Below are 72,089 nucleotides of genomic sequence, written 5' to 3'. Positions count from 1 at the left end.
TCAATCAAAGCATGACAAAAATCAAAGATAGGAGAGAGAGAGGGAGATTCGGGTGAGAGGGAGAGAGAGGGCATGCTTGGCCTATAAATACCAAGCTCATTCAAGCTTAAACTCACACCTTCACTCTTTGCTCCAACTTCTCTCTAGAATTTCTAAGCTTCTTTTGTTTCAAAGTTCAAGTTCTTTCAAATTCTTGAAGTTCTTGAGAGCTACCACCAAACCACATCTAAAAACCACCTCTAGATCTCTAAAGTAGTTTAGTTTAGTTAGCAAAGTTGTTTCTAGGAAGAGAAAATCCATCTCTCTTCCTTTCGAAGTACTTTGGAGCCGTTACGCCGCCGATTCGCAAAATCGACGACCTATTCTCAAAACTGACCAACCGCCAAGAAGTAAGGTAGAGTCCCATATACGCTATCTCTAAGTATATGTAGACTTTCCCTTACTCGTTAATTCTAAGTATAAAAGTTGTATGATCAGGTAGATTATTCTTATCCCATATCTCTAAGTATATGTAGAATACCTCTACTTACCTACTCTACGTATATTGTATGTTGTTTGTATATCGAAATGCATGGAAGTATTCATATTTTGATCTTTGGGATGGTTATGAGCATGCATACATGAATTTCTTGTATTACTTGTGGTGTGATAAAGCATAAGTGAATTTTACTCCAAAGGCGTCCGTACATGTGGCGTTATGCTTTAAGTTGTGATTTTAGCATGCTAAATAACATAGAGTTGGATGATCTTGTTAGTTTAGTTTCAAGATTTCAATGAATGATTTATGTATACGTGAAAAGTCCTACCGCAGAGTCTATGCATGTGATGAAACACAAAAATCAAGGAAGATAGAAACATGACACCTAGGGTGTGTTAATGACAAGGTGTGTTTTGAAATCGCAATGTGACCGGACTTGCCCATTGTGGAAATGTGTGTGTGTGTTCCAATGGAGATCCGCATCAGCGGAACCATTGTGAGGTTGTGTGCGTTCCCATGGAAACCTGGAGCGGCAGAACCATGGTGAGGAATGGCTTGGTTATTCGTGCAGAGGAGCCAATGCAAATTTTGTGTGCCAATGGGAACCTGGTGCGGTGGAACCATTGTGAGGATACTCGGGAGACCGGAACGGCGTAACCGAGGTTGGGTGTGTAAAAATGATTTTGGAAATGATGATTTGATTTATGAGAAATGGAAAATGGAGACACGGTTTACGAGATATTGCATAGGAGAAACTCAGAAATCACGGACACCAATGTTAGTTGAATAGTGAATGTGGATGTGTCATTGTTAATTATTTTGTTAAATACGCATGTACTATGTATATCTCATTGATTCTATGCCCTATTATGTGTAAGTTATGGGTTAACGGGTATGGGTTTTCTATTGAGCCTTCGTAGCTCACGGTGTTACCTTTTGGTGACCCTAACATATTATATTGTTGGCAACGCTGGTATAATGTGTCAGATCTTATAGATGAACAGAGTGAACTCTACACCTTGGAGGCCTTTGCAGCTGAAGAGCTGGCTAAAATGGAGGAGCAGACGAAGCTGTAGTTAGGAACTCTAGTTTCCCTCCCTTTTGTAATGAAAGTAATCTTATGGAGGTTATGATGTAATAATGAGCCAGACTCTATTTAGATATTCAATAAAATTGTCTATTTGCCGTTCCCAAAATTCGGAGCGTTACAATAATAATAATAATAATAATAATATTTACTTGGATATGAATTAAGTCCCAACAAAAAATAAACTGTAATTTTTTTAAATTTTTTAATAAAACACTTAAAAAAATAAATTTTCATTTTTTAATTTATTAAATTAATTAATTAATTTAATATTAAAATAAATTATTCTAGCTTAATTGTTCAAAAGTAATTAAATTTATTGGGTTTTGCAATTATATAATTAATATAATGAATAACTAATTAGGAACTGCACAAGGACAAAAGAGTCATTTGACAATTTTCTACACCGTCTATCATTCTTTATCCTCCATCAAACCAAGTACTATTTTATCCCTCGTTTCTAATACAGTGTCCAAATCACCTACATTTTTTATCTCCCTCCATAAAAGTCACATTAATGTGGGCCTACCGTCCATAAATAATACCTCCTAGGGCCCGATTGGATGCGGAATGAGTTTTTGGAAGATTAATTATGGAGGAAGGATAAGATAATATGAGATATTATTTATGGACGATGGGTCCACAGAGACAGGGATTAAAAAATACGCCATTTGTTCCTAATTGAGAGTCCCCTTTTGGAAATTCCAAATTTTTTTGGAGACATGCAATGATTACACCTACATTCAAATTTAATGCCTATCATTTTCACTATTATCGCTATATTTTACCTACTATTTAACACTTATATCACTTGTGAGGGTGTTTGCACCATATTTGTGATTTTATTATTCCCCGTCGATTGGATGACACATGGTATGAATGGAAGAATATTGTTGGAAGATCAATGACACTTTTGATTTGATTAATTAATATGATTATTATAAAGCCATAATAAGGCTTTATAGATTAAATAATGAGAATTGCATTCTCCCGTCAATTGATTATGATAGTTTCCTTGCCTCTGACGATTGGATTATAGGTGGCAAAGGAAGATGTTTCCAGCTGTCCCATGATCAAAGGAGCGGTTATATAACGTGTTCACACTCTTTCTTCATTGCAGTTATTTCTTCTTCCTGGAGGTTATTTTTACAAAGACATGAATTGAAGAAAAACTGACACCTTGGATGAAAGAATTCAAATTCAAAGTTTGGAGGGCCTATTTATGTATGAGTTTTTGGCAGTTTGACAGACACAACAAACAACACCAATAGGCCTTTATATTTTCTTTTCTAGGAGTAGTTTTAACTTGTAATCTTTCACTCAACTATCTTAGTCGATTGTACCTCTATTTTGGAGGTTAATAAAGTCCATTTATTATTCTTCTTCCATATTTCATCCACTTCATTATTTGTTTCCAAAGAAATCCTGAAAACGGCAAGGAACCAAACTCCACTTTTACACCCCACATTCTAGCAAAATCACGAAACAGTTTCTCGTCGATTGGATAGGAATCAAAAAATTTGGTAACAATTTTTTGCACTAAAAGGAGGGCTCTTATTAATTTGGAAGCGATCGATGGCACCAAAGACTAGGAATCAACTGCCAACAGATGGTAGCAATGACAACAACAATGCCGCCAATGCTAATGGTGGGAACGATGTGAATGAAATGAATGCAGTGAATCCAAATCAAAGGATTCCAGAAGGAGGCCATCCAAATGGCTTAGAAATTGAATCATCTAATTTGATTCAACAATTTGCAAGGGTTTTAAATGATCTAGAGAATGAAACAACCAAAGCAATGATGGTTATGTTTAAGGCCGCCATGGCACAAAATCAAACAACAGTGGAAGTGCCTGTAATAACTCCGATTTTTAGTAAATAAAAATCTCGTTGTTTATTCAAATTCTTTAATTTCTCTTGGATGGCTTTGTAATTTTCTTGTAACTCTAATAATCCATCATATTTAGATTATATCTCTTGGCTAGTATAGTTAGCTTCTAACCAATTAGTTGGAGAAACCTAACTTGTAACACCCCGAATTTTGGGTACGTTAAAGAAGACATTTTATTACAAAAACAAAGTGAGTCAGGCTCATTATTACATCATAACTCTCATGAGAGTACTTTTATTCAACAAGGGAGGAAATAGGGCTCCTAACTACTGCTCCGCTTGCTCCTCCATTCTGGCAAGCTCCTCGGCACTGAAGGCCTCCAAGGTGTACATCTTACCCTGTTCATCTATGAGGTCTGACACATTATACCGACGTCGCTACCCATATAATATGTTAGGGTCACCAAAAGGTAACACCGTGAGCTATAACGCTCAATAGGATAAACCTTACCCACCAACCTTAAACTTACAGACGATTCAACATAATACATAAGATGAACGTCAACAAATAACAATAACACATCCACTTTCATTGATTAGCGTTGGTGTCCATGTCTTTACGTGTTTCTCCTACGTGACTCGTCGTAGACCATGTCATTCTTTTCATATACTGTTCAACCTTTCAAAAATCTTTTGTTCAACACACCCAACCTCGGTTCCTCCGTTCCGGGTTCCCGAGTATCCTCACAATGGTTCCGCCGCACCGGGTTCCCATTGGCACACAATTGCATTGGCTCCGTACTGCAGATAACCAAGCCACACACCCAACCTCGGTTCCGCCGCGCCGGTCTCCCTAGTATCCTCACAATGGTTCCGCCACGCCGGGTTCCCATTGGCACACACACACACACACAACTCACAATATGCACCAAAACCGGTCATAATGTAGTTTCAAAAATATTTCCTTCCTCGGAATACATTTCCTTTCATTAACCACACCCTAGGTGCCATGTTTCTACTTTCGTGGTTCTCGTGTCTCGTCTTCATGCATAGACTCCGTGGCAGGACAAAAGTAAGTATGAATCATTCATCGTAAACCAACTCTATTTTACACCACAAGTAATGCTAGCAATTTAAGTAAGCACGTTCATAACTCCTTTAAACATTAAAATACGAATACTTGGATTCATATGGTAAATAACCTACATATTCATCGAGTAAGTATGGGTACCTACATTATACTTAGGAATAGAGATAAGGAATTCCTACCTTACTTCTTGGCGGTAGTCGGCTACGAAAGGTTAGTCGGTGGTCGGACGGAGTAACTTCCTACGGTATGCCTTCGGGAGGTTCGAAAGAGAATGGTTTATCTCGAAACTTCTTCTTGACTAACACTACTCGACTTTATGGATCAAAGGGTGGTCGGGTGGCGGTTTAGTGGCGGCTTTGGATGAGTTTCTTGAAGAACTCAAGAACACTCAAGAACAAACTAGAACACTAGGATTTTCTAGAGAGAGAAGTTGCTAGGTGAAGGTATGAGTTGAATGAGAAACATGGGGTGCTATTTATAGCCAAAATCTTGGGCTCTCCCTCCCCTCTCATGGCCGGCCCTCTCTCTCTCCAAATCCTCCATGGATTTGCTCCATTAAGTTGTCAAATCACATCACATGTCATGCCATGCCTTGTCCAATCATATCTACGGTGTAAGGCTATAGAATCAAGTAAGATCTTAGGCTTTTAGGTGAATCTAGGTAATTACAACCTAGGTCTAGCTTGTAGTCAAATCTTAGGCTGGCCCATCAATAGGTTGTCATTAGGCAAATAGACTTAGGCCTATTTAGGTAGCTTGTACAACTACACAACACATCACACATCACACATCACACATCACACATCACACATCACTCTCTCTCTCTCCCTCTCCAACCGACCCTCTCTCTCTTTCTCCCACGGCCTCTCTCTCTCTCTCTATCTTGCTAGTACTCTTATGCACATATATATATGTATACATATGTACTTATGGTACTATATATAAGCTAATAAATCCTAAGGACAAAGATTAATCAATAGGCACATGTCTAGTTTAAAGAATAATATAAAGTACTAAAGAATCTTAGGGTACAAGTCAAATCTTCAAGTCTTTTAAGTACAAGTCAATCAAAGGAATGACTAATGGCATTAACCAAAGGATAAAAGAAGTACAAGTACTTTTTATCTTTAAAATAAGCTTTTGAAAAGACTACATGTACTTTTAGTCAAATATTATAATGAAAAGCTTATTGTCTAATGGACAAAAATTACCCTAATCATTATGGACCAATGGATAAAGAATAAAGTAAGTTTGATGAGAAAATTTGAAGTGACAAGGTTGGCTTCTAGGAAACAAGGTACAAGATTCCTTTATTATGACTAGTCAAATCAACTTTATTGGAAGATTCCCTAGTCACATCGGTACTTTAATTGTCATAAGACTTTATTACCCAAGGGTCACTAACTTCCCTAACGGTTATTACCCAATGGGTAAAGGATCCAATGAACTAGGTAGTTGGCTTCTAACTAATCGGTTTAGAATCTAGTTCTATGTGCTCGGGAAACTACATAGCCAATGGTTAAAATTTAGGGACGAAAATCCAATTATCACAAAATATCGAAAATATAGAAGGTATATAAAAAGTAAAAATAAAATTCAAATATTTAACGAAATTTTTATTGACCAAAATTCAAGGGCGTTACATAACTACCAAACCATTTAGTTACCTTTTAACCATTACCCATTGGACGATAAATGTTAGGAAAATCTTTATCCATTAGACAATAGAAAACCAAGATTTTCTACCAAAAGTACTTAATAGATTTTGTTAAAGTACCCATATATAGTTATATATGGTTATATATACATGCCTAAAGGATATATGGTATTATTCTAGTGTATATAGTACCTCACCCTTTTATCCATTAGTCAATAACCGCTAGGGAAATTACTACCCATTGGATAATAGTATTAGTCTTGCCAACAAGTACTAAGGTTATTTAATTAAATCATTTCTAGATTTCCCATGTGATGATATACTTATATATATATATATATATATATATATATATATATATATCTATGTGTGTGTGTGTGTGTGTGTGTGTGTGTACCTAATAGATTTAATACCCTAGATTTCCTAAGTACATAATCTAATTTTATAATAAGAACATGTGCCAATTTGGACTATTTTAATCAAGGATTTTGATCTTATAATTTTTTATTGGATATTGGAAAATCTACCTAGATTGCATAGTACTTATTTATACATATATATATATATATAAATATTACAAAGTACACATGTGTTAAATAGAATAGTTTAATAGGAAAATCTTGGCTTGAAAATCTAGTAGATCACATAGTACCTATATACTTTTATATATACTTAGTCATACTCATATATATATATGTATTGTACAAGAGAGAGAGAGAGAGGGGAGGGCCGAGAGAGGGAGAGAGAGGGAGAGAGAGAGAGGGAGATGGCCGAGAGAGAGAGAGAGAGAGAGAGAGAGAGAGAGAGAGAGAGAGAGCGAAAGGAAAAGAGGGAGAGATTGGATTGTACCTTGGCTTGATCTTCCATTGCACTTTGACGTGATTTCAATCCATGGTTATTTACTTCTTCAAGCAAAATCTGTCTCTCATTGTCCTTATTTGTACATCTACCAATATAAAACCTTGTACCATCCTCCTTTCCTCCACCAATCTTTCCATAATCCAATCCAAAGTACTAAATCTAGCCATGCAAGCCTAGAACTAGGTCTTGATCTTTCAAATAAAGCATGACAAGTTGAATAAAAAATGAGATATGGAGAGGGAGAGAGATTCGGGTGAGAGGGAGAGAGGAAGGAGCCTTGCCCTATAAATAGCAAGTCATTCCAAGCTTAAACTCACACCTTCACACTTGGCTCCAACTTCTCTCTAGAATTTATAAGCTTTCCAAGTTCCAAAGTTCAAGTTCTTGAGTTTTCTTGAAGTTCTTAAGAGCTACCACCAAATCACCTCCAAAAACCACCCCTAGATCTTTAAAGTAGCCTAGTTTAGTTAACAAAGTTGTTTCTAAGAAGAGAAAATCCATCTCTCTTCCTTTCGAAGCAAACCGGAGCCGTTACGCCGCCGATTCGCAAAATCGATGACCTATTCTCAAAACTGACCAACCGCCAAGAAGTATGGTAGAATCAACTTATTCCCTATCCCTAAGTATATGTAGGATTCCTTGTTCACCAACTCTACGTATAGAACCGTATGTTAGAAAGTAGAATGTCTTTACTCTTTAGTTCAAAGTATAACTTGAAGTATTTTTAAGTAGATAAGGTTATCTATCGATTATTATGTTTAGAATGCATGATGGTTAACAAACTCGCTTTGTTAATGGTGGTATGAACGTGCTGAATAATGAACTTTTACTTCAATAAACATGTGTTGTTTTGAATATTCCACAAAAGAGGAAAGAATGCATTTTTTTTGGAAGATAGAAACTTATCACTTATTTAGAAGTATTCGTATTTTGATCTTTAGGATGGTTATGAGCATGCATACATGAATTGCTTGTATTACTAGCGGTATAATGTTGAGTTGGATGATCTTGTTAGTTTAAAGATTTCAATGAATGATGTCGTATGTGAAAAGTCCTACCGCGGAGTCGATGCATGAAAACAAGACACGAAAATCGAGAAAGTAGAAACATGACACCCAGGGTGTTGTTAATATAAAGGAGTGTTTTGAAAAGGGTGAAATGTTTTGGAAACCGCAGTGGCTGGACGTGGTAGCCCATTGTGTGGTGTGTGTTTTGTGTGCCAATGGGATCCCGGGATGGCGGAACCATTGTGAGGATACTCAGGAGACCGAAATGGCGGAACCGAGGTTGGGTGTGTGGCTTGGTTTTCCGTGGAGAGGAGCCAATGCAAAGTGTGCCAATGGGAACCCGGGACGGCGGAACCATTGTGAGGATACTCTGGAGACCGGAACGACAGAACCGAGGTTGGGTGTGTTAAAAACGATTTTGAAAATGTGATATGGTTATGAAATGTGGAAAATATTGACACGGTCTACAAGGAGTCGCGTAGGAGAAACTCGAAAAATCATGGACACCAACGTTAGTTTGGATAAGGAATGTGGATGTGTCATTATCTATCAAATATGTTTGAACTATGTGGAAATCTTTGATTTTATGGCTTAACGTTTGTAAGTTAAGGGTTAGAGGGTATGGGTTATTCTATTGAGCATTGTAGCTCATGGTGTTACCTTTTGGTGACCCTGACATATTATATTGGTGGTGACGCCGGTATAATGTGTCAGACCTCATAGATGAACAGGGTGAGCTGTATACGTTGGAGGGCTTCGGAGCCGAGGAGCTTGCTAGGATGGAAGAGTAGGCGGAGCAGTAGTTAGGAACCCTAGTTCCCTCATTTGTTGGTTAAAAGTACTCTTGTAAGACTTTGTGATGTAATAATGAGCCAGACTCACTTTGTTTTTGTAACAAAATGTCTTATTAACATACCCAGAATTTGGGGGCGTTACAGTGCCAATTAACGTAAATGTTAACCCTGGACAAAACAATGGATATCCAAATCATGCTACTAAAATGTCTTTTTCTCAGGTATTTGATAATCCAACTTTTGAAACTGTTTTTACTAGAGTTAATAAAATTCCACTTGGAAATCAAAACTCTGTACAAAATCAAAGTTTCTATCAAAGCATACCAACCACAATTCCTATAGGTGTAGGGGTTGGAAATAATGGAAATAACATCCCAAACATAGGGATTAGGGGGCAAATTTTTAATGCAAATTTTAATAGAAATGATAGCAGAAATGTTCCAAATATGGCTAATGTTGACCCAAATATGTATGGGTATGACCCACCGAATGGAAGAAGGCAGGATTACCCTTATGGGTATGATATGAGGCTTGAAATTCCCAACCAAGTAGGAGGAGTGCAGGAGCCCTATTTAAGAGCTCAACTCATGAATATCATGCAAGATATGTATGGTCCTGGACTAAGAAGGATTGAAAAACCTATGTTTAGGAAACCATATCCAAATTGGGTCGATAATGTGCCTTTTCCTAGGCATTATAGAATCCTAGACTTAGTTCTTTTTAATGGAGAAGAAAATCAGTCGACCGTGGAACATGTGGGAAGATTTTGCCTACAAATAGGTGAAGTAGATTTGGATGAGGCTTTAAAGTTAAAATTGTTCCCTCATTCTCTTACTAGGACTGCCTTTCCATGGTTCATAAGTTTGCCTCCAAATTCTGTTCACTCTTGGAGAGAAATGGAAGAACAATTCCATACTCAATTCTTCAGGCATGCACCAGAAATTTCAGTAGCAGACTTGGCTAAAATCAAACAAAAGCCTGCAGAGTCTGTTGAACAATATATGACTAGGTTTAAAAAGATTAGGAATCAATGTCATTTTTATATTCCAGAATCTGAAATAGTTAAAATTGCCCAAGAGGGGCTTGATTATGACTTTAAGAAACATTTCACTGGAATTGAATTTAGAGATTTGTTTGACTTTACATCAAAAGCTATAGGATACGAGGCTATTCTTATGGAGGGTGAAATTTCGAATGGAAAGGGGAAATGTAAAAGATAACTAAGGGATTGACTAGATCGATCAATGGTAAGTGAAGTACTCCTTAAGTCTTGAGTTTCCAACATGAAGTTAGCATTCGTTTGCATTCCCTTTTGTTGTCCCAAACTTCATTCTTTCTATGTCAAAATCTTCTCATATGCATACAAGGCTTGTAGAGATTTTCCTACTGGGCGCGTGTTTGCTCAACCCTTTATTTTTTAGGTATAAATTCGGAGCTGTAGCATGGAGTGCTATGTATGCATTGATTGGAAAACTTTTGAAAGCTGACATGAGAATATGGCATTGTTACTATTTCAAATTTCCTTAAAAGGTGTATTTGTAACTTCCCCAGTTATTTGTCAAGTGGGTAATTGTAAACTATTTATTTTACTTTATTTTACTTTTTTTTTATTCTCATGATTACAAGTAAGTGGGACGATGTGCCATGGTTAAAAACTCTTTTGGAAAAACGATGTATGATATTGTGAGAATTTTAATCATGAAGAGTTACTTATATTTATTTTGAAAATTGAGGGCGTGACAACTTGGTATCAGAGCATAGGTTTAGAATACTTTGAGACCATGGGGAAACTTTAGTCTCATGGGTTCAAAATCATAGCAAAATTCTTTTTACATGACATGTGTGCTTGCATGAGTGAGTCAGTACATCAGCATGATATTGCATTTACGATAATATAGATTATTATGGTGTTGTTTACCTACATTTGGGGGAGTTGGAGACTTGATCTCGCGATGGAACCGTGGTTGTTGTTGATAGTTGTTGTTATTGATAGTTATTGTTGTTGATTGTGTTATGCTTTCAATTCTTGTAGCACGATGCCACCAAGATGTGAAAGTAACCTTGCTAAGGAAATTGTAGCGGCACTTGTAGAGTCGAATCTTTTGAATTCAGTACTTAGGGCTAACACGAATGACCGTGCCATGGAAGAGATGAGGGCGTTCTGTCGTATGAAACCGCCAGAGTTTGATGGGGAGAGTAGCGATCCTCTTGTGGCTGACTATTGGCTTGCACAAGTTTGTAAAGTCTTTAACGGTCTTAGGATTACTGAAGATGACCTGCGAGTGAGTATTGTGGCCATTCAACTTACCGTGAGGCAAATGAGTGGTGGGAATCGATTTTAGGAGCAAGAAGAGATGCTAGGAGGGTGGCAAGGGCAAGTAATCAAACAAATGAACCAGATGTAGAGAACTTGACTTGGGCGGAGTTTGAAGAACTCTTCGAGAATCAGTACTTTCCAGAAATGTGTCGCGAGCAACTTAGAGAACAATTCGTTAAACTAGAACAAGGTAATATGGTCGTCTCCGAATATGCTACGAAATTTCAGTCTTCGTCCCGTTTTGCGCCGAAATTAGCGGCATTAGAGGAAAGGAAGTGTAGGCATTTTGAGAAGGGATTACACCCATCCATTAAGTTGTTAGTGGTAAGCCAGTGCATTGGAAGGTTTTCTGATATTGTTGAATGTGCAAGGAGTGTTAAGAATTCGATGGGTGCACAGGGAGATGTGGAAGCATGGGAACTTAAGCAACCGATCGCAAGTGCAAGTTTGCCTTCGGGAAGTTCTGGGAGCCAAGGGAGGAAGAGACAACGGGAACCACCTCAATCATTGCAAGTTCAGCAGAGTTTTGGACCACCTACTTCATCAGGAAGTCATGGAGTTTCTGTCAAACCACAAATTGTGTGTCATCGGTGTGGTCAACAGGGCCACTTTCGTGCTAGGTGTACACAACAACACAAGGCATGTTTTATTTGTGGTGCACCTGATCATCTCGTAAGAAGATGCCCTTAGAAAGTAAGAGAGCACAATGGGCATAGTTCAGTGAGACCAGGGCAGAGTTTTGTTCGAAATTATTCACAGTTCCAGTCTACTTCAAGTCAGGGGTCACACGTTGAGCGAGGAGTGAGTCTTACCATTTCTCAGGCTCCAGAGACACCAGATGTGTGGGGTAATTTCCTCTTTCATGTTTAATCCCTTGTTAGTATTCTTTCGATTTGGGAACATATCATCTTCCCATGGTTTGCATCTATCCTTTGACTTGAATTTGAACACCGAGGATTCCTAGACCATTTGTGTTTGTTGAGTAACCCCTCTATATAGTATTTGCCGAGACTATGAGTTGGTTATTTCAGGTTGTCATTTCATCCTTGACCTCCGTGTTTCGCGTTAGGGGAGGTTTGGTCTTGTCTTGGGAAAATATTGGTTACACCAGTGATTGTTTGCTACATGTCACTACAAGAAAATGTGGCATTAACGGCATTTTTCTTACCGGCATGTGCTAAAATGCCATTAATACTAGTTATTCCCGGCATTAATAGTAATGCCGGAAAATATTATCTTTAAACGGCATTAATTATAAAATGCCGGTAAAAATTACTCAAAAATGGCATTATTGCAAAAAAATGCCGTTTTTAGTTTCGTCATGGGCGCCAATATTACCACTATCGCGCGCAATTTTTTCGCTCCCCTCCTAAAACGACGTCATTTAGTACTTTTTCCTCCTACTTTTTCCTTTTTCCCTCTTATTTTTTTCCTTTTCCATCGATGTCCCAGTTTCACTTCAGTCCCCAAACCACTGCAAACAAAATCCCCCAATCAAAACCCAAAAACGGAAGCCCACGACACAGAAAAACCTGGATCGATCTCTCTGCAAACAATAATCCTCATCTTCACTCCATGATATCTCATGTACCATCACAGGCTAAGATTCCGCTGAAGATGTCGAAGATTTAGAAGAACGAATATGTCGAGTTAGAGCACTGATTGAAATTGTTTTCTTACAATTACTCCACCGACTTGTAGTACAGAAGGAATAGCCGTGACGTGGTCGGTCGCCAAGCCCGTCCCCTCCTCCCATCTTTTTTGTGACGTAACCTCGTTGAGCTTTGGACGACCTCTTCTCATCATCTGTTGCGAGGCTTAGGAAGCAGAGGTACAATATTTAGAGTTTTGAGTTGATCTGCGTTCTGGGTTTGAACTTCTCATCCCCTCTCTCTATTTAGAGTTTTGATTTTACAAAATTTCTTCATTTGTTCACCTTTGAACCTTGAATCCCGCGTCTTTCTGTTTAGGGTTTCAGAATTGCATGCTTATAATTCCAAATTTGATGTACTGCTTGTGTTCTATTTCTGCCATTTTAGATTGGGATTTGCTAAGCTGTTGGTTTGATTTTGTGTATAGATGATGTAGTTGATGGTACAAGAAACTTTATTTATTTATGTTTTTGGCCCAAATTGGTGGAGTTCAACTCGATTTTGTGTATAGATAGATGTGGGTCTTTCAAAGACGCATATAAACTGTTTGTTGAAATGTATGTTAAGAGAGTGAACACGGTGGCCATATGGTTGAAGTTTTGTTAGTATAATAATCCATTAACCTATGGAGATGCTGCGGACCTGCGGTAACAGTTATTCCTTTCCAATTAATTTTAGAAGAAAAAAAAAAGACAAAATGAAGCTCAATAGCTCCGTATTGTAACCTTGTAGGTTGACTTAGCCGAAGCACAATATATGATTGTGGTTATAGGAATTACAAAATAAACGAAGACTCCCTTTTGGTATTTGCAGTTGTCATCTCTATTTGCTTGTATATGAAGCTTGCTCTGAATTGGGAGGATCACAAATTCCAAATTTTTGTAGATGATCGAAGAACGTTTAATTGTAGTAGGAAAACATTAGTTACTGAGATCTTTATGACATTTACTTCGCTAACTTCCACGTGCATCGCACGTACCTCTTTGCTAGTACTTATAGATGGATCAATAAGAAGAAGAAGAAAGAGACAACGAACTCTTGACGAAAATACTAGAGTGAGCTACCACCTGCAAAATCATTCAGTCAACTATGCTCTTATCTTAATATCTATACATTCGTGCGAGAGTTCTTATTTAATTTGATCTTCATTGTAAATTGGATTGTACACCCTTGTTTGTACTCTTATATGAGAGATTATCTTTTTGTGAGTTGATTTAGAGAGAAAATCACTTGAAGTTAGGTGTTACTAGTACCGAAGTCAAAACTAGTTGGGTTAGTATTCATTTTCTTCTATAACTCATCAAGTTGGCATGGTACTCGTTACTTAAGAAGTACGGACGTGTTTATCAGCCTTAGATATCTGTGTCCGTCTTTTGTCAAACATGGACACAACACTACAACAAAATACACCTTTCCCAGCACTTATCTTGCGGCAGTTTCAAAGAAATGCCTTGTAAGCCGCGTAATGAGGCGCTTGCTAAATTGTGCTGCGTTTTAATTGACTTGAAGGGGCATTTGAGTAGATGGACCTGTTTTACTTTAACAATACAGTGCCGTTTCTTAAAGTTTTCGCGTTTTAATTGAACTGCTACTTAACATTTTTAAATTTGGCGCTTTAGCTTTTTCCTTTAGCACTCTTTCTTACACGTTCAGAATGAATTTCAGATTGCAAGCGCCCCCCTCTCCTATCTGCTAAAAAAACGCCCCCTTCCAGCCCTTTCTTTTCTCTCCGTTTTGTGTTTCTCTAATGATCTATCCCTGAGCTTCTTTGTAGATTCATAGGGAAGGTTTTGAATGTTTCGGATGCGGCTTTGCATGTCCATTCCTCCGTGTATAGACTCAGGCTATTCTCTAGGGTTTTCAATTGGGCAATTTAGGTTCCAGAGATTTTGTGAACGTTTCTTAAGCTTCGATTTCATGGGCACCCATTGCTTCACCTGTAAGAAAGTGATTGGGATTCTTTGATTTCTATGTATAATTTTTGGTAACCTTAGTGTTTATTGGGGTCTCTTTTTTTTTGCATTTAATATGTGAAACAAAATTGATGTCTAGCAAGTGAGAGAATCTGACGTTCAAAACAGGTATCCATGGTTGTTCACCTTTGGTTTCTTAATGAATCCAGATGCAATACGAGTTTGATAGCAAATAGTAGTAAAGAAGTGGTTGAATTGATTGCAAGAGGAGTTGTTAGATTTACGGCAGCAGCGGTGGCGCAATTTCCATTTTCTGGGACTCTAGCTATTGCAGATTCGTCAAGGGTTGCTTCGGTTGTTTTCCTGTTTCTCGTGCTCGTGAGGTGAGCAATTTTGAGACTTCTATTTGCGTTTGTTTATTTATATTTTTCCCATACTGCAATTTGGAGGGTGAGACTTCTATTTGAGCAATTTTGAGACATCTATTTGGTTAATTGGTTCTTTACTTGTTCTAGATGACAAATATTACCTTATGTTGTTTTTAATTTTTTGATCAGCTACCTTATGTTGTTCTTGTATTTCTTATTTCAGTTCACATATTCTAACATTCTCATCAATATTCTGTGTGGAATTTTTAGAATAATGGCAACATTTTCTCTCTGTGCAGGTCAAATTTGGGCTCTCTTAATTAGGATCATCATTCTGTACAGGATATCCTACCCAAGGTACCCACTTCTGAAGTTTCAAAAGTTTTATCAGTTCAAGACCTTCGTGAAATATGGCAAGTTTGTGTTAAGCATGATTTTTCATCTGAAAAAAATTATTAGTCGAAGTCATTGTTGGTTAGACATAGTTTTGATGTATTTTATATAGAAAAAGCACTCTATGAGGAAAGAATATATGAGTGCACATACTACATCAACTACTTGCAATCTGAAGCTGTTTGCTGTTGTCAATGTTGCTTTACATGCAATCTGGTTTTTTGTGTTTTGGCTATGTATTGTATTAGAGCTTTCTGTATCTTGGCTTGTAGAACTCCTTGTACTGAACTCTTCACTAGTAATAAATGGATATTCTCCTCTAGTGCGAATGTAGACTATGGATGTTTGAATGCTTAAAATTTGAGGGATGTTCTCATTTGGTGCGAATATAGACTATGGATGTTTGAATGCTTAAAATTTGGTGCGAATATAGACTCTAGATGTTTGAATGCTTAAAATTTGGCAGTGAATTGCCATTCTGCAACTAATTTTTTTTTTAAACTAAAAAACCCTTTTGGGGCACTTGAAACTGCCGCAATATCAAATCTATCAAGGCACTTCCAATTGCCGCAATATGCAATCTATTGAGGCACTTCCAATTGCCTCATCAAATAGGCTATTTCTGCACTTCTAGATGTCACAATAGGTTGTTTACGCGGCACTTTTACTTATAGCTGCATTGATACATTCGGCAGTTTATTGTAATGCCCTATTAACTGAAATGCCCCATTAGTTATCCTATAGGGGCACTTTTGACTGCCCCAAAATGTCCTTTTTGTTGTAGTGCAACACAATACTCTCCATGCTGATGTCGGACACACCTGAATATATTATTTCGTTTTTAATTTTTCCCTTAAATTTTGTTTAGTCAGAGATATTGTTGACAAATTAGCGCACGTCATGGACATGTTGGGATCACATCAAGAGGCGAAACAATCACCTTAGATTTTTATCTTTAGTGTTAATTAATACAGTTTGTGTTTTGTTCTCTTAACTTGATAGAAATAATGGCTGATCAAGAAAAAGAAAAACTTGATAGAAATAATGTATTCGGCTTTTATATGAATTCTTAAGATCAATCCAAAATATTTATGTACTGTATTTTAGATGTGTCCCTCTGTGTCTGACGTGCCTTGATTTCAGGGGAAAAAAAATGGTATGTCCGCATCCGCATCCCCAGCCGTACTTCTTAACTTGATACAAATTGGCAGGCTGGCAGCTTAGTGCAAGAGGCTCTTCAAGTGTGGACTAAGGAAGGTCAGAATCATGTAGCCTTACTCCGCTCTGTGAATCAATTTCTGTCATCATCTCTTCATATTCTACTTCTCTCTATGAGTCTTCATTACTCATGAGCTTCGTCGGCCTATCGTACTCTACTACTTGTCCTGTAAATTCAAACAAAGAAGCGAAAAAAAGAGAGTACAAATCTTCATGTGACGTCTCTCTTTTTGATAACATTGTTCACATGGTCAGAATATGAAGGCTCACTTACCATCACTAATGGAAAGAACCATAGTGGAGTCCATCACACTGGGTATTCTATGAGCCCCACAATGATTACAGTGCAAACTGCAAATTCCGTTCTCATTATTTTTTGGATTACAAAATCTATTGCATTATCAATAGAGGCAGTGGCTTCGTCAAGTACTAGTTAATAGTAAAAATACCATCTTCAGGTACCATAGTGAAATACCACAGTAAAAAATTTAGTTATTTAAGACCCCTTGGGAGATGGTTAGTGTAGTACCATAATGAAATACCTGCGTCAATGAAGAGAAATTTGTTGAAGTGACCACAAAGCTGTTACATGAACTCAGTCAAGTGCGGTGAGTTAGATTCATTTACTTTGCATCTTAAGGACATGGGGACATGTCAAAATATTCATAATCTAAGAACCACAGAAACTTAAAGAAGGATAAGTGTCCATGTTCGACACGTTTCAGTGTTGAACACTGAAACTTCTCGGTCACTCTCTGATACTTGTCTGATACTCTTTTTTATAATATAGTACCAATCTTGTTTATGCCTTGGAGCATTTCATGCATAATTGTAGACTTCTATTACTAAAAAGCCTTTCTAGGTTAATGTCTAAATAAGTATGCCGGACACCAATCTCATAATATAATCTGAGCGTTGAATGTCCATGGTATTTCCCATATTTTGAAGAGTCCATGCAACATAAGTGCACAAAAGAAATGTCAAGGGGGCAGAGTTTAGTGAATCCTTCATAGAATTGAGAGTAAGAAATGCATAATAGACATCCATTCCATGAGGATTTCCTTGACTGTCAAATTTCAAAATTTATTCAGTCATGCCTGCCTTATTAACTATCTTAGGCTCTTAGCACTATTAGTGGCTATAACAAGTTCTCAAAGACTGACCAAGCGCAATCTTAGAACCATTAACTACGGCAGAACATGTACATCAATAGAACAACATTCTGACAATGGATGATGGAGCATTATATTAGAGAATTAGTTGTGCATCAACATAACTAGAAATCAAGAGTAGTGCATCCACATACCTGTAATCAACTAGGACACAGTCCTGCATAGAGAGCTGGAATGCCTCCTCGCTCCACTATCTTGACAAAAGTCACCAATGCACTTAATTTGTTTGCTTTACTTGGTAATTGAAGCTGCCTCCGGAGAACTTCAAATGGATAGGTACTAGCCCCAGCACAAGCACCAGAAATAGCCCCATGTAGCAAGGTTCTGATAGGTCCCAACTCCAACTAGTCTAGAGCACTCGGTTCCTGCCCTGTTCCTTCATGTACTGAATCTTTTTCCTTCCCTTAGATGAATGCAGATAAGCTGATTTCAATATATCATACACCCTGTAAAAAACTGCACCTAAAGGAGTCACACTCATAATAGTGGGCAATAAGCCCTTGTAAAGAGAGAAGAACCCTTCAGTCAGGATAACATTGTGGAAATTGGAAAGCACCCACCACACCACCCAAAGCTTCCCCACCAGGAAACGGCGCCCATAGAGGGATAGGGGGTTAGATGTGAGATTACTATGTAATTTTTATAAGACTAGCATGTTTTCTGTGCTGCAACAAAATGTATTTTATCTCTCTCATCCATGTTTCATTCTTATTGTGAGTTATAACCAATACTATGACATGATATTAATTTCAGGTTCTTTAAAGTTAACTCCTATGGATAAGAGCTGGATTCATATAAGGAATAGGCTAGACCCTACCTATATACAAGGAGTGGAAAACTTTATAGAATTTGCTTATGATAAAAAGCATCCAGATTCAAAGATATATTGTCCTTGCAAGAAATGTGTGAACCTTATATTTGGGACAAGAAGTGGCGTGAAAGAACATCTAATTATAAATGGATTCAACACTAACTATACGAGATGGACAATTCACGGAGAGTCTTTAGCTTCATCTAGTAGAAATGAATCGGATGCAAATCAAACCTCTTATTTTCAAGATGATATGATTGGTATGGTGCATGATGCATTTGGAGTTCCAAGGCAAGATGGTGGGATTAGAGACAATGAAGGACTTGAAAGTATGGGGTTAGGGCCTGATAAGGAGACAAAGAAATTTTTTAAGCTGCTTGAAGATGCACAACGTGAGTTGTACCCCAATTGTAAGACATTTACAGCTCTCTCTTTTACAACTCATTTGTTGCACATAAAAGTGCTTGGCGGTTGGACTGATACCTCATATGATATGCTAGTTGAGTTATTGAGAAAAGCGTTTCCAGTTCGTGAAACGTTGCCGAAGTCGTTTGCTGAAGCAAAGAAGTTTAATGAGGCCTTAGGCTTTAGTTACGAAAAAATTGATGCATGCCCCAAGGATTGTATGTTGTTTTGGAAAGATAAAAAGGGGCTGCGCAATTGTGAAAAATGTGGAACATCACGATATAAAGAATCTACTGTCTTTTCAGATGATGGAACAGCCAAACTGACACAAATTCCTGCAAAACAAGTAAGGCATTTTCCTTTAAAGCCAGCGCTTCAAAAGCTTTTCATGTCAGAGGAAACATCAAAACATATGAGATGGCATGCAGAGGGACGGACCAATGATGGTAAATGGAGGCACCCTGCTGATACACCTGCTTGGAAAACATTCGACGAAAAACACCCTGAATTTGCTAAAGACATTTGAAATGTGAGATTAGGATTAGCAGCTGATGGTTTTAACCCGTTTAGAACAATGAGCATTACTCATAGCACCTGGCCAGTCGTGTTGATGCCGTATAACTTGCCTCCATGGTTGTGCATGAAACAACCATTTTTCATTCTAGCTTTGCTCATTGATGGTCCTCATGGTCCTGGAAATGATATTGATGTTTACTTGCAGCCTTTGATTGAGGAGTTAAAAGAGTTGTGGACTGAAGGTGTGCTTACTTTTGATGCATCAACCCAACAAATGTTTCGTATGCGAGCGACAATATTAATGGGAACTATAAATGATTTTCCAGCATTAGCGATGCTATCTGGTTGGAGCACAAAAGGAGCACTAGCTTGTCCTTCTTGCAATGTGGAAACCCAATCTCTATGGTTGAAGAACTTTAGGAAGTATTGCTATATGGGCCATAGACGCTTCTTGGATCAAGGACATAACTTTCGGAAAGAAGCCATATCTTTTGATGGAACTATTGAAACTAGACCAAGGCCACTTTACTTTTCAGGTGCTGATATTTTTAAACAAGTTCAATTCATTCAAAATAATTTTGGGAAGGGTGAAGAAAGGGGGAGAACAGCACCTAAAAAGAGACGAGTACATGCTAATGATGGAATAAGTGCCAACACTATGGAGCAAGGAGTAGAACATAATTGGAAAAAGAGAAGTATATTTTTTGACTTAGAGTATTGGGTGGATATTTTGATTCGCCACAATATTGACCTGATGCATACCGAGAAGAATGTCTTGGAAAATATACTTGGGACACTACTCAATATTTTGGGGAAAACAAAGGACAATCTAAAAGCTCGACAAGACCTAAAGGTCATGCGTATACGCACGGCACTCCATCCTCAACAACGGCCTGGTGGGAAAGTCTTTCTACCTCCTGCTTCTTTCACAATGAGTAAAGAACAAAAACATATATTTTGTAAAGTGTTGAAAAATGTTAAAGTCCCTGACGGCTACTCCTCCAATATTTCACGCCGTGTAAACCTCAAAGACACAACTATTTCAGGGTTGAAGAGCCATGATTGTCATATTCTTATGCAACAACTATTGCCATTGGCTGCGAGGAGGGCATTGCCTAGACATGTTTGTGAAGCCATAATTGAGTTGAGCACTTTTTATAGACGGTTATGCTCCAAAGTAATGGATCCAAATGACTTTGAGGATCTTAAAAAGCAAATTGCATTGACTCTATGCCGTCTCGAAAAGATTTTTCCACCTTCTTTTTTTGATATAATGGAGCATTTACCCATTCATTTAGCGGAACAAGCAAGTGTCGCTGGACCAGTATATTATCGATGGATGTACCCCGTTGAGAGGTATGTATATACTACTAGACTACTAGTTGACATATTTATGAAAAAATGAACCATAGATATAAACTTCCAACACTAATTAAAAATTTATGTTAATCGTAGGTATTTGCTTACACTCAAGAAGTACGTGCGTAATATGAGCCATCCAGAGGGATCCATTGCAGAAGGTTATTTGACAGAACAATGCTTGACATTTTGCGCACGGTACTTGCATGATGTTGAGACAAAGTTAAGTCGACCAATACGAAACTACGATGGTGAGCATGGAGGTCGTGGTTTAGGGAAAGGAAAATTGTTTGAGCTTGATAACATTGCTTGGGTGCAGGCACATAGATATGTCCTAGCCAATTCTGATATCGTAGCCCCATTCCGAGAGTAAGAAATGGATTATACTTGTTACTATATTTCAACAATAGTACCGTAGTGCGTATGTAATGACTAGTCGTTTTAATTGCAGGAAACACATTCAAGTTCTTAGAAATGATAGTCGCCGGTTAAGTGAGCGTGATCTTATGAGGAAGCACAATGAACAATTTCCTAATTGGTTTAGAGATCACGTAAGTCTTGTCAACATTTGTAGTACTATTCCGAATATCTCTAATCACCATATTAGTAACTAAGTTTCTCTAACAATATATGCTGGGAAAATATAGGTTCAAGACTTGCTGCGAACAAAAAATGCGAACATATCCAACGAACTGAGTGTGTTAGCTTCAGCACCAGACAAATGGGCTAGAAGGTATACTGGGTACATTATAAACGGGTTTCGATTTCACACCAAGGAGCGTGAGGAGAGGAGGAAAACTCAAAACAGTGGAGTATCGTTGACCGCATACACACAAAGTTATGCAAGCTCAAGAGATAAACGCCCAGTTACAGGAGAGGTCATTTTCTATGGAGTTTTAAGGGATATCATTGAATTGAGATATTCTAATAACTTTAAGTTTGTGCTATTCAAATGCGATTGGGTGGATAATAACGTAGGAATGAGGCAAGATGAGTTCAAGTTCACACTTGTAAATTTTACGCATCTTTTGTATAGACACAATCGCACATCAGATGAACCATTCATCCTTGCATCTCTGGCGCAACAGGTTTGGTATGTTCAAGACCCCATTGACGAAGATTGGCATGTCGTTGTTAAGATGACCCCTAGAGACTCATACGACATGAATGGAAAACAATCTACAGAAGATGAAATAACTTGTCCCCAAGCTGAGCCTTATAGTGGTCAACAGTTAGATGATGCTACATATACTCTTGATAATGATGTTAACTGGGTTAGAACAGATGTGGAAGGAGAAACAGTTGATGACGACATAGATGGTGACGATTATGATAATGTTGGTGTAGAAGATAGTGATGAGGATGAGGTTGATTATAGTGATGAGGAGGAGGTTGATTATAGTGAGGAGGAGGATTGTACTGATGATGATGATGATGATGATGATGATGATGATGATTTTGAGGAAAATGATGAAGATGGAGATCATGACAAGGATGATTGATCATGACAAGGATGATTAAATTTATTTATTTTTGTATGATGCCATGTTTTCCTTGTTTTTTCACTCTTAGAAAGTGGGACCATATGTTATGTATTTTTTTGTATCCAGTACTTGTTTTTGCTTCTACCTTTTTATTCTTTAGTTTTTACGCTACTAAAGTTATTTAATTTTTGATTATGTTGTGTTGTGCTCCTAATGTCACATGCATATCTATATTTCTTTCTGAATTGCTTATAATAGTGTCTTAATCTATTGTAATAATTGTTGCAAAAGATGGCCAAGGACGGCAAAATAATTTTCAAGCCTGGGGAATTAGCCCAAGAGACGAGAAACTACTTGGAAAAAAGAAATAAGTTAATTCAAGAGAACTATGCAAAGATCGAAGCTCTGGGGTGTAAGCAATTGGCAAATCCATTTTTAAAGAAAAGTACAACTGCTGGAAAGAGAAGAAACAAGATGGATTGTGCTGTTAATGGTGACGATGATTGGCAACCAAGAGACGGTGAGGATGGGAGTAGTTCTTGCTCCGAAGATGATGAATGTTCCTTGGAAGATGAAGAATGTTCTGGGGCTCGATTGAGTAAGGTGATGCATGTTTATGTGGAATATTAAATAAGAATTGTTTTTTTTTTTGTTAATGTTTCACTATGTCCAATTAAGCAATTTTCACTTTATTGCATTCATCATATTATTCTAATTTTATTGTAGGTGGCTACTACAAGAAAGCGTGTACAATTGTCAGCTGGACCAATGAGTGCTATATTGCAGCCTTTGCGTACCATTAATCAAGACCAACATGAAAATCAGCAAGTACAGTCGCAGGTGCAAGCAAAGCGAGTGCGATGTCAAGCTGCACCCATGAGTGCTATATTGCAGCCTTTGCCTACCATTAGTCAAGACCATCATGAAAATCAGTCGGTACAATTGCAGGCGCAGCCGCAAGTGCAAGCAAAGCAAGTACGATGTCGGGCTGTACCTATGAGTACTATATTGCAGCCTTTGCCTACCATTAGTCAAGACCAGCATGGAAATGAACCACCACCAAACTATCATGACTTCCAATCCCCATCTGATGAAGGTATATAATTGTTTTATTACCTTATTTCAATTTCAAATAAACTTACTAATTGTCCTATTACTTTGATAGTAGTTTTATTATTGCTAAATTTTGTGTCCTTACAACCACCTAAATTAACTCCTTAATGATCTAATGGAAGTGCCATATAGTTTCTCTTGATTTTAATGCATGCTAGTAGAAGTCTTGCACTAGAAACAACCACAACACATATAACACATGGTGCCATGGTGCATGGGCCTTTCCAATACCAGCAGGCACATACATACATACGTTCATAGAATTCCTTCTATTAGTAAATCATTGAAGTGGCAGGTCACATAAATGAGAGAGCCATGGAGCTAGAATCACATCAACATTCTATGAGCAGTCACACTACTCCAAACTTGCACTCGCTAGAACAAAGCAATGAAGGGTTAAGAACTTCAGTTGCTCTAGCAGGTACATCCAATTTATGTACAAAAGAAAAATATATATGGATGTTCAACCTTTTATTTGCCAAGGAAATTAAATTATTCAGTTACTTGCATTTACTTGTTTATGTTCATTATTCCATATTATTCTTTACTAGATCCCAACTCGCAACAACAGAGACCCAGGGGGAGAGGCTTTGCTCGTCCGTATGTTGGGTGGGGTACAGGAGGGAAGTTAGAAGTTAAATTGAATAAAGACAATCAACCAATAGGTAACACGGCAGGTCCCTTACAAAGTCAACTTGGCATCTTAGCAAGAAACGCAACTTTGGCACCCTTAACTTTTACTGATTGGAGGGCTCCGGAGCTATATCCATACAAGGAGCGCATATGGGCAGAGGTTAAGGTATTTATTATTGGGAAAATTTCAGATTATGGGCTAATATTGCTGCTGCTATTGTTTTTTAATATATCTTCTTAGACTGAATCAGTTGAACTAATGTTGTTGCTACTATATTGTCGGTGTTTAGTTGTTGATATCCTTGTATGCAGGAAAATACAACCGCACCAGATGCTTATAAGCATAATTGTCTGATGTCCGTTGGAAAGAAATGGAAGGATTGGAAAGATGAGCTTAAAAGAACTACTTATAAATTATATGATAATGATGAAGACCGTTTGGCGAATTGTCCGAATAGGGTCGATCCTGATCAATGGAGAGTTCTTGTGCAATTTTGGGGTACTAAAACAGCCAAGGTGATGCATGTCGGTTCTTCTTATCCTTTCTAATGAATATGAACACATATACATGGATAAGTAATATTGGATTTTATTTGTTATAGAGACGTAGTAAAACCAACCTTAAAAGCAGACACGAACAGAAAATGGGACACACAAGTGGGAGGAAAGGCCATTGTCGTGTAAGGGATGAGGTAATTAACTAACTAACGTGCAAAACTAAATTTAATTCAATGCATTTATATCAAATGTGTTACTAAACACTTAGTTTTTTGTACGCTAATAAAGTTGACACAGATTAAGGATGGAGTAGTAGTAGAGCCCGATCGTATACAGGTATTCATTAAGACTCATACGAAGAAAGATGGACAACCAGTTGATGAAGCATCAGCTTTGGTCATAGTATGTATATTTACTTCATTCATTTTTGTATTTATTTAGATCCATTTTAATGGTTTGCTTCTCCTATGTCTATTTACATAATAAAATCTTTGCTTTTGTTCTTTTACTTACTATAGATAGGTTTCATTTATTTCAGCGTCGTCTAAATGAGGGAGCCTCTCAGATTCCTGAGTCTTCAGAGTCACCTGCTTTACGGGAGGAGTTATTCACTAACGTACTAAAACCAGATAGGAATGGACGTGTGCGTACCTATGGCCTGGGTCCTTGTCCGAGTCAAGTGTTTGGGACCAGATATACCCGATCTCAGGAGCAGCGTGTCAAGGATCAGTTGCGTGCGGAGTTGCATGCTGAGTTAGGGGCAGAGTTGCGTGCAGAGTTGCGTGCAGAGTTGCGACAAGAGGTGCTAAGAGACGTAAATGATGAAATCACTCAATTGAAGAACCAATATGCAACCGTGGCAGCTTATATGAAAAGTGCAGGACATCCTTTGCCTCCACCAAATGGAGCTGGAAATGGAGATGGAGATCGCACACCGTCACTAATGGAGCACAATGGACAGGTAAATTGTGGTTTCATGGTGCGTACTTTTTGAGGCAATGAGAATAGAGTTGGCCATTTTATTGATTGAAAATACACCTGCCTCTCATATTGATTGATCTGTGTTGTTGCCAAAATATATAGCTTGAGCCCAAATACGTATGCCTTGTGGTCTCTAAAAGAAGCCTATAAAATGGTTGCTCAAATACATGTTTACTTAGGTATGCATTAGACATAACAAGAACCGAATACCAAGAATACCAAAGAAACTTGCTAACTGAACCTGCTAGCGACACAACCTGCACACACAATCACATCTACACTATCACAACTTCACCCGATATGATGTGCCATGATGCAATGGAGCATGACTTCCTCCAGCACCTGAAATAATTCTGCTGTACAAGACCGCCAAACAATTGTGCAGCCAGCTATTTGCACATTTCCATCTTGACACCTTGCAATGCCATTACCTCCCTTCTTTTGATTTTCTTTTTTGACAATATTGAAGTCACCAAAGAGAAACCAAGGTTTATTATCAGTAGTGGAGGAAGAAATAGAGTTTAGTCCAGACCAGAGCTGCCCTCTTTGATCTCTTGCATTAGAACAATAGACAACCGTAGCAGTAAAGTTAATTCTGAACTGCTTATGGGACACTTTTGCAGACTTGCAGTACAACTTGCACATCCGAAACATCGTCATTCCAAAGCAGAATGATTCTACCTATTCCGTCAGCAAGAAATAGATACTTGTCAAAAGCATTTTTCAGTTTGTAAACAAATGAACATAGCATTAGCTCAACATAAATACTTGATTCATCTTATTGATGCAAATGCTTTCGCAAATGACTGATTAGCAAAATACACATTGGTCACTACAGCAAAAGATTTAAATCGTTGTAAAGCCTGAAGTATTACTTCGAAATCATACCCTATCATTCTCCGCCCATGGTAATGCTCTACATAGTGACTTGGGCATGGAATGATGCCCTTAGGGCCAGTTTGATCAAAAGGACTAGTAGTGAATGGATATCCCATTAGATATGTTATCTCAACTGACAAATGTGATCGGATTAATAATACCACACCCTGCATGGTCTTTGTATCCCACACTTTGCGAGTTTGTATATCCAATGGATGTTTAGTCCAGGGCAAAATCTTTTGAGGAACCCTAAATGCGTAGTTGCTTTGGATATGTAGTTCAATCCGATGCCCATATCCGGTCAAACAAACAGCCCTTTATTCTACTCTTGAAGAGTCGTATCGAAGTGTCATACATGCTTCCTGCTCTCTGCTTTCTTAATCAACGTGCTTAACGAAATTTTTTTATTGTTTGCTATGAATTGAACCTTGAACGACAATCTATCTTGATTCATTAGGTTGTGAACAACTACTTGAGTATCTTGTGATTAAGGACAGGTAGGCATGATTAAGCAAGTGTCATAAACTATCCCCAGTTGTGGTTGATTAATCTTAACCACAGGCTAACTATTGTTAATCAAGGTAATCAGAGTAAATTGGTGAAGCTCCTCTGTGCCTCGTGACACCACCTAAATGGCTAACATGTTTAGATGACCATTAGCTATGGGTGTTTATGAGTTAGGTTAGATAGAGATTTATGTAGATGCCCATTAGCTATGGTTTGTCTTTAGAAGAGATTTTCTTTTTGAGCTTATATTAAATAGGTTGTGAACAACCAGAGACTTGGGATAAGAAAAAAACAAATGATTAAGTTATTCTAACCTTGCCCGCTGAGTTGAAACCGCCAAGAAACTCAACCAGCCCGCTGGTTTTGAAAGTTGGTGAATTGGCTGCAGGTTAAAAATTTGCAAACCTTCCAAAGACGGGTTGGTTGCAAAATACACATTAAACCCACCCAACCCGACCCATGCATATGCTTGTACTGTTATATCGACCTAGGTTCTAATCCAATAATTGGTGCATCGTTTGGAGTTTCCAATGCGAGTTACACCTAAAACACTACAGGGTACCGGTGCTGTCTGCCACCACCAGAAAGGAACATTTTTGAAATCCCCCATGACTGTTTTCTGAACCTCCACCATTTCGTAAACTCAACGTACTATTTTTCACGTAATTCTAGTTTGCTCAGCTCCCAAACTGCAGAGAGACTTGAAAGGGCTTCCATAACCAAAAACTGGATCACCATTTTGAACTTTCTACAGGTTTTTATGATGAAAAGATCAGAAGGTAGTTAACTTGTCCATGCAGATAATCAAATATGCTATGTTCAGTTTTTGGGCAGTTTTTTTTTGCAGTTTCTTGAAGTGCATGGTATTGAACTGAGCAGTATTTGACCACTTTTATAGCATTTGAAGTGCTGACTTTTTTTCCAGTTGTTGCATGTTGAATATTAGTGCAAGTGTTGTCTTTTTCTTTTCCATTTCTTGCAGTTTGAATCTCAGTCATTGTTAGGCTTGGTAATGTGGATTTATTGTTGTTTTAATGCTGTTTTTAGTCCAGATTTAAGTCCAGTTGTAGTGCAATGGATAGTTGGAGTTGCATTTCTTTGTTTTTGGTTTATAAGATTACTGGGTTTTGAATTGATATGTGCTTACTTGTTTTTGTTTTCAATCAAACTTGTATCAATTGTTAAGTGCAAAGAAACAGTAGGTTTAGAAATTTATTGAGGAAAGATTTGTGGACATAAAATGTGTTGGCTGATCGGAAGGCATGGCCTTTATTGAGGAAAGATTTGTGGAGGAGCTACTTCAGCCATTAGGTGCGACTATGAAATAGGATTTGGTGTGCGTTCTCTTGGGGGATGTGTACATGTAGCAATTCTGAGGTTTGAAAGTGTATTCTTGATGTTCCATCTTGCGAGTGTTTGACTTTGACATCTATTTGCCGGCATTCTTATCCCTCTTTGTTATCTTTAATAGGAGAACATAGCTATTGTGACCTCTATGGAATATGAATTGAATTTCATTCCGTTTCATTCTTATCGGGTTATTATTTTTGGTCCGCTAGGTCTGCTTTGGCTTATAAACCCAGTGCATGAGGTTTTAACTTGTTGCCCAGCTGCAATGCAAGGCAATGCTATTGTGTGTTGTAATTTTCATGTGTACCAATGCGTGTTAATTGTAATGTTTATATACTAGCTAGTGTTCATTGTTCATAAAGGTGTTCAGATGCATCTAAATGCAACAAATGAGTTCCTGGAACACTATGTTTCAATATTAGCATTTTGCTTTAAGGATTTTGACCTTCAATTTTATATCATCATGTTGACAGTCCTAGATTTGGATTTACTGATATCTTGTCCTTTTAAAATTTGGCATGCTTCTCAGCAAAGATAAGAGAAAAGCTAGCGAATAATGTCATTCCCTTTTTTCTTTTGTCCTTCCTCTGGTTGGGTGTGGCGCAGTTTGCTGGGTGCAGTGTCTAGAAGCCCTATGCGCTTTGATCAGGAGCACTACTACAAATAAGTTAAACTAGGATATGTTTGATGCCCTATGTGCTTTATCTTTAAACTAGGATATGTTTGATGCTTGTATCCTTTTTCTTGCATTTAGTTTCTTGCACTTACTGATTGTATAGATACCCACACACCTCTGTATAAACGTGTAATTGTTTCTTGTATTTGCAGGTTGATAGGACATAGACGGACATGGAAGACATGCAATAGGAATGACGGGAAATCTTCTTGATTATGAAAACTGCTTATGTTTTGGAGTTCACGACCAAAAGCATATTTTGGGTATTTGTGTTGCTTTGGTTAGTATGATCTTTTGTTTTTGGAGATACACATGCAATTGAAACTTATATTTTGACGCTTTGGGTTTGATTTTCACATTGGTATTCAAAGCCTAGCATTGTTATTTTTTGTTGCTTTGAGAAATGTCTTTACGATGTCCAATTTGCTTATATACGGAACTTGCATTTTGGTTTCGGTAGTGGAACTTCAAATTGTTTTGGATAGTTACAATTCAATATGCAGGAAATGTGTTATCAAAAATGGTACTAGGTTAGGATAGTTTGTTAATGAAAAAATTGTGTATTAAAAATGAAAATTGGCAAAAAAAAAAAAAAAACTTGTACCGGCGTTTTACAAATGCCAGTAAAAGCAAAGAAAAGAAAAGACCAAGATATAAAAATGGCATTTTGAAAATGCCGGTAAAAGTTATAAAAAAATACGGCATTTACAAAAAGCCGGTAATATTACCTTTTCCGGCATTTATATCAAATGCCGTTAATAAATGTATATTCGGCAATTTTTTACCCGGCACTTTACAAATGCCGGAAAAACTAGTAACAAATGCTGGTTTTATTTCCGGCATTTGTACAAATGCCGTTTATGTATTACCGACACTTACCTAGACGGCATTTTTAATTTTCGTCAACAAATGCCGGGAATACTATTACCGGCATTAATTTGATCTTTACCGGCATTTATAAAATGCCGCAAAAAGCTTAATTTGGCGTAGTGTGTCGAGCGTATCTCCATTCAAGTTCTTCTTTTACTGCTCTTTTCTATGTGGTTTAGTTGAATCTTGATTGAAATTTGTATTTGAGCTTGTTATCTAGAGCTCGTTTGTTCGTTGGCTTGAATAGATTATGACATCTACATCGATTACCACACAATCATTTCTAGTGTTACTCTATGCTATGCGGACCCTTATTGTGAGATCTCATTTGGTGTATCTACTATTGATTTTGACATACCCGCTATTGGAATCAATGAATATTACTCGTCTCACACTCTTGTTCTACTCCTTACGTTACGATTCATGGTATAAAATCCCGCCAATCAATTTGGAATTCCGAAGCTATGGTTATAAATTTCTTTGTTTGCAGTTGCTAATCACTTGATCTCTGCTATTACGACCTCTATCTATTAAAGCTAGGTTAATGATGACATCTTCAATGGCATCGTATCCTTTCGTGTTGTCCAATTCAAATCTTATTGCGATTGTGGCCTCTTTCGGGTATTTAAAAATCTGATATAGTCCTCAGCCTTGGAGGTACATGGTTTGTTCTGTACTGTTTCATTTCTACTTATCAAGAGTCATGCAACTTCTGGTATTGGTCTAAGTTTGATTGTGAGTCTTTTGTTAATTTGGCCCTATCTTTTGCATTATTCTCGTCACTTGTATCAGGATGCTCTTTTGCCAAAACATATGCTCTTGTTTCCTAGAATTGTGGAGTGGTAGGAAAATTGAAGTTAACTTTTCCAAATTCCTGGGTTTGTTGTTGTGAGTTGGTGCATTGAGTCCGTAGCCCTTCAAAAAAAAATTCTCACAGGTCTCATGTTATGCAAATTCATTTATATAGTTAAATACGGACCTTGTTGCCATTGTTGCTTACTTTGGCGTCACAGTTTGTTATGATCCCTCAACCTTGAATTTATGTGATTTGAACTCGTTTTCATTTCGCATCAGTTTGCATGTCTAAACTTCATCGATTGGTTTGGATCTCAACGTTGCAGCTACTAGTCTATTTATTGGAAATTGCTACTCTATTCAAGTTCTTGTGTCGTAACACTCACTCAATGGAGCCAAATCTTATGGTGATGTATTAATTGATATCGATTTGTGGTGGTCGTTCAATTCAAATTCACTTGTTGTAGTTGCTCTCTGTGGCAATCAGCTTTGTAGCCTCAGTTGTGGTTCCTCAACTCTGGAGGCACAAAACTCATGCTATGTTGCTCAATTCCAATTTGATAAAAGCTTTGCTTATCCTTGGTATTGGACAAATCATCGATCTTGCATCAGCTTGTTTATGTAATGGCTTATCTTGCTACTATGTGCTTGTCCTGGGTATTGAAATCAGCCATTTGCTAGAAGTCATTCACTGACTCATTTGGCTTGTAGAGCAATAGGAGGTTATGGTCGGTTACTTCTAAGTTCCTCTTATTATCCTGAAATTGGTACTTGGGTTTGTTGCCCGGAGATTTTAAAGATTTCACATATTCTTTGAATTCTGGATGCCTCGTACCCGTTCTTCGAGATCTTGATCGGTATTCGAGTTTGGAGCTCACTTGTTTCGTTTAAGATAACTGAAGGATTGTGTCGACCATTTTCGTCACCTTTGTCATTTGAAGTAGGAGAACCCACGTATTGCGTAAAATATCGAAACATTGGGGTTTGTCTTGTTTGGGATAGAAAAAGCGAAAGTTTATACCGCTAGAAAGATAGAATGTGTATCGGATACAGTGTGTGTCTTTCGGACACCCAGGCGGCAACCGATGAAATCCAGTTGGAAGAGGCGCTTGATTATCGCACCTTCTAAATGGAAGTCTTGGGAAGTCAATTGGACTATCGGGTTGTATATATTTAGAGGTAAGATTTCTGCATTGGGATATGCGACTATATGTAGGAATTTCGTGATAAAGGGAAGCTTAGGATTGCGTACCGTTTTTGGCATTGCCGCCGAAACTTTGGGTATTTATGATGTGTTGTATATACGAAAATTGAGAAAGTATGAAATGAATCCATTGCATGTGGTAAAGAGGTCCGAAGTTGAGTTAGAAACTGATAAATGTCCTAAATGTGTGAAATCAAGTTTTTTAGGGGCACGACGATACCATTAGTATGAGTGTACATGGGAAAAAGAAGGCAAAGTTAGAAGAAAATATCTGCATTTGTTTTGGCTTGGTCAATGTGAGTTTTGATGTAGATTTTCATAATTATCGAATTGTTGCATGATGAATAATGTTATAGTTGTGGTACGTCGATGTGTGCATGCTTGGTTGGAATTGGTTTAGTAAATTTCGAGGAAGAAATTTTTTTAAGGAGGATAAAGTGTAGAGACCCGTATTTTTGAAAATTATTCAAAGAATTTATTAATGTCAAAATATGGATAAATAAGGGATTTATTGAATTATATGGTTTGGGGTCGATGTGAGAAGGTTGTTTGTAGAGGGGTACTTGTGCAATTTGTGATTGTGTGCGTATATATATGTGTGTGGGTGTGTGTAGGGGAGAGAATTCCCCTAATTTTTCTCCCTCTCATCTCCCGACCTCTCATCTCTCTCTCAGTTCTCTCTCCATCTCTCTCATTCTCACCCGAATTCCTCCAAACCAACACAAAACTCATACAATACACCTTCCAATCTTTCATCCTTGCATGCATTGGAGCTTGAATCGCGTTGGTAGGAGCTCGGTGACCCGTATTTGGCTTGGTTCGGAGTTTGATGTTCTAGGGCTTGGATGATCTTCTGATTTCGGTGTTAACCCCTCGAGGTAGGGATTTCTCTCACTGTTTGTATGTTCTTGAGTTGGATTTGTACATGAAATCGGGTTTTGGTTGTTGTTGTTGTTGTAGTCGAATTCTCGAAAATCTGCTGAAAATCTGCTCGAAACCACTCCGTATCGGTACGGGCTTTTTGCCGTATCGATACCATAAGAAAACAAAAGCTTCAGAATTTTTGATAAGCTTCCTGGATCAATATGCCATTTTGGTTGAGCTTATGGACAGTTTTGCCACATTGTTCCAAACTTCATCGTTTTGACCCCCGTTCACTTCTGACTTGTTCTAAGCACCTCCAAATCACCCCAGAACATGGTTAATCGTATTCGTTGAGTTCATGGGATATCTTTGCTTCTCTTGCCCTTGTTCGGTAGAATTTTACTTTCAATATCCCTTGAATCACAGTTGAAATGAAATGACACATTATGTAAGTACGAGATTCATGAACACTTGATGCTATGTAGTACGAGGAGTGAGTTGAGATAATGAGTTTGAAACAAAATGGAAATATGAATTGAGATGCGGACCGTCTACTTAATATCAATCTCCCTCCTTATCTTCAAATCGTGAAATCAGAGTCTGAGGAACACATGTGACAAAATACAACACAAAAGGATTGTAATCGGCATACAGGGTCTTGGTACCCGAAACATAAGACAGATGTACGGGGTCATGAGTACCCGGAATGTAAAGTAGATGTACAGGGTCACAAGCACCCGAAAATGTATTGTTGGGTATATGGGGCCCTAAACCCGAAAAGTTTCTTAAGTCAACTGTTCTACGTGTTAGTGGACAAAGGATATCTAACATTAGGGGATCGATGGGAGACGTATAGGGTCCACAAGACTCGGAATGTAAGACACATAACAAAGGAGTGTGTGAATGAAATTTCAAATGGAAAGGGGAAATGTAAAATATAACTAAGGGATTGACTAGATAGATCAATGGTAAGTGAAGTACTCCTTAAGTCTTGAGTTTCTGACATGAAGTTAGCATTCGTTCGCATTCCCTTTTGTTGTCCCAAACTTCATTCTTTTTATGTCAAAATCTTCTCATTTGCACACAAGGCTTGTAGAGATTTTCCTACTGGGCGCGTGTTTGCTCAACCCTTCATTTTTCAGGTATAAATTCGGAGCTGTAGCATGGAGTGCTGTGCATGCATTGATTGGAAAACTTTTGAAAGCTGACATAAGGATATGGCATTGTTACTATTTCGAATTTCCTTAATAGGTGTATTTGTAACTTCACCAATTATTTGTCAAGTGGGTAACTGTAAACTATTTATTTTACCCTTTTTTATTCTCATGATTACAAGTAAGTGGGACGATGTGCCATGGTTAAAAACTCTTTTGGAGAAACGATGTATGATATTGTGAGAATTTTAATCATGAAGAGTTACTTATATTTATTTTGAAAATTGTGGGCGTGACACCTTTAGTGGAAGTCAATATGGTTACTGCTAGATTGAAGAACTGTCTATGCAAGTCATGATACATTTTCATTCCTCCCGAATGCACAGCTAATGGTGAATGGTGAAATTCTCTCAAAATTTCCTCCCGACAGGAAATAGGTACGAACAATTTTCCTTGGTATCGCAAACTTTGATTGGCGTGTATCATTCACCCCTTTTGAGCATTTCCGCTAAGAAACTTGGTGCAAAACTCCCCCGCTTCTTCATCTTGTTGTTGAGCTTCAATTACTTGAGTCAATAAATTTGATTGAACGGTTAAGTTGCACAAAGTGACTCCCTCTCATACTTCCTCGAAATGCAAAGCATAGGAGCCTAAGTCATTCATCATTTTCCACTCATGGATGGCTAAACTCGCGAGGTGTGTCGATTTTCTACTTAACACGTTCGCTACCATATTCGCCTTGCCCGGATGATATTGTAACTCAAAATCGTAGTCTTCCAGATGTTCTGTCCATCGGCGTTGCGCAAATTTTACTCATTTTGAGAAAATAAGTATTTTAGACTCTTGTGATCGGAAAAGACTTCGAACCTCTCATCGTAAAGATAATGATGCCAACTTTTCAATGTGAAGACAACGGCCGCAAGTTCTAGATCATGGGTAGGGTAGTTCCGCTCGTGAGTCTTCAATTGTCGAGATCCACACGCCACCACTCGCCCCAATTACATCAAAACGCACCCTAACCCCTCTTTCGTAGCATCACAATACACGGAGTAACCAACTCCCTGTTCAGGCATGATCAAAACCAGCGCGATAGTCAACCTTTTCTTCAGTTCCTTAAAGGCCGTCTCACACACGTCAATCCAAACAAAATGAGTCCCCGTACTAGTCAATCTAGTCATCGGAGCCACTAAGCGAGAGAAATCAAGTACGAAATGATGATAATACCCAGCCAAGCCCAAGAAACTATGAATTTCGAATACACTCTTCAGTAGCTGCCAATTCATTACGGACTCTATCTTTTCCGAATCAACGGATACCCCATCTTTCGACACAACGTGACCCAAAAATTTTACTTCAGACAACCAAAATTCGCACTTGCTAAGCTTAGCATAGAAACGGTGCTCTCTCAAGAGTTCTAGAATGATAGAAAGGTGAGTTTGGTGTTCCTCCTCCGAAGGTGAGTAGATAAGGATGTCGTCAACAAAAATGACCAAAAAATGATCAAGATAAGCACGGAAGATACGGGTTCATTAAGTCCATGAAAGTTGCCGGTGCGTTCGTCAATTCAAAGGGCATAACAACAAATTCGTAGCGGCCATAACGAGTACAAAAAGCACTTTTAGAGATATCTTCCCTCCGAACTCTTAACTGATGGTAACCGGACCTCAAATCAATCTTAGAAAAACAAGTCGCGCCTCAAAGTTGGTCAAACAAGTCATCAATTCTAGGCATTGGGTACTTATTCTTAATGGTAACGCGGTTCAACTTACGATAATCAATACATATGGCATCCCAAGTTGAAAAAAGAATTCAGGAAGAAGAGGATATCATGGAGATTGAAGAAGAGTCACATGTGAGACAGAAGTTTGAAAATTATTTCTGTTTGAGGTGTGATAAGGAAATCAAATCAGGAGAAGAAGTTATTGCAGAGAAAGAGTATAATGGAACTTATGCTAAATATTCCATAAGATTCAATACCATGGGAAGAAATGATTTACAGATTTATGTTGGTCTAAAGTTGATATTTGAAGGTGAAGATCCTAGAATCTTTATACCATCTGAATTACTTAAGTGGTACAGGGAAGATGATGGACCATTTCTATTTAAGGGATATCCCGGGCTTCCAGCATTGCCAGGAAAACTAGATACTAGTCTGATTTATCCACCTATGTTCACAAATGAAAGAGGAAGAGGTTTTTACCCAAGGGGTATGAGATCAAGAGGAAGAAATCCTTTTGTTAGGGGTCGTTACCAAGGGAGAATTATCATCCCACCAAATATTGAGCATCACATGTGGGATATAGTGAGACATCCTAAATTCCCAAATATGGGGGAGTTTGTTCCCATTACTAATACTCAGAAAAGGATGTCGCAAAGGAAAATTTCAGAAAGGGAAAGAAGAGATCCACATATGATGATAGAACCGACACAGTGGCCAGAACTAAAGGCCAAAACGGTACCAAATCAATCAACTCCTATGGTTTGGACTAGGGAACCAATTGTCCCAACTATGCCTAAACAGAAGGCAAAAGAGACAGAAAAGCCTGAGGGGCAAACAAGCAAACCAACCCTTGCTCAAAGACTTGGGGGGCAAGGCCCAAGTTCATCTGGAACTTCTATTCTGTCAATTAAAGAATAGAAAGCAGAATTCAAGAAGAGTTTGAAAAAGAAGATAGCAGAATTTCAACAGGTGTTGATGGAGGATGATGAAGATGACGACTTGCTATTTGTCGATAGTTCAGATATCATAAAGGATGACTTCAAAGATGATAAGAATGAAGTAGACTCTCAAAAGTCTACTACTTTGGCCAAGCATTGGATACCATCCAATTTGGGCCAGTTTCTCCTACTAGACTTCTTTGCAATATGATTTTAGTTTTGCCAAAAAACTTTTCAGGCAAAACCTAATCAACCAACAAGTCTGGAAGGAGATGTTGAGGATAAAACAGATGCTATAGTTGAAATAAATAAACGAGAGAAAGATTTTTAGTGGGAATCCATACGAGTTGAAAAAGATACAAAAGGAAAAGATGTTATTGTATTAAGGTCTCCTGATGATGCCTTGGTTAGGCATTTAAAACCTTTATCTATTATGTCACATATCAATGGTCAATCTGTTAATAAGATTTTAATTGAGATAATGGGGCTATTGTTAACATCTTATCGTAAAAAATGATGAGGGTTCTGAACAAAAATGAACCAGACTTGATTCCAACAAAAGTAACAGTTGGCAACTTTGCAGGAGGATGTTCACCTGCTAAAGGTGTGATCTCTTTGCAAATGCAGATTGGAAATAGGAAAATGAACACTACTTTCTTTGTTATTAATTCTTCTTCCAATTACAATGCCTTGTTAGGCAGAGATTGGATTCACATAAATGGTTGTGTTCCTTCTTCATTACATCAGGCATTGATATTTCTGAAGCAAGGACAGAATAAAGAAGCCACAGAGATGGAGATTTTCTGGGCAGATAAGCATCCGTTCAAAGCAGATACAAACAATGTGGAGGTAGGTGTGTATGATGAAGACTTGTGGCCGATCAAAATTGAAGGTTCAGAGGCAAAGTCAGTAGGGGCAAGTCTCACTGAAAGCCAGTTTCTTAAGTATATTAAGAATGGTTTTCAGGAGATAAGTAAGGATTTTGTTAGACATAATATAATACTAAGGTCTAGTGGCTCTGAATCAAAGGTTTCTCATGTCTAGTGGTGTTTTGAATTATGTACATGAAGAGTTGGCTACTTTAAAAGCCACTTTTAAGAGGTTGTTTTCTTTTATTGTGTCTACGAAATTGGAGGCTGATGAGCCTATTTCTTGTAATTGGGCAGACTGTGTAGTAGATGATAGTCCTTTAACTCTTAAGGAATTAGCTATGGAAGATCTTAAAGCTGCTCCTGCTAAGCTTGACGATCTAGAAGTAGAAGTTAAAGATCCTTTAGAGGATTTTAATGTAGGAACATAAAAAGATCCTAAAATTCTTCATGTATGTGCTTCTTACCAGATGAAATGAAGGATCGTTTGAAGTACTTCTTGTCTGAATTTAAAGATTGTTTTGCTTGGGATTATCCTGATATGCCTGGTTTGGATAGATCATTGGTTGAACATAGGATTCCTATTAAGGAGAATTTTGTTCCATACCAACAGACCCCAAGACAAATGATGCCTAAAGTACAAAAATAAGTAAACGAAGAGATGTAACGATTATTTAAAGCCAAATTCATTAGGCCTGTTAGATATGTGGAATGGATTTCCAACATTGTTCCTGTAATTAAAAAGAATGGAAAAGTTTGAACTTGTATTGATTTCAGAAATCTGAATACAACATCACCTAAAGATGAATATCACATGCCTGTTGTAGATCATTTGGTTGATGCAACTGCAGGCCATCAATTTCTTTCTTTCATGGATGGATACTCTGGTTATAACCAGATATTCATTGCTGAAGAAGATACACACAAAACCGCATTTAGATGCTCGGGATATATTGGATTATTCGAATGGATTGTGATGGCATTTGGATTAAAAAATGTAGGTGCAACTTATCGAAGGACTATGAATACAATTTTCCATGACTTAATTGGAAGATTCATGGAAGTCTATATTGATGATGTAGTGGTTAAATCCCATACATTCGATGAGCATATTGACCATTTGAGGCAAGTCTTACTGAGGATGAGGCAATACAAGTTAAAGATGAATGTAACAAAGTGTTCTTTAGGAGTCACTACTGGAAATTTCCTAGGATTTTTAGTGCATAAGAAAGGAATTGAAATTAATAAGGATAAGGCTAAAGCCATAATGGAAGTAATGCGTCCAACCAATAAACAAGAACTCCAACAGTTCTTGGGGCAAGTCAATTTCCTTAGAAGATTCATTTCTAACTTATCTAGGAAGACTCTTGCTTTTTCACCACTTTTGAAGCTAAAATCTCAAAAGTAATTTAGGTGTGATGAAGAACATCAGAAGGCTTTTGAATTTTTAAAACAATCATTAGTTAAGTCTCCTGTTTTTATGCTACCAATATCTGGTAAACCCTTGAAATTGTATATTTCAGTCAGTCATCAGTCAAATGGTAGTCTTTTGGCTCAAGACAATAAAAATGGTCATGAACAAGCCATATATTATCTTAGTAGAAGATTAAATGAGTGTGAAGTAAAATATAAACCAATTGAGAAGTTATGCCTCACATTGTATTTTTCTGCAGTTAAATTAAGGTATTATTTGTTACCACCAACAGTGCATGTGATTGCACAAACTGATATTATTAAATATATTTTGACAAGGCCTATATTAAGAGGTAAACAAGGCAAATGGCTCTTAGCATTAATAGAATATTGCTTACAATATGTGCCTCAAAAGGCAGTAAAATGTCAAGCATTAGCTGATTTTCTCGCAGATCATCCTAATATGTTAATGGAAAAGGATGAATTTGAGATTCATATGGTTGAAATAAAACCTTTGAAACTATCATTTGATGGTTCTAAAACTGATAGAGGAGTTGGAGCAGGTGTAGTTTTTACGTCTCCCAAAGGAGAACTATTATAGTTTTTTTTTTTCAACTAGATGAGAACAAAATCTTGTCCAATAACCAAGCTGAATATGAAGCTCTAATCATTGGCTTAGAAATTATAAAATAATTGAATATAAGACATTTAAGTGATACAGGAGACTCACAGTTGGTGATTCGACAGGTAACAGGTGAATATAAGTGCAATCATCCATTATTAGAATTACAACTACGAAAAGTTAAAATTCTTATGTCATACTTTGATGATTTGCAATTACAACATATTTATAGATTAGAAAATGGTGAGGCCAATCAAATGGCACAAATTGCTTCTGAGGTTAGGATTCCAGAAGGGCAAAATGAAAAATTAATAAGAGTGCAGAAGAGATTCTTGCCTTTTTCTGTCGAAAGAGATAGAAATGACTTAGATGTTATGGAAATAAACCTATTTGACGATCGAAGAGTTCCAATAAAGAAGTTTTTGGAAAACCCAAATGAAAAGACAGATAGGAGTATAAAGCGAAGGGCTATCAATTATATTATTTTACGTGATGATTTATTTAGAAAGTCATTAGATGATGTTTTATTATTATATATAACAAAGCCTGAAACAATGATAGCGATGGGTGAAGTTCATGAGGGAACTTGTGGATCACATCAATTTGGAGAAAAAATGAAATGGTTAATTAAGAGATATGGCTATTTTGGCCTACTATAAGAAAGATTGCATTGCATAAGCAAAGGGTTATCAAAAATGTCAACATCATGGGCCAATTCAAAGGGTCCCAGCTTTTCCTTTACAGTCAATTGTTAAACCTTGGCCTTTTAAAGGTTGGGCAATTGACGTGATTGGTGAAATCAAACCTCATTCTTCTTTACAACATGAATTTGTAATGGTGGCTAGGGATTATTTCACAAAATTGACAGAAGCCATTTCGTTAAGAAGTGTGGCTCAAAAGCAAGTGATTGATTTCTTGGAGGAATATATTTTCTGTCGATTTGGTATTCCTGAAACAATCACGGTTGACCAAGCATCTATGTTTAATGGTCAGGAGGTAATGGCTTATGTTAGTTCATATGGAGTCAAAATTTTAAACTCTTCTCCCTATTATGCTCAAGCAAATGGACAAGTGGAATCAGCCAATAAAATTATTGAAAATACTTTATCCAAAATGATTACTAATAATCCCAGAGAATGGCATGACTTATTGCCAAGAGTTTTGTGGGCTTATAGAACATCAAGAAAGGATAGTACAAAGGCTACACCATATGAGTTGGTGTATGGTCAAGCTGCAGTTTTACCTGTCGAAATCAATGTCACTTCTCATAGAGTTGCTAGACATTATGACCTATGTAATTTTGAGTTTGAAGAAGCAATGTATCAAGAACTAGATGGACTGGAAGAGTCCAAAATAGATGCCTTAAATAACATACAAGCCCAAAAGAAAAAGTTAGAAAGGGTGCATAATAAAAGAGTCCATGAAAAGTCATTTGCAGAAAGTGAGATAGTTTGGAAGGCAATTCTGCCTTTAGACAAGAAAAAGAAAGGAAGATTTGGCAAATGGTCTCCAAATTGAGAGGGACTATTTCGTGTGTTGAGAGTTCTTAGGGGTGGAGCATACCAGTTGGAATCGACTCTCAGGGTCGCCCATGAAAGAACAATCAATAGAAAATATTTAAAGGCATATTTTCCATCTCCGTAGGAATCAGTCGATTCATGAAGATAATAGTGCATTTAAAAGACTTTAAATAAGATGTTCTTGGAATCACATTATGTATTGGTAATTAATAGAGCAAGTTGGGAGTTGTACGGGGTTTTCAATTAACTGCAATAGTTAATTATGAGCCGTGAAAGTTGTGCACGTTTAACCTAAAAGGAGTTGGAAGGTTATGACAGCTAGTAGTGATTATTAAACTGACAAAAGTATAAATCATTCCAGTATTCTTTTTGTTAGAAGTTTCAAATGAAGCTCTGTCAAGTAAGGTTATAATTAACATAATAGCCTATAGATCAAGGCCTATTTTCATTCATAATAAGAACATATTACATTGCCTGCCCAAAAGGAAATAAAAACTAAAAGCATAAGTAGAACATAGATTGAACCTATAAATCTATGATTCAGTAGGTGCAATGGGATTGCCCTCAGCATCAATCTTGATGATTTCAAAGTAGTGTGGGAAACTCCAAGTCATAAAAACATGAAATTTGTCCAAGTCAGGAAATCATGCTCCTTGTCCCTAGCAATTTCTTATGTGTCCATCTTCGTTTTCTTGTTCACCCATGGCCTCATAGCCATAATCCTCTTCTCAGCTTTGGCTAGGAGTTCAGCCCTTTTGTAGGTCTTGGTCTTTAGCCAACTTTGGTGTTTCTTGAGAAGGCTTTTTGAAGGATTCGGAGGAAGAACCCAAGTAGAATTCTCAAGTTCCATTACTTTGTTATGAAGCTTGACTACTTCGTCGTGATTCACTTCATATTCGACCCAAAATGGGTCGTAATGAGCAACGGTACTTGTTTTCATCCAAAGCCTTATAAGAGGCAAAATAGATTTAAACCCATGAAGATGGGTGGTTATGAGATTACTCTCATAAAACTGGAGATCGAGTTTCACATGCCCACAGAAAATTAAGATATGGGACGTGTTCTTCCAGGATATGAACATCCAAAAAAGGCAAAAGTAGCCATTAGTTCCTTGGCTGTAGTTTCGTCAAAATTAGCATAAATTGAATAGCTCGTATGGGCCTGAGAAAGTGGAGGATCATACCTCAATTTACCTAATTCCTGAAACCAATCAGGGTTTTTAGGAAGAGGGGTAATGTCTGGTTGATCATTTGAAAAATCAACAGGGTAGCAAGGCTTTCAAACTACCTCTTTCCAATAGTTTTGTTGATTTTTAGCCCTTTCAAAAAGGGATTCATGGCTCTCCAAATTTGGTTTTCCACCTGCGTCTGCCAGTTGAAATGGCATTGGTCTGTAAGTCATCGAGAGCAAGGAGTCTAGTAGCATAGCCCTTGGTTCTTCCCTAACCCAAGGAAATTGGTAACTGACTTTGACGTATGAACGTCGAATGCTTAAGTTTGGATATGTAGGAGGCATCTCCATTTTACAACAACCCTTTTAGTGTGTCACGCCCTCGATTTTCAACATAATTAAGTAATACATTTCAATAAAAGAGAAACCTCACATATCATGTACGTTACCCAAATGAGTTTCCCACCTGTTTAATTTACAAACAAGTCTTTAAGTTTAGATAATTACAACTTTAGTCAAAAGAAAATTCAATAGCAATTATTTACAAAACCTCCTTTAACAAAATGAGATCTTTACAAAGATGACGAAATAACCAGTGATGTCAGCTTCCAAAAGTCTTTTACTGTCAAGCACACAATGCATGCAATCTATTGCCCGGCATCAGAACCTGAAAAGAAAGATTTGGTTGAGCTACACTAGCCCAGTAGAAAATTCTAAACTCAAGCTATATGTAATTTGAATGAACCATGCACCGAGAATGGGTGAGTACTGACAGATACGCCTATACCACAAATGACTACCAACAAGCTGCGAATTATCGCCTAAGAGTCCTAGACTTCAGATCAATGTCACTATCCGTTTACTTCTTTAACTAGTTATGTTATTAAACTCACGTCATTCCACATTTGTCTATAATCAAATCAAAATATCTTATTATTCTTCGTATGGTAGTACAATCTTTCTCGTGTCCACATTGATCTTCATTAAATCCCTTAATTGCAAAACCTTTCTTTTCCTTTAATCCGGTATTTCCCATCAAATAATCACTAGGGTCACCTCGGGTCTAGTTCCCTCGAGCGCAGGGTCACCCCGAGTCTTTTCCCTCAATAACAATAATCAGGTGGGGTCACCTTGGGTCTAGTTCCCTCGAGCGCAGGGTCACCCCAAGTCTTTTCCTCCAATAATATGAATCAGTTGGGTCACCTCGGGTCTAGTTCCCTCGAGCGCAGGGTCACCCCGAGTCTTTTCCCTCAATAACGACCACTTGGGTCACCTTTCACACTTTTCACAATCGACATCATTTCATAATCAATTTCATCATCCCTTTAACGGTTATACCACTGAATTTTAATTAATCATTACGTGACTCCACAAATATACATGTTCATGCCTTTTCATTAATTTAGCCATTCACATTTGACATAGCATACTAAGCCCGTACATATAATCCTACCATACTTTATCCGTTAGTTTCTACACTTGAGCCTCATAGAGAGAGTGTCAAAAGGATTAAAAGGCTTGACGAGTCGAGAGGACACGAGTTATTTCCTCATTTCAAACAATTCTTTCTCACATCAATTTTCACTTCAAGCATTCCAAACAATCCACCAATCTACCACGTTGACTACATCTCAAACCGTTCCTAACTGTCATCCATATCAAGACTCGGACTAATTAATTATTACACGCCTATTCCTTTAAGTACACCATAACCTCACGCGTCCTCACCGTACCTCTAAGTACATTTCCCGTACCTTCACACGCCACATATTAACCCATGACTAGACTTTACGATGCCTGATCATCTAGTTTCTATACTTGGAGTCCGTAAAAGCATGTACTAAACGAATCTAAGAAATTTACGAATCGAGAGAGGGAACGGATTGCAACACTACTCATCGAATCCCTAGACATGTTCACTCTAGTCCATTGGATGCCACTCTAAGTGAGAAATGAGTAATACTCATCAAAACACTTGGAAGAATACACAAACAAGCTCATTAGAGTCGATGAGAGGCTTTGACATGCAAGTTGAAAGATATAGGAAAGCAGCTGAAAGATACTGCAGCAGCTCAAATAAGCAGGTGAAAGCAGGTGAAAGCTCTAGTCTCCTACCGGTAGGCAAGCAAGTCCTACCGGTAGAACTTGAAAACAGAAAGGCTAACATTCCGGTAAAACCTAGACCTACCGGTAGGCGAACAAGTCCTACCGGTAGAAACTCCAATTCACGCAACCTACCGGTAGGCAAGCAAGTCCTACCGGTAGAACTTGGAAACAGAAAGGTCAACATTCAAATTCGAGCGTGACCTACCGGTAGGCAAGAAATTCCTACCGGTAGAAGTTCGATACATGCTTGACCTACCGGTAGGTAAGGAATTCCTACCGGTAGAAGGAGTTACTTACAGACGATTTCAACAGATTTCGACAGAAAATTTTAAGTTTCGATCCAATCTCAACGACAACCAATACCAGCTCGAATAAGGCATAAAAACACTCAAATAGCATATAAAGTGAGGTAGAATTCCCTACCTCAAGTCGGGAAGCGAAACCCACGCAATTTGAGTAAGCCCTAGCTTCCAGAACCTCAAAATCAGTTGAATACTCCTCTCCGAGCTAGACCCAACTGAATACACGCTCAAGACCACGTACGGAGGGTGGAATGGAGGTCAATCTTCATGAGTTTTGAGATTGGAGGTTGATTTGAGTTGATTTTGAGTGGGAGTGGAGGAGAGCCGAGAGAGGGATATGTGAGAGTTAGAGAGAGAGCCGAGAGATAGAAAATGAGAAAGAGGAAAGCATTCCTCTGGGAATTTTATTGGAAACCAAGGAGAATTTATCTCCTACTTTTCATACCACACTCGCTCACGTGCACCTCTCACACATTTACCCTTATATCCTTCCATAAATACGTCATTCCATATATCCACACCGTTTATCTCGACAAGCCGTACAATTATATAAAAAAAAAATATATAGGCCTAAAATACGGGTCTCTACACCCTACCCTCCTTAAAAAAAATTTCGTCCTCGAAATTAGATAAGGCAAGCCTAATCATGCCAAGCATCACATCAACATACTCCAACTGTAACACGATCCATTATACAACAATTCAATAACCATCGAAGTCTACGTCTATATTCATATCAAGCAAACCACAACAAACACGCGTATATCTTTCGAACTTCGTACCCCCATTTCCACGTAACCATGCACTAACAACATCGGCTTACCTTTCAACAACGGACTACGCGAGTCTAAGGTACGCATCGGTTTCTCATCATAGGACACTTGAGCTCCTAATTCAATTTCGGACCTTTCTAACACATGCAATAGATTTATTTCATGCCTCCTCAATCTCCGTATACATAATGCGCCATATATTTGAAAAAAGTTAGGCGGCAACGTCAAACGGTTCACAGTTTCCAAACTTTTCTTTATTATACAAATCCTATACACAATTATCTATCTCACCATAGAGATCTTACCTCCTAAGTATAACCAGATAATCCATTTGACTTCCCGAGACTTCCATCTAGAATGGGCGGTGATCAAGCGCCTCTTCCAAGTGGATTTCACCGGTTGTCGCCTGGGTATCCCAAAACACGCACATAGTGTCCGACACTTAGACTATCCTTCTTACGGTGAACGCTTCCTTTCTGCCAGAACGAGACAAACCCCAACGCAACTATGCTTTACGAAATTCATGATTTCCCTTCTTCAAATAACATTGGGTGACGTCGACGGTCAACACAATCCTTTGGTCAGCCCTCCGCAGTTAGCAATCTTTGACGATCTTTACCTTTCTCTTTTCGGTCATTCTCCCTCGAGCTTCCAACTATCGTTGGCGAATCGAATTAATTGTTTTAGCGGGTCCATAACACAAGCCAATCCTTCTAAAGGCCGCACCAAATTTTCACTCTAGGTTGGGTCATTCTATATTACGAGAAGGATTCGATTCGTCATCTCAAATGAAACGAATAAGCTACAAAACTCAAGCAGCATTAATCAAGAATTTGAAGAACAGCAATAGGGCATCTGAAATTTAGAGAGCACTTGGAATCTTTACGGCGGTTCGGCAACAAACTCGAAGTACCTATTTATGCCAACTCACGAAATTTGAAGTGACAGGTCATAACTCTCTTATTGCTTTACAAGTCAGAGGAGTCAACGGATAACATTTTTTTCAAACGAAAGATTTCGATATTATGAATAAGTTCCAGGTAATGAGACTGATCTCGCGCAAACCAATTGATCCAAAATAGGAAATTTTCCATACTAGAAATGAGTAGAACTTTCAACAATTTGAGACTAAGCATCACAAGATGAATCATGTGCCTCCAGAATCGAGGAACCACGACAGAGTAAAATACCACTGAAAGTAATTTCCACAATTGAATTTGTATTGAACGGTGTCAATGAATAGACATCAATAGATATGTCACCACAAGATTTGACTCCAACAATGGAAATTCGAACCAACCAAATAGGCAAGGGCAAACAAATAGATACAAAGAGGATATGAGTTCAAATCATATGACTTCTTAGTCATGGGACCACAATGAATGATGGCCCAAGCAGGCAATGATGGGTACAAGGTCTAAATTTTGATAGTGCTAACGAATTTGTATTTCATATGGTACACAGCTAAGGGTTGGGTTCAACAGATTGATGTTGCAAATTAAATACTCATAGGGAATAACGGTTACAAGCAAACGACGAAAATGATAATCGCATCAAGGAAATCTAAACTGACCAATGAAAACTTATCTCAAGCAGGATGATGTCAAATAAGACCTCGAATAGGGAACGAGAAACACTTGTCAAATTTGATAGCAACAGTGTCATAAGATTCTTCGCTACAAGAATTTTAAATATGCCCAAGAAAAGCTAGGAAGGGATCGCATGACAATTGACTCAAATACTAAGAATTACAACAGGTCATCTACACACTGAATTTTACGGAAGAATAAATTACGATACAATTCTAACAATGTTCAGCTTGGCCAATGAAAGATGGTAATAAAAGAAACAACTCTTCTAAAATCACATTTGAGATATCACCAATCATCATGGATACAACCAATCCCTGTCCAAATCAAATCAAATCTCGATATAAGCAATTTAAAGAGGTTGAAGGCAACACTTCAATATAGAATGATTAACCTCTAATCTGGGCAAATATGATCTATCGATATTTCTCAACACGCGTGGACTAAGATTCCTTATTTTCTATTCCAAACATGGACAAGAATAGGATTCTCAATGAGTGAAATGCTTCCAAATCAAAAGTATTGTAGAGAATGAGTAGCACAACTAGGAATAAATGATACCTCAAACAAATGACGCTTCTAAGAGTTAGAGAATAGGGGGGGGTGGTAGTTTAGTGGCGGAACTGCATCTGTTGCTGTTTCGACGTGTGTGTTTCCTGCTGCATTGAGCTTGACTCACCATGCACTCCCAATCCCCGAGGACAATTCCTTGCCATGTGGCCACGTTCGCCGCAAGTATAACAAGATCCCCCACGCCATGGACATTGAGAACGAATATGGCCAAACTGACGACATCGATAACACATAGTCTGACACTTGAGAAGAGCTCTTGGAGTTCCGATATAAAGAGGTGGCTTAAAGCCCTGCTGGTCCTGAATAATGTGATCTGATACTCTAGGTTTCTTCCTTCCTGAACTCTCAACACTCTCTGAAGATGATCTTGTGCTAATGACTCGATGCCTATTTTCTCCCACATTCACACCACTTTGCGCACCTTCCAGTGTCTCGACACCTTTCCCGCACTCAACAATCTCAGGAAACATCGCTTCATCCTTGGTACATTGACCCACTTCATTCTCCCCGTTTGCACTACAGCCCTGGTGCTCACGATCCCCAGTCTCACCACACCTATCTCCACGTCTCGAAGACATCCTACTATGGAAGCATAAGAAATGAAATCATCAACATTAGCCACCTAATTATGTGCTACAGGTCTCCAACCTTTCCAACCGAAGTCAACAACTTTGTGCCACTCTATGTGATATATATATGCAATGTCACATCGACATACTGACTCTTCATGCAAGCACACATGTGATTTTTGTAAAAAGATGCATCGATTTTTTTGAACCCATGAGACCAAAAGTCTCCCCACGGTCTCGAGGTGTTCTAAACTTATGCTCTGATACCAAGTTGTCACGCCCTCGATTTTCAACATAATTAAGTAATACATTTCAATAAAAGAGAAACCTCACATATCATGTACGTTACCCAAATGAGTTTCCCACCTGTTTAATTTACAAACAAGTCTTTAAGTTTAGATAATTACAACTTTAGTCAAAAGAAAATTCAATAGCAATTATTTACAAAACCTCCTTTAACAAAATGAGATCTTTACAAAGATGACGAAATAACCAGTGATGTCAGCTTCCAAAAGTCTTTTACTGTCAAGCACACAATGCATGCAATCTATTGCCCGGCATCAGAACCTGAAAAGAAAGATTTGGTTGAGCTATACTAGCCCAGTAGAAAATTCTAAACTCAAGCTATATGTAATTTGAATGAACCATGCACCGAGAATGGGTGAGTACTGACAGATACGCCTATACCACAAATGACTACCAACAAGCTGCGAATTATCGCCTAAGAGTCCTAGACTTCAGATCAATGTCACTATCCGTTTACTTCTTTAACTAGTTATGTTATTAAACTCACGTCATTCCACATTTGTCTATAATCAAATCAAAATATCTTATTATTCTTCGTATGGTAGTACAATCTTTCTCGTGTCCACATTGATCTTCATTAAATCCCTTAATTGCAAAACCTTTCTTTTCCTTTAATCCGGTATTTCCCATCAAATAATCACTAGGGTCACCTCGGGTCTAGTTCCCTCGAGCGCAGGGTCACCCCGAGTCTTTTCCCTCAATAACAATAATCAGGTGGGGTCACCTTGGGTCTAGTTCCCTCGAGCGCAGGGTCACCCCAAGTCTTTTCCTCCAATAATATGAATCAGTTGGGTCACCTCGGGTCTAGTTCCCTCGAGCGCAGGGTCACCCCGAGTCTTTTCCCTCAATAACGACCACTTGGGTCACCTTTCACACTTTTCACAATCGACATCATTTCATAATCAATTTCATCATCCCTTTAACGGTTATACCACTGAATTTTAATTAATCATTACGTGACTCCACAAATATACATGTTCATGCCTTTTCATTAATTTAGCCATTCACATTTGACATAGCATACTAAGCCCGTACATATAATCCTACCATACTTTATCCGTTAGTTTCTACACTTGAGCCTCATAGAGAGAGTGTCAAAAGGATTAAAAGGCTTGACGAGTCGAGAGGACACGAGTTATTTCCTCATTTCAAACAATTCTTTCTCACATCAATTTTCACTTCAAGCATTCCAAACAATCCACCAATCTACCACGTTGACTACATCTCAAACCGTTCCTAACTGTCATCCATATCAAGACTCGGACTAATTAATTATTACACGCCTATTCCTTTAAGTACACCATAACCTCACGCGTCCTCACCGTACCTCTAAGTACATTTCCCGTACCTTCACACGCCACATATTAACCCATGACTAGACTTTACGATGCCTGATCATCTAGTTTCTATACTTGGAGTCCGTAAAAGCATGTACTAAACGAATCTAAGAAATTTACGAATCGAGAGAGGGAACGGATTGCAACACTACTCATCGAATCCCTAGACATGTTCACTCTAGTCCATTGGATGCCACTCTAAGTGAGAAATGAGTAATACTCATCAAAACACTTGGAAGAATACACAAACAAGCTCATTAGAGTCGATGAGAGGCTTTGACATGCAAGTTGAAAGATATAGGAAAGCAGCTGAAAGATACTGCAGCAGCTCAAATAAGCAGGTGAAAGCAGGTGAAAGCTCTAGTCTCCTACCGGTAGGCAAGCAAGTCCTACCGGTAGAACTTGAAAACAGAAAGGCTAACATTCCGGTAAAACCTAGACCTACCGGTAGGCGAACAAGTCCTACCGGTAGAAACTCCAATTCACGCAACCTACCGGTAGGCAAGCAAGTCCTACCGGTAGAACTTGGAAACAGAAAGGTCAACATTCAAATTCGAGCGTGACCTACCGGTAGGCAAGAAATTCCTACCGGTAGAAGTTCGATACATGCTTGACCTACCGGTAGGTAAGGAATTCCTACCGGTAGAAGGAGTTACTTACAGACGATTTCAACAGATTTCGACAGAAAATTTTAAGTTTCGATCCAATCTCAACGACAACCAATACCAGCTCGAATAAGGCATAAAAACACTCAAATAGCATATAAAGTGAGGTAGAATTCCCTACCTCAAGTCGGGAAGCGAAACCCACGCAATTTGAGTAAGCCCTAGCTTCCAGAACCTCAAAATCAGTTGAATACTCCTCTCCGAGCTAGACCCAACTGAATACACGCTCAAGACCACGTACGGAGGGTGGAATGGAGGTCAATCTTCATGAGTTTTGAGATTGGAGGTTGATTTGAGTTGATTTTGAGTGGGAGTGGAGGAGAGCCGAGAGAGGGATATGTGAGAGTTAGAGAGAGAGCCGAGAGATAGAAAATGAGAAAGAGGAAAGCATTCCTCTGGGAATTTTATTGGAAACCAAGGAGAATTTATCTCCTACTTTTCATACCACACTCGCTCACGTGCACCTCTCACACATTTACCCTTATATCCTTCCATAAATACGTCATTCCATATATCCACACCGTTTATCTCGACAAGCCGTACAATTATATAAAAAAAAAATATATAGGCCTAAAATACGGGTCTCTACATAGTGGGTGGTTCGATGCCCCATAGTGTAGGAGGATTGGAAGGTAAAGGATCATCCCAGCCAGAAATGGCTGTGATGGGAGAAAGTGGACAATTGATAGAGGAGTTACCCTCTTCAAAGGTAGGCGTGGGTGCTTTCACGTCGATTTCCATGGTTTCAAGGTTATGAGTATTGGCTGCCATGATAGAAGAGAAGAATATAGTAGGGTTTTGATTCGGAGTTTAGATTGATTGATGAAACCGAATTTATGTGGGGTTTAATTTATAAACAAGGAAAGAAGATGACGATTCAGTTTTCTAGGTAGTTATTACCCATGATCTCCACTATTATTACAAAGTGGAAGAGTCATTAGGCGGCTTTTTTCAAATATTGAAATATTAACCGTGTTAACAGAGGTTAAATTCAACATATTGACAAAAAGATCATTAAATATAAGCTGAGATTAAACCTCATATGACAGGTTTGACACGAATCAACTTAAACAAAACTAAGCCTCAAAAGAGTAGGCTAAACATAGTTACAAAAATAGCAAAAGTTTCAAATGTGATACTAGGCCTAACACAGATATGCCTATTATTTACAAACAGTCATTGAATTTTAGACTTAAATTCCATGAAGAGCCTGGTAAAATAGCTCAATCTGTTGTTGATAACATTGTATCTCTCTTTGTTCTTAAGAAAATCAGCCTTGGCCATAGATACAATAGCTTTGATCCCTTGTTCATCATAAGTGATGTTGGCTAATTCATGATTGATCAATTCCCTTTGTGCTAGTAAGGATTTTCTTTCTTCTCTGAGCTGGCTCAAATGGGCAAGAAGTTCAGCTTCCTCTACATCGATTTGTTGCAGCTTATTCTTCAACTGATGAATGTTATCTCCCATTGCATCCAACTTCTTTGATATGTTTGTAGGGAGGTATTCCCGAGCAGATACATTTAGTTACCAAACACGTGATGTTTGGGAACACGAGGTAAATACGACTGGACTTATCGCCGGGCAGTTCGGTGAACAGCGATATGGACCAGTGATATGAGAAGTCATGGCTTCAAGCAGACTGTTCGGTTATGATACAGCCGAACAGATGATGTAAAAAACCTAGCACGTGATACGAGTGATCACGGGTTGAAAACAATGCAATCGATATCCGAATAAATGGTACGTAGGACCATAGTTTGAATATAGACAGGACAGTCATCATGCTAAACAAGTGTTCGGCAATATGGACCAGTGACATGAGAAGTCAATGGTCCAGGAAGGTTGTACGGGCTCAAGGACCAGTTACATGTGAGGTAACTGGTCCAAGCCGTCTGTTCGGCTATGAGACGGCCGAACAAAGATGGAACTCCAATCGAGAGTAGGAGCAGAGAGAATACTCTGGAAGATTCCAGAATAGTCATGTCTCATATAGGGATAAAGATCCCAAGAATATAGGATCTGAGAAAGATACCCAACGAGTATGGGATGTTCGGCTCTTAAAGGAAAAGAATCCTAAAAGGACTCTTTTCCATAAACTGATAAAGGAAACGAGACTCCTTGATATCCTGGGTTTCCTATACGAGTTAGGAATCCTATGGCAATAAGGATGCTTGGACAGCAAGCATCCATGAATCTATAAATATGAGGAAAACCTAGAGGTGAGAGGTACGCAATAGACTGCATTATTATTGCTTTCCTACTGATAATTAGGGTTTTTGTTCTTAGTACGTGATACTAACAAAGGCATCGGAGGGCCTTTGCCACGAGAGGCAAAGGTGCACTCACCCCCTGTCTATTTTGCAGATTAGGGTTCAGACGTCGAGCTAGGGTTCCGGTGAAGAGGCACGAATAAGCCGTTGCAATCCAGTTGAACCGAGCCATCAATTGTTTTCATCCCCCTACAATTGGCGCCGTCTGTGGGAAACGAACAGATTTTTTTGAAGAAAGTAATCATGACGGAAGAAAATCCAGTCACACCGTTTAGTCCAAAGGACCAGTTGGGTGGAGGAAGAGATAAATCTCCACCAGGTGCTCCGAGAAAGCCCACTGGTAGACATGACAGAGAAAACTCCAAAGAAAAAGGAGACAAAACTGCTACTGGTTCCACAAGAAGGAGCAAGTCTCATCGACGAGAGGAGTCAGATACTCGTTCAAAGAGTATACACAACGATGATGACGTCCTTGATAAAAAAAGAAGAGAAATCGAGGAATATGCTCGTTTAATAAGAAAACGAGAGTACGAGATACGAGAGTTGCAGAAGGTACGAGAGCACCCCGAGGATTCTGGACTCTCTCGACGGAATTCCCAAAGGGACGGACGGGCCCTGGTGATTCATGAACAGACTCATTCACGCAGAAGGGGGAGTAGAAGTCCTGTTATAGGGCGTCATAAGGCTTCTCCACGAAAAAGGGGAAGAAGAAGTAGAAGCCGAACACCAGAGAAAAAGACTTCTTCACGAAAAAGGAGAAGCAGAGATCGAAGCTCTACCCCCGAGGAAGAGGATACGAGAAAGCATCATCGAGACAGGTACGAGAGACCTGATGCTGATTGGGCCGAAGCTTCAGCCCACAATTTGAAGGAAAAAGAGGATGGGACAATGACTGCACGAGAAGCAGCACGCAAGGCCCTGAGTAATATTGCGGCCTCCCCCTTTACAAGGAGGCTACAAGAAGCGAGATTGCCGAGCAGAGTGAAGCACGGGGCGTTCGTACTTTACGAGACAAATACGGATCCCGTGGCTCACATACAGCATTATCAACAGGCCATGTTTATGCATGAGGGGGATGATTCCATCTTGTGCAAGATGTTTCCCTCTAGTCTTGGCAAAGTGGCTTTGTCCTGGTTTCATAAACTGGCCCCACGATCCATACGAGGATGGAGGCAGTTGGCAGAGGAATTCACTGCTCGGTTCTTGACAAGCAGAAAAGCCCCGAAGACTTTTGAAAGTCTTTCCACCATGAAGCAGGAGGAGAACGAACAGATCAGGGATTATGCAAAGAAGTACTGGGAGACTTTTAACGAGATTGAAAGTTGTAGTGAGGAGTACGCAATTGCAACATTCAAAACTGGTTTACCTGTTCGGGGAGAGCTGCGCCGTTCGTTGAATAAACATCCGGTAGCCACCCTGGCTAAATTGATGGAACGGATAGAACAACATGCCAGAATGGAGGATGATATACTCCGCGAGGACGGCAGAATAATTGCTGAACAGCCAAAGGCACCTGCTAAAAAGGTGGAGAAGCCAGAACCCAAGACTTACAGAGATAGAAAGGAATACGGGCAGAATAAGAAGGAGTCATACAAAGAAAAGCAAGCTCCAGACCCTAAATCCTTCTTTTCTATCACTACAGTTTGGAAGGAGCCAATTTACAGGATTCTTTATCGAATAAAGAATCAACCATATTTCAAATGGCCTCCGAGTCTAGGAGGAGACAAAGATGCAAAACGTGCTACGAATCAGCACTGCAGTTATCATAAGGATTGGGGCCATATGACAGAAGATTGTGAGACATATAAAAGGCACCTTGATGATTTAGTCTCTCGGGGCTATCTTAAGGAATTTATCCAGGAGGACCCTAAAGAGAAAGGGAAAGCCATGGAGTTGGGTTACGAACAAAACCCTAAAGGCGTCATCCATATGATACATGGATTGGCCACACCTTACACGAGAAGTGAGGTTAGGCTATTTCAGAGGCAAGTCAAGCATGATCAGCATGTGATGCGGTTGGGAAACAAGAGGGGGCGAGAGACTGATGTATGCAAAGAGAGCATGGCATTCAGTGATGAGGATTTGGGGGAGGTCCAAATACCCCACAATGATGCATTGGTCGTAACCCTACGAGTTGGGGAATACGACATCGAAAGAATTCTAGTGGACTCGGGGAGCTGTACAGAGGTATTGTACTACGATGCATTCAAGAAGATGGGGCTGGCACAATCAGACTTAGAACAGTCTACAACGCCTCTTATTGGGTTCGGTGCAGGAGCAGTTTGGCCCCTTGGAAAAGTGACATTACCTGTTCGGGCCGGATCAGTGGTGCTAAGAACGGACTTTTTAGTGGTCGATGTCCCTTCTTCCTATAACGCGATTATAGGGAGGACATGGTTGCATAAGATGAGAGCAGTCTCCTCGACTTATCACCAGATGGTAAAATTCCCAGGATCAAATGGGATTGAAGTTCTTAAAGGCAACCAGGAGGTGGCGCAACAATGCTTAATTTCCATCATCAAAACAGCCCCAAAAGTCCACCATATTCATACACTGGAAGTACCAGATCAACCAACCATCGAAGATGTTGGAAGAAGCCCGGCTGAAAAAGTGGTAGAGGGCTTGGAGAAGATTCAGATCAACGAGATTGATCCTGAAAGATATTTTTTGGTTGGGGAATCACTACCAATAGATGAAAAGGCCGAATCGGTAAAATTCTTGAAAGAGCATATTGATGTTTTTGCATGGGTGCCTGAGGAAATGCCTGGGGTGGATGCAGATGTGATCTGTCACCATCTAAACATCGACCCACAGCACAAGCCGATCATTCAGAAGAAACGAAGGGCAGCCGTGCAGCATGTAGATGCAGTGATTGAGGAGGTAGATCGTTTGTTGGAAGCCAAAGCAATACGAGAAGTCTATTACCCCGAGTGGTTATCCAACACTGTTGTGGTAAAGAAGAAGAATGGGAAGTGGCGTGTCTGTGTGGACTTCACAGATCTGAACAAAGCATGTCCTAAGGACAGTTTTCCTTTGCCCAGGATTGACCAGTTGGTTGATGCAACCTCTGGTTACGAGCGAATGAGTTTTCTCGATGCATATCGAGGATATCATCAGATTGCTATGTTTGAACCTGATCAAGAGAAGACTTCCTTCATCACACCTCGAGGATTATACTGCTACAGTGTCATGCCGTTTGGACTGAAGAATGCTGGGGCTACATACCAAAGACTTGCAACCATCATGTTCAAAAATCTCATTGGGAAAACTTTAGAAGTTTACATTGACGATATGGTGGTGAAAAGTCGAGAAAAAGGAGGGCATATCACTGATTTAAGAGAAGTCTTTGACATTTTGAGGAAATACAAGTTGAAACTCAACGCCTCGAAGTGTGCGTTCGGAGTTGGTTCAGGAAAGTTCTTGGGCCATTTGGTAACCATAAGGGGGATAGAGGCAAATCCCGAACAAATTGATGCTTTGCAGAGATTACAGAGTCCCAAAACTACCAAGGAAGTCCAGAGGCTGACAGGAATGGCAGCAGCATTGAACAGATTCATCAGCAGGTCAAGTGACAAGTGCAGACCCTTTTTTCAGTTACCGAAAAAGAGGGAGGGATTTGAATGGGGAGCTGAATGTGAGCAGGCCTTCCAAGACCTGAAAAAGTACTTGGCCGAACCCCCATTATTGTCAACTCCACAGCCAGGTGAGTCCTTAATTCTGTATTTAGCTGTTTCCGAGCACGCAGTTAGTGCAGTCTTATTGAGGGATTTGGGGATCGAGCAAATCCCCATTTATTATGTTAGCAAGACATTATTGGATGCAGAGACGAGATATCTGCCATTAGAAAAACTTGTCCTGGCACTTAGGACAGCAACTAGGAAATTGCCACACTACTTCCAAAGCCATAAGGTTGTGATTCATACCGAGTATCCATTAAAATCACTGCTTCGAAAGGCAGATTTCTCGGGAAGGATCTCGACATGGTCTGTGGAGCTGAGCCAGTATGATCTCGAATATCAGCCACGAACAGCAATTAAAGGCCAAGTGTTGGCTGATTTTGTGGCAGAGTTTTCCCCCACTGTAGCTCCCTTGCCTCCTACGAGAAAGGAGCAGGCGGCTAACACATCATCCTTGAAGGATCAACCTTTTGCCGAACAGGATCCTAAAGAATGGAAGCTATTCGTTGATGGATCAGCATGTAATACTGGTTCTGGAATTGGAATTGTCCTTTTTCCTCCTCAAGGAGTTCTGATTGAACTCTCTGTTCGGCTTGGATTTAGTGCATCCAATAATGTGGCTGAATATGAAGCACTCTTGGCTGGGTTAAGAAGTGCGAAAACCTTAAAGCAGAGCGGGTAAGGGTGTATTGTGATTCCCAGCTTGTTGTGAATCAACTGTCCGGCGAGTACGAGACTCGAAATGAAAAGATGGTGGCCTACGTGCAGGCAGCCAAGGACCTGCTTGATACCTTCGAGAGGGTATATATTGAGCAAATAAGTTCAGGACAGAATGCTCATGCAGATTCTTTAGCTTGGTTGGCTGCAGCAGTACCAACAGAGTTTAAAAGAAGGGTGGCAGTAGAATACCTCAACGAGCCGAGCATTGGGAGGAGTGTAGACTTGGTCTTGGACGTGAACCAAGGACCAAGTTGGATGGACCCAATAATGGAGTTCTTACGAGACGAGATACTCCCTTCTGATAAAAAGGAGGCCCACAAGATAAGAGTCAAATCTGCTAGGTTTTGGCTGTCCCCAGAGGGTAAGTTGTATAGGAAATCCTTTACGGGTCCCTATTTGCTATGTGTACATCCTGAGATGGTACAGAAGTTCCTTCATGAAATCCACGAGGGAACATGTGGGAGCCATGCTGGAGGCAGATCTATTGCCCACCGAGCAATTACTCAAGGCTACTGGTGGCCACACATGCAAGAAGATGCAAAGGTGTATGTAAAGATTTGTGAGAAGTGTCAAAAGTTCTCACCAATGATTCGAACACCCGCTGAAGATCTGGTGCCATTAACAAGTCCCTGGCCTTTTGCTCAATGGGGGATGGATATCGTGGGTCCATTGCACAAAGCAACTGGGAATCGAAAATTCCTGCTTGTTGCAACTGACTATTTTACAAAGTGGATTGAGGCAGAACCACTGGCCAAAATCACTGAGCCTATGATAGAAAGGTTCGTGTGGAAAAACATCATCACTCGTTTTGGGGTCCCTTATTCATTGATTACAGACAATGGATCCCAATTCCAGAAGAAATTCAAGGCTTTTTGTGCCCAATATGGAATAAGAAATTTTTATTCCACCCCAGCCTACCCTCAGAGTAATGGGCAAGCAGAGGCATCTAATAAAACTATCCTAGATGGGATAAAGAAGAGGCTGGACAAAGCTAAGGGAAAGTGGCCTGACGAGTTACCATTGGTCCTGTGGGCTCATCGAACAACGCCTAGGAGGTCTACGGGAGAGACCCCCTATTCATTGGCCTATGGAACAGAGGCTGTCATACCTCTGGAGGTAGGCCTGCCGACCAACAGGACCGTTTTGGTTGAAAGTGGAGGCAATGACAGGGCCCTTCAAATCGAGCTTGACCTTGCCGAGGAGAGGAGAGAAAAAGCCTTGGTACATCTTGCTTCTTACCAAGAACAACTGATGAAAAGCTACAACAAGCATGTTCACCCTCGAGAATTTGGTGTTGGGGACCTCGTGCTACGAAAAGTGCTCGGCAACACCAAGGTGGCTAACGAGGGCAAACTGGGGGCCAACTGGGAAGGCCCGTATAGAGTAACTGAGATCGTGGGCATCGGAGCCTATCGATTGGCTGATCTGGATGGTGATCCAATTCCGAGGCCTTGGAATGTTCATAATTTACGAAAGTTCTTTGTTTAGAAGTATTAAATTCTGTTTTGGATTTACACTACGTGATTGTGTGGGAATTACGAATATAATTCCTTTGTTCTAGTTTTGATTGTTTTTGCAAAGGGTACGAGTAACGCTCTCTTGCGTTTTACAGATTATGAATACAATCACTTCTTTCGAAAAACTGTTGTGGTATTTAAATACGAACTACGAGTTTGGTTCTCCTTATTCGTATTGGGGAGCAGGGTATACCTTTTGAGTATGTGAAACTTAAAAGCATTATACATTTTTAAGTACGTGACACTTAACGAATACAAGTACGAAACACTTGTATAGAATTTCAAGTATGTGAAACTTGGGTATACATTTAAACACAAGTATGAAAACACTTGTATGTTTTCTTTTAAAAAGTACAAGTACGAAATACTTGTATGGACGTTCAAAGTACGAGATACTTATATGGTATTTTAAGTACGTGATACTTGAGAAACTATATTGGCTTGACTTATATGTAAGCCACATTTAAGTACGTGAAACTGATGTTCCTAAGTATGTGAAACTTGAGGAAAACCTTTATGTTCAAGTACGAGAAACTTAAAAACATTAAGTACGTGATACTTAAACACAAGTATGAAACACTTGTGTGATTTCCAAACGGTTGAGTACGTGACACTTAAACACAAGTATGAAACACTTGTGTGATTAAGTGCGAGCACACTTATATGCCTTAAAAACCATTCAAGGTGGAACGCTTTTTAGTACGTGAAACTTAGAATTCAGAACAGCAAATCTTGTGTGAAAGATTTGCTAAAAGTACGAAATACTTATGCACATAAACGATGCTTAAACAGTACGAAATATTTAGATTGCAATTGCATACGAACAGATGCAGCAAACATGGAAGCCGAGCAAAAAAAAAAGTTATGCCACGAAGGGCCGAATACCTGTTTTAAAATAAAGTATTGATAGTACTGGTACCACGCAGGGTAAAGAAAGCTATGGTCATGCAAGACCAGCCGGATGATTTATCTTAAATCTAGGTTCTGAACCTCAGGAGGGACGGCAGCCTCAGCAACAGCAGCAGCAGTTTGAACCTCTGGGATAACTATCTCAGTGGTCATTTCCTGAACAGATGGTTGCACGTCATTTTGTGATTCAACTTGTATTTCTTCATCAACATCTGCAAAATTGTCAATCTGTTGATCAACATCATCTGCTTGAGCTGCAACTTGGCGACTTGGTAGATCATTCTCAACCCATAGGGGAGAGTCCTCAGCAACTCCTGCCTTTGTAAGGCACGCCTCCCAGCAGGCAACCCAGATTTGATCTTGAATATCAGGCATCTGCTCGACGTAACTTGATGTTGTGGCGTCGAAGCCCTTCTGATAACCATCTTCAAAGGATGCCTTTTTGGTACTGTCCATCTCGGCCAAAACTTGATGCAGACTCTCCTCCGTGGTCACAAGCTTGCCCTTTGTCTCAGACAAATCAGCTTTAGCTTTATCTCTCTCTCTCTCTAATCTCGTGACTGATTCGGATCAACCTGGTGTTGTCATTTAAAAGCGTGATCCTCTCGGCTTCAGCTTCCTGGAATTTTTGGCCCAGTACGACCATTTTTTGGATAAACTATAGCAAATACCAGAACGTGAGTAACTTTTTTCTTAAAACTTATAAAGATGAAGCTTTAAAGAAGAGAAGTTTCTATTACCTTGATTCCACTGACGAGACCAGTGGACACAAGCCGATCAGGGGGAGACGAAGACTCTTTCTGTAAGTCAACAGGGAGTAACAATCCTTGGGCCAGAGCAAGTGCTGTTTCAGACGAACTAGCACTGTCCCCGACGTGAACGGGACGGTCTCCTCTAGTGAATAGAGGAGTCCATGTTTGAGGAAGTACTTGGGTAGTTGGTGAAACGGGGTGATGTGTTTCGGTATCTGCTTGAGACGCAGTACCAGTAGGGTCTTCTGATCTAGGCCGTTTGTCTCTGTGAGCATCACTGGCCTCTATGGTAGTCTCCACTTCACGAGATGAAGTGGAGCGGTTCGAACCTCCTCTGTTGCGACGGGGTGCAGGGGGGGCGTTCCCTGTGGAAGCTACCCGACCAGATCCCCGTCCCCGAGAAGAGACGGTGAGGAGGGAGCTGAGGTTTAAAGGCTGACGTGTCATGGTGCTTGAGTTAGGAGAAAATTGAGAATAACCTGAAGAGGATGATTGACTGGTGTCAAGATTCAATACTGGCTGTTCGGGTTGAAGAGGAATGACCTGTCTGGATCTTCGAACTCTAACTCGAGGTAATGGAACACCTTCGGAAATAGGGATTTCACCCAATTGACCAGCTACAGTTACTCCTGCGTTAGCTCTTGTGCTCCTAAGCTGAGGAGCAGTCGATGTAGAGGCAGCGCTGGTGCTAGGATGAGCGAGCCTCCTGTCGATGACACCTCTGTATGCAGGATCGTATCCCAGAAGTACGTCAGCGTCACGACCCCGACCAGCTGTTCGGGTACCAGGCACGCCTTTATATTTCAGAACTTTGTTAATGTCCTCTGTTCGGATGTTGCTTGGTATACGTCTGGGACGATGATTAACGTTTTCAGCTGCAAAATTCAAATTGAAAAACCAAATTTAGTCCATGCGAAAAGCTACGAGAAAGCAGTAAATGAAGAATTGTAAAAGAGGAAAATCAAGAGCATACGTGGATAGCCCCATATGTGGGGGCAATGGAGCCCCAGCACTTGGCCATCTTCCCCTAAAGGCTCGAATGCACCAGTTACATAGAGGAAGTCGATCTCATGGTCACGAGCAGAATCTGGCAGATTGAGCACGAAGCGCTTCTCTGCCCTCCTAACTTTGAAGTAGTAAGTATTGTACTCAGGGTTTAGTACTATACTATACCACCACTGGATGTCCCAGATTCCTAAATTGGTTTTTAGAATCCCATTTAGGGCTATAGTCCCCATTATCAGTCTAAAAACGTTCGTAGAAACTTGCATGGGTGTAAGACGGTACCAGCTTAAAATCTGGCGGAGGAGTGGATGAAGGGGGAAACGGACCCCGCCTTCGACAACGGACACGATTGGGATACACATTCTATCCCACGATCCAGCATCCCTATCCGCTTCTAATGGAGCGAGTTCAAGCCCTACGTTTTCAGGGATATTGTATTTCTCTCTAAATGCCGCCATGGCAGCAGGGGTATCACAAAGTTTCCTAAACTTACTGGGTCTAGGAGGGTTGTCGTCCGCCATGAGTATATTTAGAAAAGAAGAAAAGATGGAAATGGGTACGAATTGAAACCCTAGAAATGACCCACCAAATCTGAGAATGAGATCTCAGATAGAAACCTAAGAAGAAGAAGGGGAATGAGAGCAAGAATCTTACGAGAATATTGTGACGATTCCCTGGAGTGCAATCGAGTTTGCAGGCGGCGGTAATGGCGGAAAGCTTTAAAGAGAAAAACTGAAAGTTTGAATGTTTTGGATGAAAAACCAAAGAGAGCCCTTTCAGGGGTTTAAGGGTAAGAGACGGAGACGAAACGTCTCCTCTCACACCGTTACAGGAAAAAGTAACGGAAAGCAGAAACCGTTCTGACGCCGTTTCATAGAACGTCAGTTCGAAGTTAATGCTAGGCATACGAAAACGTGCCACGTGGAGTCGTTTACCCCGAAATGGTATAATGACATAGGCGCCAAAAGGCATCAATGAAGTATTGAAATTATGACTGCACGGGATCAAAAGAGTTTGGTCTTGATAGAATTCTGTTTCTAAGCGTCATATATTACCCCCGAACAGTGGTAAATACATGAAGCTGGGGAGCAATTGTAGGGAGGTATTCCCGAGCAGATACATTTAGTTACCAAACACGTGATGTTTGGGAACACGAGGTAAATACGACTGGACTTATCGCCGGGCAGTTCGGTGAACAGCGATATGGACCAGTGATATGAGAAGTCATGGCTTCAAGCAGACTGTTCGGTTATGATACAGCCGAACAGATGATGTAAAAAACCTAGCACGTGATACGAGTGATCACGGGTTGAAAACAATGCAATCGATATCCGAATAAATGGTACGTAGGACCATAGTTTGAATATAGACAGGACAGTCATCATGCTAAACAAGTGTTCGGCAATATGGACCAGTGACATGAGAAGTCAATGGTCCAGGAAGGTTGTACGGGCTCAAGGACCAGTTACATGTGAGGTAACTGGTCCAAGCCGTCTGTTCGGCTATGAGACGGCCGAACAAAGATGGAACTCCAATCGAGAGTAGGAGCAGAGAGAATACTCTGGAAGATTCCAGAATAGTCATGTCTCATATAGGGATAAAGATCCCAAGAATATAGGATCTGAGAAAGATACCCAACGAGTATGGGATGTTCGGCTCTTAAAGGAAAAGAATCCTAAAAGGACTCTTTTCCATAAACTGATAAAGGAAACGAGACTCCTTGATATCCTGGGTTTCCTATACGAGTTAGGAATCCTATGGCAATAAGGATGCTTGGACAGCAAGCATCCATGAATCTATAAATATGAGGAAAACCTAGAGGTGAGAGGTACGCAATAGACTGCATTATTATTGCTTTCCTACTGATAATTAGGGTTTTTGTTCTTAGTACGTGATACTAACAAAGGCATCGGAGGGCCTTTGCCACGAGAGGCAAAGGTGCACTCACCCCCTGTCTATTTTGCAGATTAGGGTTCAGACGTCGAGCTAGGGTTCCGGTGAAGAGGCACGAATAAGCCGTTGCAATCCAGTTGAACCGAGCCATCAATTGTTTTCATCCCCCTACAATGTTGGCTAACTAATTCATAGTTGCACATTTCTCCTTCATTTCTTTCTGACAGTAAGCTGCTATAGTGTAAAGACCCGTAAATTTTAATTTTTGAAATGTTAATTAAATGTCTAATTGAGAAAATATGGATTAATTGGTGGATATTTGGATTGAGGACTAGAGTGAAAGAATAGAGAATTGAGGGAGTGAGTGGGTGATTTAGGAATATAGGGTATAAAAGGGGTGAGTGTTAGATGTAGGAGATCATATTTTCACCTCCCAACTCTCCCTCATCCGTTCTTCCTCTCTCTCCCTGCCGATCTCTCTCTCTCCTCTCCTCTCACCCAAAACTCCACTCATTCTCACAAAATCTTCAAGAATCAACCTCATTTTGGCCTTCCATTCGCGTTTTTAAGCTCGGAGATCCTTGGGTCGAGCTTGAATTGAAGTTTCGAAGTTTGAGAGGCTAGGGCTTGTTCAAAAACGTTTGAATCTCGGCCATTGTTGCGAGGTAGGGACTTCTTTACCTCTTTTATATGTTTATATGTTGATTTGGTGTAGATTTGTGCCTTGGATTGTTGGATTTTGGTTGTTGTTCATGCCTTGAAAATCTGCTGAAATCACTACCCGAAGCCCCGTGGTATCGATACAGATTATGTGGCGTATCGATACAGTACGCTTATCTTTTGGACAGTGAATATTGTATCGATACAGATTTTGCGCGTATCGATACCAGGAGCTTAACTCCAATTTTGCTCCTGCTGCTCTTCCGTTGATTGTTTTGAACCCCAATCACTTCTAAATCTTTTTGGACAGAGATAGTGCATGGTGTATAATTGGGTATGTAGACTAGACTAATGACAATATAGGACATATGGAGGTATGCCATTAAGTTGATAAATTTGTTTAAGAGATAATAGTGATAATGATAGTGATAGCAGAGATGGTGGTAATGGAAGTTGTTGTTCTTGAGGTCGAGTGTAGATACGGCGAATGCCTTTGAGGAAAATTGAGGTTGATATGATTTCTTAGTTGAGAGACAATCGTGAGGCCATGACGCTTATGGTGAGCGGAACTGTTGGAGGATGCTGGTGCGAGTGAGATTGATTCTTAAGTGATGAAGTAGTTGGAGTTTTAGAATATAACAAGAAATATAGACATGTTGTTAGGTTGTAAAGTTGTTGAAATAGAAGAATAATTAGAATTGATAATACTTGTATTTGTGATGTGATATTGTGATGTTTAAGACTGTGAACATGAGAAATATGTGATTTGACTTGAATGAATGAATGAGAATGCTCTAGATTGGTAAAGTGAATAGACATCGTGTGAGGCATTACGAGATTGAAAGGAATGAGATAACTGTTGGGGCTTCCAAAAGCCATGAATTGTGAAGTGCTGGGTACTGTATGAGTCCGATGATGTGTAGGTGTGTTTGGTTCTGTGCAATGCCATTAATTTGTACTATGAGAGCGGTTGGTTTATTGAGATATTTGTGCATAAAATGTGCTGCTATTTAGTTTAAATTTTCTTGTTTGACTGATTGTATAATCCTAGTGGGTGAAGTTCATCCTTTGAATGCAGTATTAAGTAGATAGTGATGTGATGTGTGGATACATGTCCTTGGTCAAATATGTAATCGATAGAAACGTGCTTGAGTTGATTGGCACAAATCCTTTAGTTTGACATAACGCTAGATGATTGGAATCTCTATTCTCAACTCCTTATTTTGTTGTGGCTTACGATTTGACGAGTGCTTTGCATGCCTTTCATTTTCTAGATTATGGTCTTATTGAGAATCTTGATGGTCTAGTTCATTCTTCGTGAGACGTACATTGAACAGGTAAGACTAATTGGACGTTGTAGACACATGCCGCATTTGAATCAAGTCTTCTATTTGCGGCGTCGAGTAAGTATAGTGAAACATGTGAAGTGGTGAATTTTGGTTTTGGAAACTTTTACACCTACGGAGTTATATATATATATATATATATATATATATATATATATATATATATATATGTATATGTATATATATATATATGTATATGTATATATATATATGTATATGTATATATATATATGTATATGTATATATATATATGTATATGTATGTATTAAGACTCAAAATTTTTTGAAAAAAAAAGGGAAATGCTTTGTGTAAACTGATTATTCATATAGTTCCTTTTGGAAATGGTAACAGTGCAGGCTTAGAGTCGGTTACATCCCGATGGAGTGAACCTCATCCCAAATTTTGCTATGATAACTACTTGTTGATATTGTCTTTCAAAAAAAGAAAAAAAGAAGGAATGAATTTACTTAATGATGTGCAACACTATACACATGCTATTGAAAATTGTAAATTAGAGACTCGTTATTTTTTTTTTTTATATCATCACATTGGACACTTAGACTTTAACCTAGCGTTTATCTTCTCGAGGGAACATATCTTGAGTATTGCTATTTCATGGGAGATTGTCCTAGAGGTTAATTACTCTAAGATGCATTAGTTTTCATGACTCTACTGGAACCTTGTAATTGATAAGGGTCTACATGTCTCAATTATGACTAGCAGTGTTATTCCTTGGGTGACTAAGTGGAGTTGTTTTGTAGTTGGAACCTGACACATGTCATTTCCTTAACAGCATCAATGATATGATCGGAAGATTTAATATGAGAAGTTTCTGCGATATGTCAACCCTTAGTTGAGAGTAGTTAATGGCTTGTGGTAAGGAGAGTAGTGGATTTGAGAGTTCCCCTGAGTAGTTTTAATGTTGTGTCATGTTGAGTTATGTAGAAGGGACGTTACCAAGGGAGTAAATTTGGGTTTCCAAGATGAAAGTTGGTGGTGATTCCGAGTAGGCTGAGGGGTGTGAGTGGGAGATAATGGCTAGTAGTTTGGTGTTGTGTATTTCGCCATACCAAGGGAAGTTATTCGTGTCTTTGTTAGGGGGAAGTGAGTACCAAGATGCATCGGACCAACTAGGATAATTAAGGGAGTAATGTTGCAGCCTATCATTAGCAGTATCAATAGAGTTGGATCGATTGTGGGACGTGTCTACTCTTGGAGTTGAAAGAAATATCAATAACTTGAAGCGTGAGGAGTTTAACTATGGCAAGTTGATGATTATGACTGAGCATAGGATAATGAATCCTTATGTAGCCTAATAATTGGATTTTGGATTGCTTGTAAGCTAAGTTTAGTTTGGACCCGTTCTGTTAGTATGAATCTTGTTCGTGAGTAAGTCACTCCCATTTTTTGAGTTTTCTGTGAGTATCTTTTGGTAAAATATGCATGCTTAGTTAGATTTTTGTGGGGGTACTATTGAACCTGGTGGTCACAAGGTGGAAATCATTAAGTCAGAGTTTTAAGTTAGAGATGGCTCATGCTACTTCAAACAATTTAATATCGTGTGATAAGGAAAGGGGCAATTCGCTATTATATGAGGTGTATATTAGATCAGGTGGTACCAAGTGATTTGTTAACTCTTGAGAATTCATTTAGAGCACTATTAAGCGGATTAGGATTTTCTTGGTTGTATTACAATACAGACAATTTGGGTACTCTAAATTAGTATGTGCAAATTTTGATTCGTTGGTTGACGTTAATTGAGGGAAATAAGAATTGGAGTTTTATAAGCTTTTGATACATTCTTCTTGGTAGGTAGATGAATAGTTATTGGAATAAGGCACAAGGAATAGGAATGTGAATTTCAGAGCTTGAAGAACGTGGGTGCATTAGTTGGTAGATCTTGATGTGATTGTTATGTAATTATTTGGGATTAGGACTTTAGTACAAAATATTTGACGAACTTGAGTATCTGTGCAAATACAAATTTGATAGGGACGATTAGAGGTTGGTGGATTTCTTGAGGAGAAATTGATACGTATCCTAGATTCACGCGAGCAAATTTTGAGGGGTAAAACCATTCCGTTAGTGCGAGTCTTACGGAGTAATCTAGGGAAAGAATAGTCAACGTGGGAAAGGGAGGACAAAGTAAGAGAGAAGTACCCACATTTGTTTCCGAATTGACCAATGTGAGTTATAAATTTCAGTTTTATGATTGTTGACTTATTGTTTGGTGATATATGTTATGGCATGAGCATGCTTGTTTGATGCATAATCTTAGTTGGCTTGAGTTGTAAATTTCGGGACAAAATTTCTTTAAGGAGGATAGGTTGTGCAGACCCGTAAATTTTAATTTTTGAAATGTTAATTAAATGCCTAATTGAGAAAATATGGATTAATTGGTGGATATTTGGATTGAGGATGAGAGTGAAAGAATAGAGAATTGAGGGAGTGAGTGGGTGATTTAGGAATATAGGGGTATAAACGGGGTGAGTGTTAGATGTAGGAGATTATATTTTCACCTCTCAACTCTCCCTCGTCCGTTCTCCCTCTCTCTCTCCCTGTCAATCTCTCTCTCTCCTCTCCTCTCACCCAAAACTCCACTCAATCTCACAAAATCTTCAAGAATCAACCTCATTTCGGCCTTCCATTCGAGTTCTTAAGCTCGGAGATCCTTGGGTCGAGCTTCAATCGAAGTTTCAGAGTATGAGAGGCTAGGGCTCGTTCAAAAACGTTTGAATCTCGGCCATTGTTGTGAGGTAGGAACTTCTTTACCTCTTTTATATGTTTATATGTTGATTTGGTGTAGATTTGTGCCTTGGATTATTGGATTTTGGTTGTTGTTCATGCCTTGAAAATCTACTGAAATCGCTACCCGAAGCCCCGTGGTATCGATACAGATTATGTGGCGTATCGATACAGTACGCTTATCTTTTGGACAGTGAATATTGTATCGATACGGATTTTGCGTGTATCGATACCAGGAGCTTAACTCCAGTTTTGCTCCTGTTAATTCACTTCTAAATCCTTTTGGACACCTCCTAACCTATCTTAAGCTTGTCTAATTGACTTCCTTTGACTATTCGATGCTATCCTCGTTCCGTTGGTCTTCCGTTAGCGAGAACCAAATAAGAAATGACTTGGTTAAGACATTGTTAAAGTGCATTCTCTATATATTCTTGGTATTTGTGATCGTTCAGGGTGCATTTGTGATTACGTAGGCATAATGTATGATGTTTTACCTAAGAATGGATCATGGGAGAGTCTTAGCTTGTGTATTGTATGAGGAAATAGTTGATTGGGTTGGAAATTGGTTTAGGGAGTCCCGTAACGCAAGGGGTGGTAATACGGAGACTTAGAGGGGTTTCGTAACGCGAGGGGTGGTAATATGGTAACCCGAGTAGCTAGGGATCACCGTGACGCAAAGGGTGGTAACACGGTAATCCTTGTGGAGTGATACGGTAACGCAAGGGGTGGAAATATCGATGGTGGGAGTTTGGGTTAGCGAGTTGAGTTGGGATTGTCGGAGTCATTGTGTCATGTGACTCACGCACTTAATCTAGGTAAAGGTTCATTGACGAATTGATTGAATACTATCTGTCGAACTGCATCTCCTTATCCTCTTTCGTTTGCACTTATCAACATATTTGCATATAGAGTTGGTGAAGATTTTCCTACTGGGCTAATGTAGCTCAATAAAATCCTTCTTTTTAGGTTCAAATGCCGGGCAGTAGGTTGTATGCTATTGTGTGCTTGGACATAAAGATTTTTTGGAAGCTAACCTTTTTTAGTTACTTATTCCTCTTGCAATAGACTTACTTTAGGTTAAAGATGGCTTTGTAACTAATTAGTTATTGAGTTATCTTTTGACTAAAGTTTGTAATGTTCTAAACATGTTGTACTTGTATCTAAGCTAATTTGGGCCATAGTGCCAAGGTTGTGATTGTTTAAGAAATGGGGACTTGTTTGTAAATTAAATAGGCGAGAAACTCTTTTGGGTAATATGTATGATACGCGAGGCTTTTTATTGAAATGTATTATTTATTTATGTTGAAAATCGAGGGTGTGACATATAGTTAGGTTCTCACTCAGGTTTGAACCAAATTCTCCAATTCTGATATGTTCTGATAGTGGAAGGACTTTCTTGGCTATCAACTAATTCACACAGCTAGTAAAAGTTGGGGAATGAACAGTAGAAATCTCAGATAATGGAAGCTCTACCATCCTAAAGATGGATTTCACTTCATCCTTGGTTTCATCGTTGAGCTGGTAAAAGGCAGGAGGAGTTAGAGACTCTGAAAACTCAGAAATGGACCTTGAATAAGATTCAGAGTATGACTTGGGTTTATTCAACATGAGGTCCAAATCAGAATTTGGTGTTTTTGCTAAATCAGGGTTCACCTCATTAACTGATGAGGGTGAAGTTATTGGAGCTTTTGCTGCGATGGCCATCTCTTGACTAGCAACAGGAAGAACTTCTGTAGTTTGTAGAAGCTCTTGAGTCTTGGTGGCCTCAATCGAAAGGATAGGTTCAGGTTCAGCAGTCAGAATAGTATTAGGAGTAGGATCAGTATTTGTTACTTGTTGTATTTCCTTATCCTTCGAAACCTCTGATATTTAGGGAACAAAATGATCATTGTCTTTATTTTCTATCCCATCGATTTCTCTATCTTTTGGAGACATTGATACATTTTGACCCTGAAAATCGAAGGGTGTTTCATTACCTTCTCGAAAGGCTTCTTCTTGTACTGGAACCTCAGGAGTTGAATCATCAATTGGCATACTTGGTATTTGAACATCATCAATTGATTTCATAGCTGTTCCTATGACTTTAGGTGGTATTGATGGTTGGTCAAAGATTGTGACACCAAGTATTGAAGATGATTGTGGAAGTGGATTCAACACGAAAACAAGAGCCATTTTCCACAGGTCATGACATTTTTGGAGTCTCAATTTTCTCAGGTTCTGTATTTTCTTGATCTATTTGAGTTCGGGGCCTGAGAGGTGATTCTTTGGGAATACTGGACTTAGCCTCCAAAGGTTGAGAATCCACAGCACTTGAAAGGTTGGTAGATGAGCCTTTATCATAACCATTATCATCATTTGAGTTGACTTGCAAATGAAGCTTCCTTCTTGTCCTTTGAATATATAAGTTTAAATTCATGATAAAGTTAAATGACCAAATACTATATATTGATGGTCAAATAAAATACTAGAGGTAAAATTCTTACCCTTTGGTATGTTCCAATGATTTGTGAATCATTTGCTTCTTCTTTGGAAGTTGTCTTCTCTTGTTGACTAGTGTTTAAAGTTGAAGAACTCTTGGTTCTTTTCTTTAATGCAGTCAAATCTTCAGCAGACATAGCCTTTTTGCTCTTCCCTTGACCATGAGATGGTTGAGAAGTATGTACTTTCTTTGGGATTGAGGCTATAAGAATAAAAGATGAAATGAATAATTGAAATAAACCATTGGATTGGATAACTAAACAAAAGTATTATTTTACCTAGTTCGCTGCTTTCTGAATCTAGCCTTAAAAGGCAGTTGCTCAAATCTTTGGTAAAAATTGTAGCTCGGACACACTCCCACCATAATTTGAAGGCCGGAGTAGATAGGGGTTCCGCTACAAAACTCCTGAATTCAAAACTTGCTATTGTTCCTTGGTAATGTCCAACCAACTCCTTTATTAGAGAGGTTTTAGTTACGACTGGTTTACTCTTAGCCAACTCCTTGATTCTAGGATGGGAATAAGGAACAGGAATTCCTTGAGTCAACCCAAACTGCCTAACACATTGGTTTGGGATATATGTTTCGAAGTTGCAGTTTGCAAAATGTGAGGCTAAGGGAGAAAATCCAATAGAAATGAACCTGGGAATCAAGATACTGGCCCAAAAGTGGTTCACTATTGTGGTTGGAACCATGAGCTAAAGGATTGGCTTTATCCTTTCAGAAGCTGAGCTGGAACATTCTTTAAAAGGAAAGCCAAATTGGTAAATCTCCAAGATCAGGACTATAAAAAGTCTCGAAATACCTCTTGAATGCAGTGTTATCTTGTCATGGCTCATGTGATAGAAAATATTCAACATAACTTAAACATTTGCCACCATCTTTTCTTTTTGGGAATTGACTAAGAGGTTTGATTGTTGGAAAATAAGCATACAACCATGCTTGAAGAATCCAGAATGGGCCACCACAATTACTGGTTATTTTACTTTGTACAAATGACCAAAGTCCTTTATATAAGGTTCCTAGTACAAAAGGAGCCAATGCAAGTTTGGTGCCTTGTGCTAAACAAACTGCCAAATGAACAAACTGCCAAATTAACTTTCAAAATAATGATCACATCCAAGCACTCCAAGCATGCATGCTATTGCCCTGTATTGGTACCTGAAAAAGATAATAGGCTTGAGCTACACTAGCCCAGTAGGAAATTCTATGCTAACATTATATGCAAGAGAGATGCAAGGATGATCACAAAGGCAAGAACAAGATGTAGACCATATGATAGACAATAACCAAGGCTTAACAATGCAACAAACTCGATACGAAATTTGGTATGCACCCCAACCTTTAACTGTTTCAACTTTCCTTGTGTCCCATGTCACTTCGCGTTATGTGTCATGAGCCGAAGCTCCTGTCGGGCCAATTAAGGGATCCCGATACCCCCTGTCAGGCACCATACCCATCGGTAGGTCCTGAATGTGACCAATACGAGCTTTTGCTCCTGTCGGGCCAATTAAGGGATCCCGATACCCCCTGCCAGGCACCCACCCGTTGATGGGTCCTGAATGTTCATCGTTGTGTCAACAAGGGTTCAAGCGTCTCATATTCTCATAACATGTCATTTCAATTCAATCGAAGTTCATATAATAATCAACGTCAAAATTTTACCGAGACGAGGGCAAGGGATGCAAAGGTACACAACGAACTCA

At 39.1% G+C, this 72,089-nt stretch overlaps 2 protein-coding genes across 2 annotated transcripts; both read left to right on the top strand.

Moving 5' to 3' along the window:
* The first annotated feature begins 19,629 nt into the window (after window positions 1–19,629).
* Window positions 19,630–22,432, top strand: LOC131332858 (uncharacterized). Its single transcript, XM_058367168.1, has 4 exons — window positions 19,630–20,927; window positions 21,027–21,299; window positions 21,382–21,481; window positions 21,578–22,432. Exons 1-4 carry the CDS (start codon window positions 19,630–19,632, stop codon window positions 22,430–22,432), a joined length of 2,526 nt encoding a protein of 841 aa, XP_058223151.1.
* A 273-nt stretch (window positions 22,433–22,705) lies between these two features.
* LOC131332857 (uncharacterized) lies at window positions 22,706–29,491 on the top strand. Its single transcript, XM_058367167.1, has 9 exons — window positions 22,706–23,017; window positions 23,141–23,510; window positions 23,823–23,948; window positions 24,028–24,326; window positions 24,473–24,676; window positions 24,763–24,852; window positions 24,947–25,060; window positions 25,197–25,619; window positions 29,204–29,491. Exons 1-9 carry the CDS (start codon window positions 22,706–22,708, stop codon window positions 29,216–29,218), a joined length of 1,953 nt encoding a protein of 650 aa, XP_058223150.1. The 3' UTR covers window positions 29,219–29,491.
* The last annotated feature ends 42,598 nt before the right edge of the window (window positions 29,492–72,089 follow it).

This window comes from Rhododendron vialii, chromosome 7a (assembly GCF_030253575.1).
Source record: "Rhododendron vialii isolate Sample 1 chromosome 7a, ASM3025357v1".
Classification (NCBI taxonomy): domain Eukaryota; kingdom Viridiplantae; phylum Streptophyta; class Magnoliopsida; order Ericales; family Ericaceae; genus Rhododendron; species Rhododendron vialii.
Note: the sequence above shows the minus strand (reverse complement) of the source record. Positions and strands in the feature narration are given on the sequence as shown.

What these genes read in the sequence shown, in the direction of transcription:
- LOC131332858 (XM_058367168.1), top strand. Translation starts at nt 19,630, where the DNA reads ATGAGCATTACTCATAGCACCTGGCCAGTCGTGTTGATGCCGTATAAC. An exon ending in TGGATGTACCCCGTTGAGAG is followed by an intron (nt 20,928 to 21,026) that starts GTATGTATATAC and finishes TGTTAATCGTAG; the next exon opens with GTATTTGCTTACACTCAAGA. An exon ending in CTAATTGGTTTAGAGATCAC is followed by an intron (nt 21,482 to 21,577) that starts GTAAGTCTTGTC and finishes GGGAAAATATAG; the next exon opens with GTTCAAGACTTGCTGCGAAC.
- LOC131332857 (XM_058367167.1), top strand. Translation starts at nt 22,706, where the DNA reads ATGGCCAAGGACGGCAAAATAATTTTCAAGCCTGGGGAATTAGCCCAA. An exon ending in CCAATCCCCATCTGATGAAG is followed by an intron (nt 23,511 to 23,822) that starts GTATATAATTGT and finishes TTGAAGTGGCAG; the next exon opens with GTCACATAAATGAGAGAGCC. An exon ending in AAGCATCAGCTTTGGTCATA is followed by an intron (nt 25,061 to 25,196) that starts GTATGTATATTT and finishes CATTTATTTCAG; the next exon opens with CGTCGTCTAAATGAGGGAGC.